The 72,089-nt window shown below is 40.9% G+C and overlaps 1 pseudogene; it reads right to left on the bottom strand.

Moving 5' to 3' along the window:
* Window positions 1-21,173: 21,173 nt before the first annotated feature.
* LOC148028148 (uncharacterized) lies at window positions 21,174-53,722 on the bottom strand (annotated as a pseudogene).
* Window positions 53,723-72,089: the final 18,367 nt, after the last annotated feature.

Raw genomic sequence — 72,089 nt, 5'->3', positions numbered from 1 at the left:
CATAGACCTCATCTGATATACAAGTCAGGACTCAACCAATGTCCGGGCTCACATTTGGCTTCTCCTCATAATGGGGGCCTTACAACTTTGAGCACCATGGATCATTGGTAGCACCTAATGAGGGTGGGGCATTGATCATATCTAACACGGTGGCCATGGTCGATGGCACGGGAGGTAGCAAGAGCTTCCTGGAGCTGGAGCCGATACGCTTATGGCAAGTACTCTTATGGCATAAAGCCAAAAACTCTTATGGCTTCTTCCTTCTCCACCAAAATGATCTTGTCCAAACCTCTGTTGAAACTTGAGATCCAATTACCTTTGAGATAGCTCTCAAAGCCATCATTGGTAGACTTGGAGAGCTTGACAATCTACTATGATATATTACAATTGTTTGATTGTTTAAGTTTCCAATATAATGGCCAAAGCTTTGATTTTTTCCAAGCTTCATTGGCCTAGAGCCCTTGGCCCTTCCAAGAAAGTTGTCCAAATCTTCAATCTCAATCTATAGAACAAACCACAACAGTACAAGATTTAAGATATTTATCTATAATGCATAATAAAGTCTAACATAAACTCAATGGGTAACTTGGAATTATATTTCATATCTTAGGATGTTCATCTTCTTCAAGAAGACTATCATCATAAAGATTTATTGAACTCTTGGGCTTCTCATCTGATGGAGACTTCAATCTCTCTTCATACCCTACATCATCAATATGAAGTTTCTTCTAGACCTGCAAGAACTCTTCTTCTATAGGTAGCCCTCCCTTTTCGTATTCTATGATCTGATTAATACATGTATGTAAGGCTATAGAGCTATCTTGGAAATTCTCTCCCTCAACATCAAGACTTGCTAGTGGTTCTTGTTCATAACCTATAAAATTCATGTCATTTTTGCCCCAACCTGCAAGGATTTCTAAGCAATAATCTTCTCTAAGATCAAAAAGATGTTGAATATCATTTAGCAACACATATCTCTTCTTGTTGATAAGATAAGTGGGAAATGTTGGAACACAGGCAAGAGGACCTTCTTCATCAACCTGTGCACTTGGCTCAATCTCCTTTTCTTCCACCATTGTGATATTGTCACTCTTGAATAAACCTACATCAAAACCTTGGACAAGTTGATTCTCAACATCTTCTTGGAACATCTCCTCCTTCTCTTCGACCTCCTTATCCATACTTGCAATATCCTCTAGCTTTCTCTGTTGGTCTATATCTGGAGAAGAATTTTCCATGTACTGAAGATACACAATAAATCCAACGTCCTTGTGGATCAGAAGGCATTGGTGTTGGTACCTGTGGAAAGGGCAACATGTTTCTTTCTTTCTGAATTCCTCATCAATGAGGTTGAACCTGCCGAGCAAAGTTGACCTGTATGTATTGGTGGCTCCCATGACATCACTATAATGAACAAATCCATTGACTTCCAAACCTTGCACATGTCTATCATAAAAACATCTGTACTCCTTAAGTTTATCATCAAGATCCTCCAATAACTCCTTCAAATCAAAAGGAACATTGAAAATTTCCCTGATATAGCAAAACTTGGAAGAATTTCCAGTGGTGTGTAAAAAATCAAAGAGCCTATCATCAGATGTCTCAATTATCTCCTCCTCATCCATTCCTTTCAGAGATAGCTTCCTCTTTGTCATCTTGACCAGAAAAATATTTATCCCTGAAAAAAAAAAGCACAATAGAACCAATATCCAATAAAACAAGATGATATCATGGAAAGAGGCCCCAACATTGATTTTCCAAGACAAAAAAATCAAAACATGAGAATTTTTTTAGTTGACCGGTGAAACGTGAAAATTCAAGTTGTAAGGAAAATGCCTATGAAGAAATCGTGTTTCATCAGACACTAGCTTGAAGACAAAAATTATTCTAATATGTGGCAGTGAAACGCGATACTAAGCAAAATATCATCAACAGAGACATTGTCTCGCGTTTCAATGGTCAAAAATTGCAAATGAAGAAAAAAAAACATGAACAATAAATAAATTCTATGGAAACACACAAATTGATGATATAATCATTTTTGGAAAAGCTATGCTGCTTTTGAAAGATAGAAAGCACATAACATCTTTAATTATTCAAGTGTTATAAAACATTCTTTCTATATTAATCAAATTTATTTTGTTAAAATGCTTGTAGTAAAAAAATTTGTTATCTATCAAAGATTGTTGAACTGGTCTCCACACAGGATGCAGGGACCTTGAAGGGAAGTCGAGACGAAATTTTGGCAGAGAAGAAGACAATGTCGGAGAAATGGGCTTGAAATGCTTTTATATCGACCGTTAAGCATGTGGTGATAGTTCCAACGAAAAAGTTTGTGTAATAATGGAAAAATACGTGTACACGTGTCTGACTTAACACAGCATAATAAACTCCTCAGAAGACGTGCGCATTCTCTTTTTCCAAAAATACGTCACACGTGTGTTAAATAACCCTTTTTCAAGTAAATAAAAAATTCCAGTAAGCGAGAGTACGTCACACGTGTGTTATTAACACTTTGCAAAGAACGTTGAGTCCATGCAAATTCACCACCTTCACCTTTCATCACATTTCATCGCTACTCCATCTTTGTTTTTGGTGTTCCTTCCAGTCTCCAAGCATTTCCTTTCAATCTCCAACCATTTCACTGCTTCCCCAACAAAGCAAACCTTCAAGCATATTGTCATCTTTAGGCTGAGATTGTGAAGAACAAGCTAAAAAGAAGGTATGATTTCTGCATCTTGCTTTTCAATAACAAGCTCTATTCAATGCATTGTTTTGATATTTTTCCTTAATCCTTTATGTTATTATTAGCTCTAGACCACTACAAAAGAAATTTTTCCACAGTGAAAGCATTCCTTAATATTGTGGATATTTAAGGAAATCTTCAAATTTCCTCCCTAATTCTGTGGATATTTTAAGTAACCTTAAAAGCTTTCCTTGGATCAAAGCTCTTTTTTCTTGGTTTTGTCAATTTTTATGCTATTCATGAGCTGTCCGGTGAAACGCGAAAATAAGGTACTTCAAGCAGGTTTCCTGGCTTAAATTCACATTTCACTGGACACAATGGACAACAAGTCCGGTGAAACGTGAAAAGAAGCAGCTGCAAGGAGGCGCCTTGCTTGACACTCGCGTTTCACTAGACAGCTCTCGAGAAAAATTTAGCTGATATGAGAAAACGCCATGCAGCATAGATAACTCTTGTCTGGGACTCGCGTTTTGCTTTACATGCTGGAGAAGAAGTAACATATGTTTTTTTGGCAGATGGCTAGGACTAAGGCAACAGCAAGAAAAGAGAAGATTGATCCTAGGGATTTAGCATCAAAGATTCATCAGTCTTCAAAGCCTCAGAAGCTCTCTAGAAAATCAAAGCCAAGGAGAAGGTTTTCTCAAAATGTCAGGTGTCTAAGGGAGATTAGGAAGGCAGTAAATGCTCTTGACAATGCAATTCCAAAGTTGTCTTTTCAGAGGCTTGTTAGGGAAATTTGTGACAGATATAGTTTTGATAGTTTCAGATGGACAAGAATAGCTCTTAATTGTATACAAGAAGCCACAGAGGATTTTCTAATTGAGTTTTTCCAAGATGCCTACATTTGTGCTACTCATGCTCATAGGCTCACACTCATGGACAAGGACATGGTAATTCTTAGGAGGCTAAGATATAGATTTTCAAAGGTCCTTGAGCCAATTCCCCTCACTGATATGAAGACATTTAATATCCTTAATGTGCCCCCAGCTAGAAGAAAGAAAGATGATTCTGGTGTCAGGGTTGAGGATGTCACCCATGAGAAGGATACAAGGCAACATGAAAAAGAGGAGAAGGCTAAAGAGGAACAAGCAGATCAATGGAGAGAGTATAGGAGGCAAAGGGTTGAAGAAAGGGAAATAGAGAAACTAGAGTCCTTTGAAAATGAGCTAGCCACCCTTCTTGAAGCAACTAATCCAAAAGGATTCAGTGTGTTTTGTTTCTTACCTGGTGACTTAGGCAAAAGAACTGAGGTTATCTCCTTTGATGCTGCATGTGTTCAGATTCTTAAGGATAAAAGAAGAGAAGTAAATGACAGTCTTATTTTTGTTGGCCTAAGGTATGTCCATCCATAATTACTTATACTTTTTGATATTTTTTTAGCAATAAGATTTTTCTTATTTATACTCACTATTTCTATACCTTTTCTAGGTGTATAATGCATGAGTTTCCTTTGGATATACAACAAAAAATTGAGGCTTTTGATCCATCTATCTCATTCTTTATGAGGAATGAGCTTGATGCAAGTTTTATTGAGCACTGGCTCAATTTGATTGACTTCGATACTTTGGAGCTGCTTATAATTCCATATAATGAAAAGTAAGTGATTCAATATTCTATTAGAGTTTTTGAGATTTTATCCTACTAATTTGTTGATATATGATTGCTTTTAGTTCTCATTGGAGCTTGATTGCAATAGACCTTGTGGATAAGCAATGCTTTTTAATCAACTCTATGAAAGGAAGCCATGGAAATGCTAAATTGTAAGTTATATTATCCAAGGGCTCCTTGATATTTCAATTCTTTTTTTTGTAAGTACTCTAAATTTCAACATATTTTATATACAGAGGTGCCAAAAGATTAATTGAAGAGCTAGAGAAAAGACCCCCTATGCCATCTGATTTGCTTGCAACAATGCAATATAGACAAGTTGCGGTAATTTATTCATTAAAATAATTGAAACATGAGTTTATTCTATGAACTACCATTCGTCCTCTTTATAGTTTTACTTTGTGTTGGTGGTTGCAGTGTCCCCATCAGGATGATAGCCATTCTTGTGGCTGGACGGTGATTGCAAATGCTAGAAGAATGGTTAACTTTGTTTATCTTAATGATGATAAACATGTAAAGGTAATATGAAAGATGCTAAACTTTAAGATAGATATTAATTGCAAATAGTCCATTGATGATAAAAATATAGTCTATTGTAAGAACAATAATGAACTAAAACTCTTTTTTCTATAAATGTGTGACAGTTTTTGAAGGATTGCTATACATCTGAGCATGTTTGGTACATCAGAGCAAAGCTCTTGAAGTATATGATGGTCAATTGTATACAACCAACAACAAAGATTGGTGGGGATTTGCACCATGAAGGAGATGCGGTGCCTATAACCACGGAAGGCAAATCCACAGCTTCAACACCTTCTATACCCAAGACATCAAAGAAAGGCAAAAGGACTCCTAGAAAGGATAGTTCTCCAAAAAAGAAATAGCTTTGCCATATCGCCTTGTAGGCCTTCATATATAGAAATTTGCCCTTCAGCCCTTGTATATCTCATAGAGATGGCAGATAGACATCTGCTACAAAATTTGTACATGTATTTTATATTGATAGTAAAGATATCTTTTCTTGAATGTCATTGCAGTGTATTTTATTTTCTCTCCTTTTCGATATCTGCAAAAAATAAATTACAAATGTTTGTTAGTTAGAAAGTGAGATCTTGATATACATCTAAGTAGATATAATATGATGTGAAAACTTACTCGTTTCTTGTCAAGTTGGAATACAAAGGAGCATGGTAGTTCAATGTCTTCATTTTGTAAATCCATCCTCACTTGATGTAGCGTACATGATTTTCTGATCTTTAAGATTGCAATAATATCCTCGTTGAACCAAATATCAAGATCCACAATAGGATCCTTGTTGAAATCATTAAGATTCTGGTCTAAAGCAACTAGACTACTACCAACAAAATGCCATCGACTATAGTAAAAGCTAAGGATAAAATTTTGAGTAGCAATCATATATTTACAAGCTATAGAGTCTTGATCTATCTTACATATAATTTTTCCTTCTGTCCTTGTATCCCATCCTTCATCAACAAATAGTATGATATGATCATATGTTAGTCTCTTCACTGAAAGCATGGTTTTTGTTATTCTTATCTCCATATTAGAGAAGAAATCAATAAATATATTAATAGGCATAAATAAAGTAACTTTGCTTAGCCTACTTGAGATATTAGATTTTAGTGCTTTCTGGATCTCAGAAAATATCTTACATCTATAGCCCTCACTAGTAGCTGGACTTGGCAAAGGCCACTCAAAGCTTGAAAAATCTGGCAAAGGAAGGAGTTTTATTGATCCCCATTGGCAACGTCGCATAGGAATATCATAAGAATGGTCATAAAAGAATATTCCATTCTCTGCAAGCTCTGTCTTCTTTCTACCTCTATACATTTCTTCTCCAATTGAACCATGTATAACATTAATAACATCAATAATAGATTCCACTGGTTGCCATTCCTCAAGATTAGAGGGATAGACATCTACAAGACAAACAAATATTATAATGGAAAAACCTAAACCATGTTTAAGAAAGGAAAAACTTTAAGAATCAAATTCTTACAATTTGGTCTATGCATTGGAAGCTTTGAAGATCCAGGTTTCAAACACAGCTCTTTATGCATGAACACATGTTGCACTAGTACCTCTTTGATACTATTCTTATTTGCTCCAAGCTTAAAATCTCGGATTCTGCCCTTCCAAGCAAAGATAAACGAGCTCTCATGTCTTTGCCTTTTTCCACGTTTTGCTTGTTGCATGGTGATCCAACTACCTTTGCTAATGATAGTAGGAATCCATCTTCCATCAGTTTGGAATGAGTTAAACACTGATATGGATGTGATTTGGGAGCTTGGACGCCTTGTTGAAGGTCGAATTTCTGTATCCATGGTAGAAGAGAGAGATACATGCACAGAGAGAGAGAGAGAGAGAGAACTAGGCTATCATAACGGAGGGAAAAACAATAGAGGAATAAAAGAAAGGAGGGAAAAAATTGAGCACCATGCTTTTCACCAATTTGAATTTCGATTACATCAGTCATTATCATTAATCTAGAAACATCATTAAATAAAAGTAGTCAAGACTCTATGCCATTAATGCAAAAGATGTCATAATCACGAATATAAGAGACTAAAAATACATAATAAAAATACATAATAAAAATACAAATTCGTAATATTATCATATTTATATATTTTTGTAAAATGATTTTTTAATTTTTTTTAAATAGAAGTTCCGTTACGAAGGCTTTGCTCTTATTGGTCTAGAGCACTCTCTCTCCACATCCTAAAAGGCATTTTCAAGACCTCAAAACTCCCCTAATGAATGGCTTTCTGACATATACAGAAGTTACAAAAGACTTCCACGCCTTTTCATTGTTAAGTCCACCCAAGGTAGAAGACACCAAATCATCATCATCAGGCATTGCATCAATCGCTGCCAAGGCATCTGCAATGCTCCTTACCTTCAGTGCATACTCATTGATAGACATCTTCCCTTTCTTCAATGTATTCAACTCTTGCTTGAGTTGAATCTTTCATGCCTTTGTATTTACGGAAAATATACTTTCAAGTATGTTCCAAGCTGCATATGAATTCTCTACATTTCTAATATGTCCCAGTATATTATTTTCAATTACTGCAGACAGCCAATACATGACCTTCTTGTCTTTTGCATTCCATTTCTTCCGTGCCTTTGTCTCTTCTGTAGTTGGAGGATCACTCACCTCCGGCTCCTTTTCTTCACCTGAAACAAACTCATAGAGGCCTTTTCCAATAAGGAAGTTCGTGACACGGAACTTCCATGAAGGGTAGTTGTTCTTGTCAAGCTTCTCAATGATGGGGCTTCCACTGTTCTCTGCCATTATCACAAAACTAATACCAAACAACAAGCAAATCTTCTGCAACCCTTGACCTGTAGTGCACATCAATACACCAGACAGCCTTTTTCACTCTCTACTCAACAATACATGCAATCTGCAACCAGTTTGCATATAAACCTTGTGTTTACTCGCTGATAAACACCTTTGAGCTTACAGATGTGAAATCTGTAACCTGTGCACCCACTTTCGGTCAATACAGTCAAAGTCACAGTGTACCCTGAAACTATTGTCCGCAACTTTGCGGCTCTAAAACAGGGCCTGAAACGACCTCAGATTCCCAAAATAACTGCGGATAAGCCTTAAAAGGCCTATCTACAGAATACACAGCGCTCTTCGCGCACACCAAATCTCACTGCAATCTGAGATTTTTGCTCGACTCTGCTTCCGGTGCCTCCACAGGCACTATCCAAGAGAGAGAGTGGAAGAATGGGAGAGCTTCTTACCCGTGACTTGCTTGCTCGAACCTTGCTTCTTCTCCTTCGCTTCAGCCTTTGAAATCAGCCTCTCTCAATGGTGCGGCTCTGATACCATGACAAGAATCACGTGGTGAGGGGACTTGCTCAAGATGCTGCGCCGAACACACACAGAATGCACAAGGAGAAGCTCACTCAAGAGACAAGAAGAGAGCTGGAGGCCAAAACGTTTTCTTGTTGATTTCTTCTTCTTCTTCCACACACTTTACAATGTACACAAAGTATAGATAAGATACAACATAAAGGAAAGTGGCCTACTAAGTCAAACAATGCATAACCGACTACACTAGTCGACTGGCGCTATAACTATGCCAGTTGTAAATAGGTGTAATAACCTGAATATAATAAGTAATGGGTCAATGGCCATGTGTGAGTCATAATGACCACTGACGTGCTAAGTGTAGATGTGTGGACCCATCTAACCAGGCGGTCCATCATCAATGTCTGCATGTGTTGAGCTTGTCATCTCAACATTAATACATCTGGAAAACCGATTTTTATACGCTATCAACATACTTAACGGGCTAAGAATTAAAAAAAGGGAGCATTCATGACAGCAATCAAGTCACCAATAGACTGTATCCGGTATACTTACGTTTGAAACTCTACATACGTTCCTGGAACAGAATTGAGCATCCATACGACTAGCTTGTTGAGCGCGATCAACGCGAGGATGAGGACTGTCACCTCTGCAAGGTTACAAAATTGAAACTAGGTGTGATAAACAGAGAATGGTGTGTTTGGTGTTCTCATAAGCTGCGATAGTTGTGGATTCCTGATGAATACTTCTTGGTGGAAATCGCCCGGAAGCGTCTGTTGTATCAACCTGTGCAAGCAAGTACAAAGAGTACGTGAAAAGGAATGGAGTTAAGAGTTGGCTCTGAAACTAAGTAAAAGACTGAGTTCCTTACATTAAGCAGGCATACAGAATGCTATCTGACATATGTGCCTCCTTGTCCATAAGTATCTTAACATCCTTGATGTCAAGACCCATCTCTACTTGCCCTCTCTCAAAATCCACAAGTATGTACAGCCCTCCTTTGAGTCCAACCAAATACTCCGATTTTTCCTTGTCCATTTGGAGGATCCTGTCTTCCTGCTCTTTCTGGGAAGTTTCTCTTCTAGCTTCCAATCCTTTTCTCTCTTTCTGGGAAGTTTCTCTTCTAGCTTCTAGCCCTTTTCTCTCTTCTTGTGCCCTCTGCCTTCTTGCCAAGGTCTCCGCTCTGGCTCTTGTGTTGACATCATGTGTAACATCAACCAATCCCCGTTCCTTAGGCTGCCTTGCAGGAAGGATAAGCACTATGTCCCTCATTTTGGTGTTCACAAATTCGCCTGGGTGCAAGAGATTGTCTTATCTCCACCGCAGCCTCTTCAATGTATCGAGGTCCTTCAGCATGATTGTCCACCTCCCAGAGTGTGCAGCGAGAAGAGCTAGGTCATTGAAAATCTCAATAATGAAGTCCTTTGCAGCTTCCTGGAGACAAAGCAAGGCAGCCCTCTTCCAACGAACCTGCATTCCCCAGTTCTAACAAACCTCTCATACAACCCTTTGGAAAGGGAGCTTCAGTATGCACAACTCAGTAGATTTTTGGGCCACTCTACACTCCCTAAGGATGTTAGATTTATGGCTGACCCTTTTGTACCTATTTTGTTTCAGTATATGCACGGGTTTTCCTTTCCTATTGGATGCCTTCTCTACTCCAGCTTTTGCTGCGATGCCTGGGCCAGATCTCTCTTTCCTTGCCATTGACTTCATTCTTGCCATTTAGACCTGCACAATGGCGTGGATGCATACGTCGAAAAAGGGAGCTTATTTACTGATAATAAATTAAAGTGCACTTTGACGCACATAGCATCATCCAAGAGCCCAATGAGACCGCCTGCACGTCAAAGGGCGAAACATTTTTATGCTAAGTAATTGGGTGCTTTTGCACCTACTTAATGCCTTATGAGCCTCTGTTATCCTTACTCTAACCTAACCAAATGAGGGTCCTTTGATGCACATGGTACCTTATGAAGGCCTTTTACAAGCACCTATGCGTCAAAGGGCTACACGTATTCTAAGCTCAGTAAACGAGTGCCCTTTGATGCACATAGTGCCTTATGCAAGTCGTGGAGATGCGATTGCACATCAAAGGGCAAAAATTTTTAAATGCTTAGAAAATGATTGTTTTTAGCGTGCATAGTGGCTTCTGAAGGTCCATGACATGCTGCTACACATCAAAGCAAATCGAAACAAAAGAAAATGGTTTGTTTCAAGAATATCTACCTGGTTGCGTACCCGTCCGAGCTAAGGTCATCTCTGTCGCTCCTTCTCGCTCCCTTGCAGTGAGTTTATCTACTGGGGTCTCTCTTTCTCTTTGTCTCTGTGTGTTTGTGTGTGGCGCTCTCTCTCTCTCTCTCTCTCTCTCTCTCTCTCTCTCTCTCTCTCTCTCTCTCTCTCTCTCTCTCTCTCTCTCTCTCTCTCTCTCTCTCTGTTTGTGTTTTTGTCACACACACTCTCTCTCACCCTAGGCACTATCAATTTCGAAGTGATTCCTGGCAACACGGAAGCACTGGAACGCAAACGGCGCGCTATATCTCTCTGTGTGTCACGCTATCAGACTATCTCTCTATGTCTATTCCACAACTAGTGCACAGATCAAACACTATATCCTCGCATAGTGAATGCCGGAAGGTCCCCAAGAACAAAAGAACTCTACTTTTTGCACAAAACTCGAGGTAGAAAGCATGCACGACATGAACAAGAGACCAATTGGGTGCAATATCCCCCCATGCCTTGTGTGAGCGCTCCACAAAGCATGTATTTTATGTATTAATCATCTTCAAGCTCAAATAATAGCCCAAATTACAAAATAGCATGCTTTTGGCTTTTGAGTTTTCTTTAGCACAAAATAGAAATAAAGCTAATGGGTGGGCGCCCAAAGAGTCAGGCATACCCAATACAATGTCCAAATACAAATATCATAATCGTGCGCCCATGCGCATACAAAATAATAAATAAATATCCAACACCTCAATAAATAGGCGCGACAAAATATAGGCACCATGCCTAAGGTATGTGCCCATCAAAATATAAGTGATAACTCGAATACACGCTATCCTCCAATACTTTCCTCCGCCACTGCTGCTATCTCTACACATCAACTAAAGCATTCACAATCGTTAGTAAAATAACACAATTAAACCGACAAAAGTGAATACCTAGCAGTCTTTAGCTACATAAATAAATCAACTGGTTAGAAATCAATCCTAACCTTAATTTATTATGAGTGCGCACTCTAAACTCATAAACGTTTATTAATTTAATATGTATTTTGCGGAATCACCCGCTATGGAATCACCCATGTACACACTAAATTAATGAAATGCCCGAAAAGGATAAGCATCCCCATCAACTTCTCGCACAAAGAATTCACTTTATGTATGAGCCCCGGTCAGCAAAGTTTACGGAATCCACCGTAAAACCTCACGGAATCCACCGTGGCACAAAATCCACCATGAAATATGCTTCCTGGCATCATACCCCCGAGGTGGAATAGCAATTGTCCTCAATTTCTATTAACTCAATGTGGAGCTAACAAAGTGGATTAAGCATTTAAGTCTCTAGCGTGCATCCATTGGGCCTCTTCAACAGGATGGTTTTTAAACTTGACTAAATATCTAGAATATCTTCGGCCAGTTCTAGTGGTCATAAAGTCAGTATCTAGGATAGCTTCAGATTCAAGTATTTCAGTCTATTTATCTAACAAAGGTGGGTTTTCATAAATAGGGTGCACAGGTAATTGGCGTCTAAAGGGTTGTAATAAACTAATGTGAAATGTGTTGTGAATTTTCCAATGAGGTGGTAATTCTAACTTGAATGAATTGTCATTGATTCTGTGAATGATCTTAAATGATCCATAGAATCTAGGTGCTAATTCCACAACTGGGTGTTTATCTGCACTTTGTAATCTACGTTTTTCTATTCTCAACGAAACATAGTCATCAACTTTGAAATTCATTGCCTGTCTTTTCTTATTGCCTTGTTTTGTATACGATTGCTGGGCTTTGGCAATCATGTCTTTAACCTCATCAAAAATAGTAGCGTGCATATTAGCAAATATCATCAGCACTCTGAATTCTATTTGATAAAGATGCAACAAGTGTAGACAATCTATAACCATAAATCACTTCAAACGGTGCTTTCTTTGTAGATGTGTGTGGTGTATTGTTATATGCAAACTGCAGTAAATGCAAATGTGTATCCCATGTCTATGGTTTAGAAATAGTGTAAGCATGTAAAAGATCTAAAATAGTACTGTTAGTGGCTTCTGTTTGTCCATTAGTTTCAGGATGAAATGCAGATGAGAAATCAATCTTTGTTCCTAGGTTAGCAAACAAAGTAATCCAAAAGTTGTTACAAAATCTAGAATCACAGTCAGAAATAATAACTTTTGGTAATCCATGATTAGTGAAAACAATTTTCAAAAATAATTGTGCTGCCTGAGATGCTGTTAAAGTTTTCTTACATGGAATGAAATATGCTTGTTTACTAAACCTGTCTACTACAGTCCAAATCATATCATGGTTAGCTTTAGTATTAGGTAAACCAGTAATAAAATCCATAGAAATGTGTTCCCATGGTCTTGATGGAATAGATAAAGGCATAAGTAATCCATACTGTTTACCATGATGTCTCTTAACTCTTTGACAAATCAAACATTTAGAAACAAAGTTAGATACATCAGTGTCCATATGTGGCCAATAAAAATCTTCGGTCAATGTACGCAAAGTAGATATAATACCTCTATGACCTTGATATGGAGGACAATGAATCTCATTCAAAACAAAAGATCTGAATGGAACTGTAATACATAATCTTTTTTCATAAAACATGAATCCATCATTGTAAGACAATGAATCAATAGGAATCCAGTTGTTTCCAACTAATTTATTCCAATCAGCATGAAAAGTAATGTCCTGATGATAAGTATTTTTCATAGGAATTAGAGAATCAAATGATATAACAGAGATATTATGAATGGTCTTATGAATGGTCCGTCTTCTACTTAATGCATCGGCCACTACATTTTCTTTACCTGGTTGATATTGAATAATGGGATGAAAACTCTGAATAAAAGCTGCCCATTTGATATGTCGATCAGATATTTGAGGTTGACTAAGTAAATATCTAATACTTTGTTGATCAGTCTTAATTATAAACTCAGAACCCATTAAGTAATGTTTCCATTGTCTTAAAGCTTGTACCACAACTAATAATTCTTTATCATATGTGGAATATTTAAGTTTGGAGGGTTCTAGTTTACAACTAGAATAGGCTATGGGATGATTATCTTGCATAAGTACGGCTCCTATTCCAGATCCGCTAGCATCAATAACTACTAAAAAGAATGGTCTATTAAAATTAGGTAGTTGTAATACAGGAGCATGGGTTAATGCATGTTTCAATAAATCAAAGGATTTCTATTGATTATCAGACCAATTATAAACAATACCTTTCTTTAAAAGTTTAGTCAAAGGCAAAGCAAGTAATGAAAAATTTTGCATAAATCTCTTGTAAAAACTAGCAAGACCTAGAAAAGAACGTAACTCATGCACATTTTTAGGTATTGGCCAGTTCAATATTGCTTCTATCTTGTTAGGGTCAACCTTAATACCATCTGATGACACAATATGACCTAAATATTCAATTTCTATTTGAAAGAACTCACTCTTTTCCGAATTAGCATACAATTGATTATCTTTCAACAACTTGAAAACCAAAGACAGATGTTCATAATGTTCTTTGTCATTTTTACTAAATACCAAGATATCATCAAAGAATACAATAACACAATGCTGATATTTCAAAAATATGCGATTCATCATTCTACTAAATGTAGCAGGTGCATTAGTCAATCCAAAAGGCATCACTAAAAATTCATAATGACCAAATTGTGTTCTAAATGCAGTCTTGAATATGTTAGACTTATCTAATCTCACCTGATGATAACCTGATTTAAGATCTATTTTACTAAATATGGCAGAACCTTGTAGTTTATCCATAAGATCATCGACTCTAGGAATTGGATATCTATTCTTTACAGTAATCTTATTTAGGGCACGATAATCAATGCACATACGATAAGTATTATTCTTCTTTTTTACCAATAAAACAGGTGCACCAAATGGAGAACTACTAGGTCTAATCAATCCTCTATTTAGTAATTCCTCAACTTGATTTTGAATTTCTTTTTGCTCTATCTGGTTATGCCTATATGGTGATTTACAAGGTGGTTGTGTACCGGGAATTAAATCTATTTTGTGGTCTTCAGGACGTGAAGGAGGTAAGCCAGGTGGTAGATCTTCAGCAAAACAGTATTTAAATTGTGCAAGATATTCTTTATGCCTAGGGCGCATATGTTTTTCTTTAGCTTGCAGTTCATTCACCCAAATTAGATTAGATTTACTACTTGTGCGTAATGCACATTTAGTTTGAGTATGAGTAAGCAGTGGAAAAGCATTAGATGCATGCATACCATACAATGTAATATGTTTTCCTTGAAAATGAATATTAATTGAATGCATGGAATAATCTATATCAAGATTATGCTGATGACGCCAAGGCATACCTAAAATAATATCACTGGACTGTAATGGTACAACTAGAAAATTCCTTCTTTCAGTATATTCACCAATTTGAATTTCTAGATCATGAACCTCTTGTGTTCCATTATACCTTGTGCCTAAGAATGCTGCTTTAATGCGATAATGCGTAGGAAGAGTTTGTAATTTCAATTCTTTCACTAACTTTACAGAAATAAAATCATGTGTACTACCATCATCATGCAAAATGATCTTTTCTTTTCCATGCACTAAAAATTTCATTGTCAACAAAGAATGTGGAGTTGGCATACCTGGTAAAGTATCCGAAGGAGTAGTAATGTCATCTTCATCTTCTGTAAAGTCAGGCATTTCTTCATGTTCTTCATCTTCCATTGCTCCAAGATAGTTGATATGGACAGGTGGCTTCTTCGACTGGCAATTGGCTGCTAGATGTCCAGGTTGATGGCATTTGTAACACACTATAGGTTTGGCTTTAGATACATTATTTGCAATGCCAGGAAGTCTAGGAATATTAGGATTTGGCTGTGAAGATGGCTTAGGGTTTTGATTGGTATTCGATGACAAAGCAGGTGGTTTTGTCCAAGACTTATGGAAAGATGATGAAGGAAAACGACCTTGATTGAATCTTCTAAAATTTGAATTGAATTGCTTAGAACCATAGTTACCATTTGCTTGAAATTGTTGTGGACGCTTGTCTCTTCCTCGAAGCTTGCTTCAGTATCATGAGCTAAAGAAATTGCATCTTCAAGAGTTACAGCCTTGAACATATTGACTTCAGCGTAGTAATGCCCAAGTAATCCAGACATATGCTTGCACTTGTGAGTCACTTCAGGTACGTCTTCAAGCATGCGTAATTGGAGTAATGCATTCCAAAAGCGTTTGGTGTACTGAGGAATATGCTCACTATCTCTTTGCTAAAGAAGGTCCCATTGCTTTATCGCTTTTTCATGGAATTTTGGGGGAAGGAAATTTTGCATAAACTTCGTCTTGAAATTCTCCCAAGTAGTGGGACAATCTATACTCTTACAAACCACGGTCCACCAAAGAGATGCTCTATCCACTAAATGATTAGTAACACACTTGATTTTATCTTTTTCAGCGTATGTTTCCTCATGAAAGTAATCATCAAACAGACTGATGAATGCAAGAACAGTTTTTCCATCTCGAGTGCCATTGAAAGTATAGAATTTGAAATTTCTTTTACTTATCTTTGTTTCTTTGTGGATGGATTGAGCTTCGAGAGTCGCATCAATGATAAGTCGGATAAGATCTTCAAATTGTGGTTCCTCTTTATCGGTAGTAGATCTTTTTAAATTAGCCAATTGAACTTGCAATGCTTGCCGGGCTCTTCGTTCTTCATCCAACTGCATCATAATTAAATCCAACTTTTGTTCCACCGTAGGTTCAGGAAGATCGTCTTCAGCCATCAAATCATCCATATTTTGTTCCATCATCCTGCAAAACTTCAAAAGACCTCACACTCTCAAAATCCAATTAGCAGAATGAGCGTAGCTCAAGATCGGGTGTACAAGGCTTATATATTTTTGTTTGGCTTTCACGGTCTTCGTCTTTGGCAATTGCAAGATTTGAAATCTTTGAAAAATCTGTGTTTTGACCTTCTGTGTGTGCTGAAACTGGTTCAGCAAGTCTGCGTATGCGAACAGAACCTTCCAGGGAACAACTTTACAGTTCGGTGCTTCTGTGCAGGAACAGTCCTTATGGGAGTTTTGAACACAAGTCGGTTCTGACTTCTGGTTACTTGCTGGACTTGCAAAGTTGCAGACTTACGAAACTTGCAGAGTTTTTGGAGCTTTATGTGATTTAGTACTTGGGTAACTAAGCTTAGAGCTTAGTAATGAATAAATCGTCAAATTTTAGGGGGAGGGGGCGTTTCTGGCGCCGCGAAAATCACAGAAAGGGCCACCCTGCTGCCGTCGAATTGAAAAATTGAAGCTCTTAAGCTTCTCAAGCTTTCTAAACTTTATATTCAAGCTTTTAAGCTTATGAAGTTATGAAACTTATCTCTGTTTACTGTAAGAAGACGACTTGGAGAAGAGGATGTAGGAGTGATCCTCCGCCGTTACAAGCCGGTCCTTCTCGATCACAAGCTGTAAACAGAGGTTCTTGATCGCCAGGAATCCACCCGTATCGACCGTTTGTGATGAGACTGAATGTAGAGCTTGATCGTTCCAAGAGCTCCGCCTTCGCACAAGATGGGTAGCGATTAGAAGCTCTCGATCTCAGCTTCGCTCTGATACCACTAGTGCACAGATTTGACATTGTATGCTCGTGTAGTGAATGCCGGAAGGTCCCCAAGAACAAAAAAACTCTACTTTTTGCACAAAACTCAAGGTAGAAAGCATACACGACATGAACGAGAGACCAATTGGGTGCAATCTCCCCCCATGCCTTGTGTGAGCGCTCCACAAAGCATGTATTTTATGTATTAATCATCTTCAAGCTCAAATAATAGCCCAAATTACAAAATAGCACACTTTTGGCTTTTGAGTTTGCTTTAGCACAAAATAGAAATAAAGCTAATGGGCGGGCGCCCAAAGATTCAGACATACCGAATACAATGTCCAAATACAAATATCATAATCGTGCGCCCATGCGCATACAAAATAATAAATAAATATCCTACACCTCAACAAATAGGCGCGACAAAATATAGGCGCCATGCCTAAGGTATGTGCCCATCAAAATATAAGTGATAACTCGAATACACACTATCCTCCAATGCTTTCCTCCGCCACTACTGCTATCTCTACACATCAACTGAAGCATTCGCAATCATTAGTAAAATAATACAATTAAACTGACAAAAGTGAATACCTAGCAGTCTTCAGCTACATAAATAAATCAACTAGTTAGAAATCAATCCTAACCTTAATTTATTACAAGTGCACACTCTAAACTCATAAACGTTTATTAATTTAATATGTATTTTGCGGAATCACCCGCTATGGAATCACCCATGTACACACTAAATTAATGAAACGCCCGAAAAGGATAGGCGTCCCCATCAACTTCTCGCACAAAGAATCCACTTTGTGTATGAGCCCCGGTCAGCAAAGTTTATGGAATCCACCGTAAAACCTCACGGAATCCACCGTGAAATATGCCTTCTAGCATCAACAACATTGTCAAAACTTAAAAACGGTTCTTTAATGCATGTATGAGGGCTCTTTAACCCACGTGGGAGAATGGTACATATCTGTTAGAAGATGATTTCTTGCATTTAATGCAGGAAAGTGGGCGTGTGGCCCGAGGGAATCGGAGGGATCCGTAGTAAGGTACAGTAAAGGTAGTGAGAGAATGCGTCGCTTTGCATGAGAGAGAGAGAGAGAGCCAGCATGCATTGAGGCGTGTTTGTGCCCGTTCAAGACACACACAGAGACTGCATTTGGAGAGAGAGAGAGAGAGAGAGAGAGAGAGAGAGAGAGAGAAAGCAAGTGTTTGAGAGAGACAAAGAGAGAGAAAGAGAGCGTGTGCCTTTGAAAGAGAGATAGAGAGAGAAAGGGAGAGAGGGAGACCTCCTGTGTATGTGTCTTTGTGTGTGTGTGTGTGTGTGTGTGCGCAAGCGTTTGTGTGCAACAAAGAGAGAGAGAGAGAGAGAGAGAGAGAGAGAGAGAAAGAGAGAGAGAGACAAAGAAAGAGAGAGAGGGCATGTGTTTCAAAGAGAGAGAGAGAGAGAGAGTCTCCATCACAGCTACATTGGAGGGAGTTTGCTGCGATCATCAGCTTGGTGGACCGGATCATCAGCGACGAGAAAGATGTCTCAAGAAGGTAGGTGGTCGTTCTCTGGTTCTGATACCAATTTATTTGTTTAATAGTATTTGTGTGCTTTGATGCGTAACGACTATTGCAACAATGTCAAACAAATGTATATGTGTCAAAGCGCACAACTTTTTGACCCCTTTTTCAAACCTGGCATCCCGCACACAGATCAAAAGGAGTCATAATCCCTCGCTCTTTGACGCATATATGGCCATATCAAGACTACAAATGTGCTTATGCGCATCAAGGCGCTGAGAATTTTGACCGTAGTTTATGTCTAGTTAAACGAGCCATGCACTTTCGAGTCCATAAGGGTCTTGGAATCTTTTCTGTTTATATATACGCTTCAAAGGGGGAATTCCGTTCTCGCAGGTTTAGGAGGACATGGGAAGAGGCCATATTTTCTTGACCCTGAGCTTAGCCAAGAGGGGAGGGTTTAGGTGTCTGCAAAGGGAAGCCAAGCAGTCATTGCACGTTCATCAAAAAAGTGTGTAGTGGATTTCTCAGCACCATCACCAACAGGTTCGTTTGAGGAGGAGGGAGACTCTACCCATGTCATAGAGTGTGCTCAACCTTTACAAGCACTGATGCCTGCTATGGAGGTATCACCTCTCACTGGAAGCTCACACTATTGGCAAACTCAGGTTGTGACAGGTTTTCATGAATATTCGACCTCCACTCTGTGTGAAGCTAGTGCTACTTCAAGTCTTGTCTACCTTTTAGAACAGAAGACCAAGGGACTTATCAATGTCCCAACCAGAGTAAGAGCCCACTCCCAAAAAAACAGCAAGCAAGAAAAAGTTTGTAGCCCCTACGCCAGCAGATTGTGAAGTGGCTTTAATAGACTTTGTCAATGAATCGAGAGCATTGGAGTATTATCCCGATTTATTAAATATATTCAACATAGCCATGCCGTATCAGGAAATCATCAAAGAGAACATGGAATATTACACTACTGAATTCAATGATTTTGAAGCCCAGGTAGAGAAAGGACGGGTGACATTAGATCAGAGGGACTCTGTTCATCTCTTTAATTTCACAAAGGACAAGAAGCAGAACAACATCCTGTATAAATGTTATCTCCTTCTGACAGGCCCTTATAGGCCGTTTTGGTATCCAATGCACAAGCAGGACTGCAAGCTTGTGTCAGTGGAGATAGGGTTCATCCTATACCTACATTGTCTATACAAGAATCTGCCCAATACAAATGTTGAGTTATTGTATGAGCCAGAAGAGGAGATAGAGGATGAGGGCCCAGATGTGGAAGAAGACATTGAAGGAGTTGGAGTGGAGGAAGAGTTCTCGCCTACTGAGGAAGAGAATGAGACCAAGGCAATAAGTTTCAAAGATATCAAGAATAATGTTTCAAAGGTTCCACAATACATAGGGGAAGTTGGTGTTGTTGACACTTCGCTCCAACTGCTTGCTCTTCCTGAGTTTCAAATTGAGGGAAAGTAGTATCTATTGCTCAGCGACATCCAGAAGATGTTCTCTATCGCGCTTGCAGCAATTGCAAGGAGTGCAGAGGAGGAGGACAAATTCATTTCTGACGATGATATGGAAGACATCTCACTAGAGGAGAATTTTGATGCAGGTCAGTGCCTCCTTTTGTGGTTCAACAGGGTGAAAGAAGACATGGAAAGAGGCAAAGTGCCAAGTGAGCGGGAGTTTAGGCAGTTTCAGGAAGTTATGGGCTATGACAAGTTGCAGGAAAGCACTACTCATTTCCTGGAGGAACGTCAAGGGGAGAGCGTGGGTAGTGTGAACCTTCAGAATGAGAAAACCTTCCTCTATGATGAGAAACTAGAGGTGATGCTTACTTTGCTTTCATCGTTTACTTTGATTAGATTATGGTGGAGATTCTTATTCTTCTCATTGTAATTCAGATTTAGTCTATTTGGTTTATTGCAGAGGTTGTTTGGAGAAGTAGATGAGTTTCTAATCAGGCACAGAAGAGAGTTCCATGGACACAATGCAGCTCTAAGGCACTACCTGAAGGGGCTTGCAAAATCGAAGGGTTTAGTGCACCACAACAACCTTAGTGATGAAGGTGTTGTGGTCACCTTTTTCTTCAAAACACTCTCCTGGTTTCTCGGTGGACAGCCTATCCCTAGCACCTACAAGAAGGTAATTTTGGTAGAGAAGTTCATAGCCCTGGATGTCTTTGGCTACCAGCCTGCATTCGATGCTCGAGAAGGAGCTATTTTAGTGCCTATGTAGGGCTTGCGTTAGCATTAGGATTAGAAGACAGTGAGCAGTTGGAACCCTATGGAAAGAGCCAGTTAATACAACTCAAGAGAAAACAAGACCAACTTTTACTAGAATATAGACCAACTAAGGGGAAAAAAGATGTATGATGTATTCCGCAACATTTCATTACACATTGTTAATACAGTCCATTGCTTTGTAAGTGGCTTTTTGGTTACAATGTGTTCACTGCATCTAACTACAGTTCCTTCACCCATTGATGGTTAATAAAGTGGTGTTCATGTCTCCATCTTTGTTGTGATTGAAGAGCATTTGAGTTTCTGAATGCTTGAATCTTCTTCTCCCTTTTTGATTGAACTTCCCTCAAAGCTTGCACAATCTTTGATGAACGTAGAGTCTCTTCTTTGTGAAGCTATTGCATTATTCGTCTGTAGAACCACTGGAAGAGTTCATGAAGGCTATTTCCTTTATGACTGCCACCACCATGTTGAGTATGTCTGAAGTATGCATTGCATGCCATATAATGCGACTTCTCCATTCCTTGAGTGCTCCATATGTTTGGATCACCATACTTTTGAATGAAGAATGGTAGATGATTATAGATAATGTGCTGACATACAACAATATCATATGTTTTAGAATTATATCCTGAGACACAAAATGATGTAGGCCAAATTTTGAAGCTTACCATGTAATGTGTTATGTTGTTTTCTGTCCAGGCTGTGGTAAACTATTTTTTGAATTGTTGAAGGCGTGTTTGAAAAACCTTGATGTCCAGAGTCGACCAGGACTCCTTGTCGCACATCTTGAAGATGTTGTCCACTGCACGCCATACCTCCACCTTTGCATTTCTGGATGCAACCTCATGGTCCTTAACTGCAATGTGTAGTTTCCTCCATTTCTCATACTATATCCTACTGACATGGTTGGATGCACACTTTTTAATTGTGTTGCTGATTGATCTCGATAGGAACCGCCTTGCCTTCACTCCACCTATAGAAACCTTTCTAGGAAGATCTTTTTCATTTTTGAAGAGCTTCTGGTCTTGCTCAATTTGAACATTTCCTCCATGAAGCTGCATACTGGATAATACATTTTCAATAGTAGCAATGCCATCATGGCATTCGGACTGATTTCTGATTTTCCATACAAACCCAATGTATAGGTTGATTAGTTTCTCTATGACACGACACATAGCGTGCATAGTACAAATGTGCACATTTGTCAATGGTATATCAAAAATAGGTCAGAAGCTCTTATCCAGCAATTGCCGGTCGGGTGGCTTTGTCCACCACCTATGATCAAGGGTTTTTGCAGGCTCCATGCAATACAGGCATGGTAAGGTCAAGGCTCCTCAAATGCAATTGTATAAGCATTTTAATGTCTTTAAATCAAAGGCCAGGTGCCAAAAAACTTGAAAGGTGCCTCTGTCTCTGGAGCCCCAAGAGGAACACCAAGGAAAAGGGAATTATCTTGCAAGAAAATCTATCTTGTAACATCAATAAGCTTTTATTTCATTCTTTTGATCATCAAAACAAAGAAAACAACAATTCTTCACGCAGCATCATAGTAGATTTCTCCCACAGATTTAATAGAATCAACCATATTCTCCAACATCTTCACAAAATCCATCAATAGAACAAAGAAATAAAAGGAATACACCATCTTTGAATGGAAATCAATCACATAGTATTCATCTTCAATGTCTTCATAGTTCTCTCTCTCAATCTCTCATATACAATTACATTGTTTTGATAGATTTGACTATCTCTGGCTCTCTCTCTCTCTCTCCATCAATAGTACATCATATCCTCACTACAATCACTCAATAATCACTCACAATAACCCTCATTAGGTCGTGGATACACCTCCCAATAGGTATGTCAGATGCGAAGAGGCACCAAAGCCACTACAGTGACTCTTCATAGCTCACCACTGTCACTTCACTCCAATCTTTACTTGAGTCTTCAGCAGCTACTTCTTTGACTTCTTTTAGCTCTTTTGCACTTGTATTCACCTCTTTCCAAGGCTAGAAAACTTTCCCAAGCTACACTCTCATCCAACAGAACACATACAGAGGCATACAGAAGGTCTACAGAGGCTCACAGAAGCTCAACAGAGAGTTACAGAAGATCAACAGAAAGCATCAAAACCACATAACTCATAACAAAACCATTCCAAACCATAAAAAATCACTCAATAAGCTTTCAAACAATCTCAAACCCTATCAATCAATACTCTATCCTTCCATACATAGAGAAAACAGAACAAAACAGAAGCTCAACAGAAGCTATCAGGACCAAACAGAACATATCAGAACATCAACAGAACTTCACATCTCTACTAATAAACATCATGAGCTTAATAAAACCATTCCAACCTATCCAAAACACTCTCAAACCACTTCCAAACCAATCAATTATCTCATAAAATCAACCATTCAGCTCTCAAAAACAACAAAAATCAGCCAAAAAATAGGTCATTTCAACATTCAACATATCCCCACACTTAATAAGGAAGCATCCTTGCGACCCAGGAAAAAGGGAATACAAGTTCATTCAAAAGCTCAACTTTGATCTTCAATAAATTTTCAAAAACAGTCCATCCAACCACAACCCCAACTTATAACCTGTATTTGATATAAAGAATACAACGAAAAGAAAACCCTTTATACATTAACACTTCGTATCAAACTGGAAATAACAACAAACTTGTAAAGGATATAAGAGGTTTCTTCTTCTGCATCAACATCTTCAACTATCCAACCAGCAACACCATCACCGCAATTCTCCAAAAATGTAGCTCGCACGAAAGAAAATCGAATAGGCAACCACCACGATCTTATCACATAAATTAACCCACAATACAAACACTACACACAACACAACCATCTGAATGACCCCTCCAAAAAGAGAGATTTATCATTAAAAATCATCCACAATACATGGCAAAGGTATCAATGGAGATGATCCATTTTGAAAGCTTGGTGATTTCGAAAACCATCCATGGACAAGGATTCATCTACAAATGTCTTGGGAGGATTCTGAAAAAACTGAAGGCAGCACATCCTTTCCAACAAGATAAGGTATCTGCTAGGCAAACAGGGGGCATGAAAGTATAAGACATCCAGTTTTGCTGGGAATCAATGCTCACATTGACATTCATGCACAACTTTGGAATAGATTTTGAATCATTATGAGAATGCCTATGCATATACGCCAGGTACCAAGTAAAATGAGCAGTTAAGCGCACAGAAGGATCTGCAGACTGAGAATATTGCTGAGCAAAATGCAGATAATTTTGATAAGCCTGACTAGCACTTATCCATTCTCCTAGGATCAATGGCCAATTGATTTGAGTTCCAGTAAGGGAATCATTTGAACTCTAGCCTCTTCTTCGAAGAATCTTCTGATCAAAACCTTGATATCCACTAACCAACTGAGGAGAATTAGGAATAGAAGTGTTAGGAGACGCAAGAGGGACTAATGAAAGAGGATGAAGTGATGGATAGGAAAAATCATAAAATAAAGAATGGATTAAAGATGGATTTGCTGAAAATTGAGGAGATTCGATTAAGAAAGGCATTAAAAGATAAGCAGGAAAAGTTGATAGAATGTCAGGGGATGGGGAAGGACAAGGATCAGGAGGTAGAAAAATTTGATCTTCAATAAAAGAACAATGGGTAAATATAGGAATTTGAGGAGATCCTTGAGGTTGGAAAAGAAGGGGTAAAATGACCTTTGGGTTAGATTGAAAAAGGGAAATATAAGCATCATATCTATGAGCCATTTGTTGATAATGAGTTAGGCATGGTAAGGATGGTCCTAAAGCTTATCTACGATGATAGGCTTCAAAGAAAGAAGTATCAAATGGGGGTTGGTTGGAGAGATAGGCTAAAAGATCCACCCTCAGTTGCTTAATGTTCTGGGCATGAGCTGAAGCTTTGACCTGACGGTGATTCAAAATGATAGCATCAACCATAGTGTGCCATGAAAACTCAGGACACTTAGCCACCTTTGAAGAATATCCCTGGAACAACTCATCAATCCTCAACACCAAATGTCGGACATACAAAGAAGCTTGCAATACCACATCTCCGACATACCAAGCCAGATCTTCATCATCTGGAATCAGTAAATCACCCCTCAAATACATATAGGACAGAAGCATCGTATTTGGAGTGACAGAGTCTTCAAAAACCATCCTCACTACTTCTATCAACAAATCAGATGACCATGCCCCACTCCATCCATCCTCTAGAGTAGGTAAATGTTGAGATATAGAGCTCCACTCGTGATATGCTAGGGTGATTGTTGTGCATTTATATCATCGACTTGTTAGTTGCAGATGCGGTTGGTACACCGCCCATGAATAATAGCTAGATGATAGCCATCCTTATCTACTCTAGTTCGTGGCTCAGTTAGTATGCCATCTTAGTTAGTTGAGTTTGGTTTGAGACCCATATATAGGGTTCTTCTATTTCTTTGTACTAGAGTTCTTTTTGGCTTACACAACTAAGAAGAGGAAAATTGTTTTCAGCCTCCACCTTTGTGTGTATTCCCCCATTCTGCAAGCAAGAAAGCTACAAGTGAGACTCCTTCCTTCTCTCCCACAATCTTGACATGGTATCAGAGCCTTGTTCGTGGTAAGGAGCTCAAGAAAACAAGTCAAGTTCGCGGTGTTCTGATAAGAGGACTAGTGTTACTTTCATTTTTTTGTTTGGGAGCAAGTCTCTGCAGGTAGCATAGCCGGAAAGTGCAAGAGTGCATTGTCTTAGATTGAGACGTCCTTCGTGGTGTAACAAGAGGGCAGTATATGCTGCAGAAGAGGGCTTTAGCCTGTGGTTGCTTTGTTTTTTTTATTTGAGGCCATTTCGGGGCCTGCTTTGGAGGCGGAAGTTTTCTTCACGCACTTAGGAAAAGGCCATGTTTTATGCTGTGCGACCACTGTTCTACAGGTCGGTGAAAAGTTACTGTAGAAATTGCATCGTATGCCTGTGCACAGAGACATTGGGAGTTACAGAATTATCCTTGTTGCCTGTTGATGCAAAATCATCACTAGGAAGTGACTGTGTGGTCAAATACCACTTTTGTCAGTTTTGCAGATTTGCCCTTGTGAGGCTGAAGCTGTGTTCTTTGCAGTGACAGAATTTTTTGCAGTGTTCTGTAATGGCATATGATTCTCTTTCACAGATTGTCACTGAAAAGCTTGACAAGAACAACTTCCAAGCATGGAAGTTTAGAATGATGAATTTCCTAATGGGAAAAGGATATTGGGAATTCGTTGCAGGAAATGAAGAAGAACCAATTCTTCCTTATGTTCCCAATCAACAGCAAATGCAGACATTTAAAGCATGGCATGAGAGAGCCAGGAAAGTTATGTAATGGCTATCTATCAGCATTTCAAACTCTATGATTGTGCATATTCAAGATGCAAGTACGCCAAAGGAGGCATGGGATACTTTGTCAAAAATGTATAGCACAAATCCGAAAGCCAGGAAAATGCAGCTCAAGCAAGAGTTGCACAATGTGCAAAGAGAAAGTATGAGCATCAATGACTACCACATGAAGGTGAAGAAGATTGCAGATGCACTTGCTTCCATTGGGTCGCCAGTGGAAGATGATGATTTAGTTTCTGTGGCCTTGAATGGTCTAGGAAAGGATTATGCATAGTTCCGAACATCCATTTCCGTCTGTGAAATATTTTCTGATTTTGAGGAGTTAATTACTCTTCTAATTTTTGAGGAGCAGAGAAATGGTGGTGCATCTTCTTCAGGGGGAACTTCAAAAGAAACTGTCTTCTACTCAAATGCTGGAAGAGGTAGAGGCAGAGGTAGAGGAGCCGATGTGGAGGCCGTGGTAGAAATCAAAATATGCAGCAAACTCAAGAAAACCAGTCCTATGGAGGAGGACGTGGTAACTCTAGAGGCAGGGGGAGCCGAAGAGGTCGTGGTGGATGGCAAAGAGGCCAAAATGCAAACAGTAATGTTGAATGCTACTACTGTGGTAAAATGGGTCATATGGCTAAAGATTGCTATAAAAAGCAGAATGACATCATGAATGGAAAACTGCAACAAGGGAATTATGCATCTTCTAGTAGACAGGGTGATGACAGAAATGAGCATTTGTTTATGGTGCAGCACATGAATAATTCTATGACAAGTGCAGAAGAAAGCAACGATGTATGGTATGTTGACTCAGGTGCATCAAACTACATGACAGGTCATGCAGAATGGATGGAGGATGCAAGGAAAATGGAAAAACCAGGATTTGTGGAGACTGGTGATGATACTGCACATCCTATTGTGCAGATTGGAAAAATTCCTTTGTCTATGCAGGATGGGAAAAAGAAATACTTGTCCGATGTATTTCATGTCCCAAATATCACCAAGAATCTAGTTTCAATTGGTCAAATGGTTGAGCAGGGCTTGCAGGTTAGATTTAATCCTCACGGATGCTTTGTTGAGGATATGAAAAATAAAGGTCACTTGATAGAAAAAGGAAAGAAGAAGGGCAGAATGTTTACGTTGGATGCAGACATGTCTGAATTGAGTGCAACAATGTTTACACATGGGACCGGTGTAGTTGCAGATATTGATATTTGGCATAAACGCATTGGTCATGTTAATGTACAGCGACTTAAATCAATGTAGGCCCAAAATATTGTTGCAAGATTGCCTAAATTCAAGGTTGCAGAAATGCATAAGATATGTGAAGCCTGTCAGTTTGGAAGACAGGCAAGGAAACCATTTCTAGACATGTTCAAGAGAGTAAGAAGCCATTGGAATTAATCCACTCTGATGTGTGGACTACTAAAGCTGCATCTGTTGGAGGCTGTCATTATTTTGTCACTTTTATTGATGACTATAGCAGAAAAGTTTGGGTGTATTTTATGAAAAAGAAAAGTGAAGCTTTTGGGCATTTCAAAACTCTTAAAGCTATGGTTGAAAAAGAAACAAGCCTGCAAATAAAATGCCTAAGGTCAGATGGAGGGGGAGAGTACCTCTCAAATGAGTTTGCAAGGTTCTTGCAGGAGCATGGCATAAAGCAGCAATATTCATGCAGTCATACCCCACAACAAAATGGAATTGCAAAAAGGAAAAATAGGCATATTGGAGAGGTATCTTGTGCCATGCTCAACGAAAAAGACTTGCCAGATTTTTACTGGGCTGAAGCAGTTGCTACAGCAGTCTACATAATGAACAGGACTCCCACTGCAACAATACATGGGATGACTCCAGAGGAGAGGTATACTAGTAGAAAACCAAATATTTCTCATTTGAATATTTTTGGTTGCATTGCCTATGTTCATGTGCCAGATGAGTTGAGATCCAAGTTGGATCCAAAAGCTGAGAAGTGTATCTTTATTGGTTACTCTCTACAGCAAAAAGGGTATAGATGCTATAACCCTTCTACTCATAAGTTTACAGTGAGCAGAAATGTTGTTTTTTATGAGATGAGTAGCTAGTATAAACCAGTAAATGTGATTGATGATGTAGATGCACAAAATGGTAATGTTACATAAAATTCACAGCAGCAGTCACAAGATATTAGTGGACCTGGAGCGTCCTCTAGCAGTGGTTCACATTCTTCGCCATGGACAGGCAGATTGAGATCATGAGAATATTCTCAAAGCAATGCAGATAGTGGTATGCAGGTATCACGAAAAGGAAAAGAGAAGGTAGATCAGCCCATGTTTGATGTGAATGTAGGTCACTCTTATGTGGATGGTGAATCCAATGGCTCAGAAGAGAGCATTGATGATGAGTTGGGTATTCCTTCTGTTGTTACCCCTGGAGTAAGGAAGACCAGGGATGTTTTGAGAGCATTTGGAAGTGAGCCTACTTTGCGCAGGTCTACTAGAGCTAGGTATCCTGTGGATAGGCTGAAATATGATGGATTTACAGCCATTCACTATGCCTATATAGTCAAAGTGATACAGGAACTAGAACCCACTTCTTTTGAGCAAGCCATGGGAAAAGAAAAATGGGAGAAAGCCATGGATGAAGAAATGGATGCTTTGGAAGCAAATACTACATGGAAATTGGTACCTTTGCCTAAAGATAAGAATGCAATTGGTTGTAAGTGGGTTTATAAGGGGAAGCACAATGCAGATGGCTCTGTGAACAGATACAAGGCAAGATTAGTAGTCAAGGGGTATGCACAAACATATGGCATTGATTATGAAGAAACATTCAGTCCAGTGCAAGGATGGCAACCGTAAGAGCAGTCATTGCTATGGCTGTATCAAAGGGATGGTCTTTACATCAGATGGATATAAAGAATGCCTTCTTACATGGTGATTTGCAAGAAGAGGTCTATATGGAGCAGCCACCAGGTTATGTCAACGTCCTGGAGCAGCGGGCGGGCATCGCGGCGGCAGCGTCCAGGGGCGAGGCACGGCGTCCAGGCATTAGGCGAGGGACCAGGAGCCGGGCCAGGCGGTTGTCAACGTCCAGGCGGGGGCGACAGGACAGCGGGCGGCGTTACCAACAGGAGGCGGCATCGGCGTCGACTACGGGGAGAGAGGTCGCAGGAGGCAGCATCGGGCGGCGCTGCGAGACTCCAGGGCGGCGCTGAGGGCAGCAGGGCGGCAGAGAAGGCTTCGCCAGGCACAGGGTGGAGGGGGGAGAGGAGGGAGGGAGGAGGAGAGGAGGAGGAAGAGGGGGAGGCGGAAGGAGGGAGAAGGAGAAGGGGAAGGGAAGGAGGAGGAGGGTGGGTGGAGAAGGATGAAGGAAGAGGAGATGACGGATGAGAGGAAGGTGGGGAAGGGAAGCGGGACACAGGGGAGAGAGAGGGGGAGAGAGGGTGGTTGGGAAGGGACGCGGGAGGAGGGAGGATAAGAAAATTGGTTTTTTTTGTGTTTAAAAAAAAAGAAAAAATAAATAAATAAAAGTTTTTGTTAAAGGCATGCCTCCGTCCCGCGCACATGCGCGGGGCGGGGTAAAAAAATTTGCCATGACGGGATCAGAATGGCGCCGGGATATCGATACGAGGCATGCGGACGCAACCAGGGCGTGTGGAAACGCGTGAAATCGAAAACGAGCGCGTTCACGCCGCGCGGGACGAGTCGCATGAAACACATATAAATAAGGAAAAATTAATATCTCACAATCCGGGCATCGAAACGAAATGTTGTAAAAACAAAAATTGTGCAGGACGGCAGGGGGAAGATAGGAAAAAGCACAACAGGGGTTCCAGGCGGTAAAGGGCGTTCACATGCAAAAAACGCAAAAAACGGGTGCAAAAACGCAAACGAAAATTAATATCGAAAGATCCGTGCATCGGAACGAAGTGCGAAAAAAATGAAAATTGTGCAAAAGCACGCGCCTGATAATTCTATCATGTCAAAATATGGGTCCGACTGAGACAAGACGCGTTCACATGGGAAAACCCCAAAAAAGTGACCCGAAAATGGAATCGAAAATTAATATTGGACGAACCACTGGCCGGAATGACATGCAGTAAAAATAAAAAATGTCTGCATGAAGGGGTGGCACAGGGTTGTCATGGTAGAATGCAGTTCCGACAGAAATAGGAGGGGTTAACATGCGAAAAACACCAAAAAGACACCTGAAAACACATTTAAAAATTAATAATGAAAAATCCAAAAGTTGAAAGAGGGTGGAGGAAAAAGGAAAAAGGTGGGGGAAGGCACGATGGACACGGCTGTCAAATCAAATTTGAATTCTGATGTAAACAGGGCAGGTTCACATGGAAAAATATCAAAAAGACGCACGAAAAAGTCTCGAGAAACCGCAAAAAGTTAATATTGGACAAACCGTGCATCGGAAGGACACGGAGTAAAAAGGAAAAATGTCAGGGAGAAAGGGGTTGGCAGGGCTATGACTTTAGATCACGGTTTCGAAATAAGAAAAGTGCGTTCACATGGAAAATCGGCTAATATGCGCAAAATCCTTCAAAAATTAAGACCGCGAGAACCGTGCATCGGAACAGGGGTGGGTAAAAAGGAAAATTGGACAGTTTGAAGAGACGAACAGGACTATAAGTTTGGATTGCAATTGGGGGGAACGTAGAGTGCGTTCACATAGAAACACAACAAAATAAGGGAGAAAGAAAAATGAAGGAGGAACAGCCCTAAGGGAGGGGTGATAGTGGACAGGTGGGTGGGGAAGGGACCCAGGAGTGTAACAGAAAGTCACGGCATACATGCATGATCCAAGTGAGACATATGCAAGGCAGTATACAAGGTAGATGCGCAGGGATGCGTCCCCACACTTAAAACCTTAACGGGTAGGGTTGACCAAGCAATAGGGACCTAATACCACTCAACAGACCAACTGCTAACATCCCCACACTTAAAACATGATCGTCACTGACCACAGAAGGTGTAGGATTAGAAAAACTTGGCCCATGTTGTCCAGAATCAAGGTTGACTGGCAATGGCACATCCACTGTCGTTGTCGGCTGCAGGAGGTACCAAGGTATCTTCACCACACATGTCCGTTGTGGCAGGGACCATGCGATAGCACCCAGGGAGGTAGCTGGTGAAAGAAAGAGGAGGAAATTCATCGATGATGAGGAATGTTGCACTCAACTCACAATCACTCATACGGAATGAAGAGCAGTCACTCACCCCATGACTAATATCACTCGAGGAAAGCAAGATGAAAACCCATGTCTCACACCCCGGTTTAGGAAGCGACAAAGGAATGGCGTAGAGGGAGTATGCTAGGGTGCACAGTTGATGGTGCATCAGTGCGTCCAACCCATCTAGCATAGGTGCAAGCAGGAAGGCCAGGGAGCCTTACAGTGTAGTGTACAAAACAGAGTGACGTGTCCTGTGCTGATGGCAGAGACCCACCCGTGGGTGCATAACGAAACGAGAACATACTTGACTCCAAGTGTCGTAACATCCCTCAAATCTCGCCTCTCAATAAGTGATTGAGAAAACACCACTCACACTCAGCCCCCCCTCTGTCTCACGCTCTGTTGATAGATACAGAAGGCCAGCCCGTTCCTAAAACCCATTGATGTTAGCCTCATGGCCACTTGTGCAAAGGTTGTATGCCTTGTGCACATTTGATGGTGCAACTGTGCATCCCGCCCTATGTTGGCATACGGTGCGAGAAGGAAGGCCAGGGAGCCTTATGGTGCAGTGCACAGGAATAAATCGTGCTTTGTGCATTGAGAGGCATGTCCCGTGCATGCAACACTCCGTTCACACTTCTCACCTCTCATTTGATTTAAAAGGAAAAGACTGGTCACTCGCCCCACCCTCTGTCTCACTCGTATTTAATAAATACAGAGGGCAACCATACTCACTTCCCCATCTGGTTAGGATGAAATCTCACATCACTCAATTGTTTGTCGATGAAGATCGCGTCATCAGTTGTTGAAGAGGCATACCCAGCGAGGTAGCCATCAGATCGAACGTGGGGTTAGATAGGAACATGGCGTCTACTAGAGGATTGTCAAACACTTTGCAGAAACGCACAGGACACAGCGTACCAAGGGAGGTAGCTTTGGAACTGGATCCTGAGGATGTCAAATGATGAATCCACTTTCTGGACTACTGGGTGTTGCCACCTTTTCCACAGCCAGCTTCTCACCCAAGGGTGTTTGCCACCTTTTCTTGGAGCAAGGCCTGCTATGACAGGGAATTGCTTCCTTTTCTCCCATAACAATTTTTTTTTCTTTATTTTTTTTTCTTCTTCTTTTTTCTTGTTTTCCCCTATTCTCGAGGGTGTCTCCACCTTTTCTCGAAGAATAGGTCGGCATGACAGGGACCAAAGTCCTTTTCTCCCATGATCGATATATCTTCTTTTTTTTTTCAAGTAACAAGAAGAATGGTAGAAATACCATGTGTCAGAACCATCCTCGCCACTGTCGCTGGTGGAAAATAGAGGATAAGAGATCAAGGCTAGAAGATGGGGCTGAGGGGACAGAGGGTTGCGTCCACATCATCAGGAGTGGCTGAAGAACAACTGAAAGGTGAGAAGGATCGAAGCTTGCACACAAGCTATGGCGGGAGAGCAAGAGCAAGAAAGAGAGAGACAAGAAATGGGAACTCCAACAGTCACAATGTGTGACCGGGCCTTCCTTTATTTACTAGTCACTAAAATGAATGTAAAGAATAAAGTGACGTGATGGGCGCCCGCCACCTGCAGTGTGCAGTGGCGGGTACTGTCAGTGTAGTAATACACAGGGCGGCACGGCGGAGACGCCTTTACCCCAACAACCTCCCACTTAAAGGCGAATCTTCCCTAGTGAGAGAGAAAAGAAAAAAAGAAAAGACAGTACAAATGTACATAGGTACAAGGGATGAGGAAAGGCAACATCTCATCCAATGCCCATCAATCTCCTGAAGAAGGCAAAGCGCTTAGTAGTGAGGCTTTTCATGAGCATATCTACAGGATTCTCGTCAGTGGAGATCTTGACAAGGTCAACAGACTTGTCCTCCACAACACCACGTATGAAGTGATACCTCACCTCAATGTGTTTTGTCTTCGCATGGAAGACCGGATTCTTAGCCAACTGAATGGCACTCATAGAATCCGAATGCAGTGTAGGTATAGCATCAATCCCAAGGTCAACAACTAGATGGCCTAGCCATATGGCCTCCTTGCAAGCCTCAGTGGCTGCAACATACTCGGCCTCAGTGGTAGACAAAGCCATACACTTCTGAACCCTGGACATCCAAGAGACAGCCCCTCCACCATAGGTGAATACATAGCCAGAAGTGGACTTCCTACTATCTGCATGTCCTGCATAATTGGAGTCAGTGTACCCCACGACCCCTGTATCCTGGCTGCCATAGCAAATACACATATGTGCTATGCCCTTCAAGTACCTCATGATACCCTTCACGGCAACCCAATGTCTGCTGCCAGGTGTAGCCATATAGTGTGCCACAACACCAACTGCATGCGCAATATCTGGATGAGTGGCTATCATGGCATACATCAAACTGCCCAGGGCTGAAGCATAAGGGATCTTGGCCATCTCGGCCCTCTGCTCATCTGTCTGCGGCAATGGACAATCAGCCTGTGATACCTTCACATAAGAAGGTAATGGACAACCAATAGGCTTTACGTCCTACATGCGGAAGCGCTCAAGGACTTTATGAATGTACTCCCGCTGTGAGAGATACAAAAGCCCCTGATGCCTATCGCACTTAATGCGCATCCCAAGTATATGTGAGGCCTGTCCCAAATCCTTCATCTCAAAGCTCTCCTTCAGCTGAGATTTAAGAGCATCTAGCTCATCATGAGCTTTCCCTGCTATCAGCATATCATCAACATAGAGTACCAAGATAAGCAAACTGCCATCGCGGGCTTTGTTCATGTAAAGACATGGATCCATAGCACTCCTGCTGTAGTCCTGTGACTGCATAAAGGCATCAAACTTATGATACCATTCCCTAGGTGCCTACTTCAAGCCATACAAGCTCTTCTTCAACTTGCACACTAGGTGCTCCCTGCCAAGTTCTGCAAAGCCCTTAGGCTGATCCATATAGATCTCATCATGCAAGTCCCCATGTAGAAAAGCCGTCTTGACATCCATCTGATATAGATCTAAGTCAAGCTGTGCAACCAAAGCCAAGACTAAGCGCAGGGTGGTCATCTTAACCACAGGAGAGAAGACCTCATCAAAGTCCACACCATGTTCTTGCTTAAAACCCTTTGCTACCAATCTAGCCTTGTATGCCGGCTTGGGGTGTCCAGGGGTACTTTTCAGCTTGTACACCCACTTGCATGGCAAAGCCTTCTTGCCCTTAGGCAAGGCAACCAAATCCCAAGTCTCATTCTTATGCAGGGAGTCTATCTCAGAGTGCATAGCCCTCTCCCAGGAGTGACTGTCACCCCTGCGCATAGCCTCATCATAAGTGAAAGGCTCTCCTGCATCTGTAACCAAAACATAATGCATAGAAGGCTGAAATCTGTCAGGTGGATGTCTGTCTCTAGCAGACCGTCTCACCGCAGGCTCTGCTGCTTGTCTAACTGCTTGTCCAACACCCTAGCCCTGTGGAGGAACTGCTGCAGGCTGTACTACTGGCTGTGCTGGAGCTCTAGGCTCCTCTTGAAAGATCACTCTACGGATCTCAACCACCTTCTCAGGCTGCCTGTGCATCTTGTCTTCATGGAAGACGACATCATGGCTGCGTACTATTTTCCGTGCCTGCGGATCCCATAGGCGATAGCCCATCTCTCCTAACTCACCATAGCCAAGGAATATGCATTTAATGTTCTTTGGATCCAATTTACTCCTCTTGTCCTTGGGCACATGGCAGAATGCCTCACATCCAAAGACACGAAGATGCGCATAAGAGGGTGGCTTACCAGCCCAAACTTCCTCTGCAACCTGGAAATCCAATCCACTGGAAGGCGATCGGTTTATGACATGCACTGCCGTACTAACTGCCTCAGCCCAAAAACTCTAGGGTAGGCCTGCATGGCTAAGCATAGAGCGCACACGCTCCTGAATAGTCATGTTCATGCGCTCAGCCAAACCATTCTGGGGTGGGGTGTAAGGGGTGGTCAACTGACGCTTAATACCCCTGTCATCACAAAACTGCTCAAAATCATGCGAGACATATTCTCCCCTATTGTCAGTCCTAAGGCATTTCAGCCTATACCCAGTCTGGTTCTCAACAAGAGCAAGCCAAAGCTGAAAAACTGCCAAGACATCGGACTTTTGCTTTATAGGATAAGCCCACACTTTCCTAGAAAAATCATCAATGAAGGTAACAAAGTACTTCGCGCCACCCATAGACATGCAAGGCATAGGCCCACAAACATCGGAATGCACCAATGCCAAGGGCTTACTCATGCATGGCCTACCCGATTTCTTATGCATAGACCTATTCTGATTACCATAAAGACAATGGTCACACGAGTCAATCCAAAGGCGGAAGATACTGCAAACCAGATAACATTTTCATTCCCTTCAAAGACATGTACCCTAAACGAGCATGCCAAAATGATACATGTGGGATAGAACCCACTGCCAAAACATGGTCAACTGAGGACCCAGATACAACAAGAGGATAGAGGCTGCCAGCCTTGGCGCCTCTAGCAAGAAGCCCAAGTAATCTTCCAGGTAGAATCCCCAAAACATACATGAAATCCTGCATCATCTAGATGTCCTGCAGACATAAGACTGCGCGTAAGCACAGGTACATGACGTACATCCCTAAGCAAAAATGAACTTCCAGTGGAAATTTGCAACTGAATATCACCCATGCCCACAATATCAAGAGACCTGTCGTCTCCAAGTCTGACTGAACCAGATATAGTGCGGTAAGAGTGGAACCACTCACGGTAAGGCGTCACATGGAAGGATGCTCCTGAATCCAATAACCAGCACTGTGCATACATACTAGATGTCTCAGTCAAGTGTGAAGCATCAGAAGAACTAGCTGCAAGTATAAACTCATCACCACCATCGGACTCCTCAGTCTGCGTGACATTAATTTCCTCAATCTTGACGCTGGACTTCGCAAGTACTATGCTGCGATCAGAGGACTTGTCCTGCATTTTATCTTTCCCCTTATCCTTGCGCTTCTCATTGCGCAACTCATGACACTGTGGTCTAATATGGCCCTTTTTCCCACAATGATGACAAGTGACATTTGCATTGCGCCCACGCGACTTGCCACGAGATTTGGACCGACCCTTCTGTGAGTCACAGCCACGGTTATTACCACGATCATTCCTGCCTCTAACTGTCAAAGCATGACTACCACGAGAGGCATCCAAGTTTTTGCGATTCACCTCTTCCTGAAGAAGAGCACTCTCAACACCTTTGCCAATTTTAGAGTAGCACTAGAGGCACAAAGAGCAGTGCGGAATACATCCCATGACTCATTCAGAGTCCCAAGCAAGAAAAGAGTAATTACTTCCTCTCCAAAGGTGATATCCTGCGAAGTCAGGTTCTTCAGTATAGCATGGAATTGGCTCAAGTGAGCAGACATAGTCGCATTATCCTTCATGCGCAGATCCATAAGCTGCTTCAACCAGTACATCTAACTCACCAGACTTTTCTTATCATAAAGATTCTTGATTTTATTCCATAGATCCCATGCACTCTGTGCTTCCTCAAATACATTATAATGTATCTGTTCAGTGAGAGACAATACAATCGTGGACTTGCATAGCTCATCAAGTTCAAGCCAGTCGTCATTGTCCATAGTTTCAGGCTGCTCCTCACTCAACCGAAGTGGCTTAATCTAAGATTTCTGTACCAAGACCTGCCAAAATTTGACTCTTCCAATAAGAGTAGTTGGTACCATCCAAATTTGTAATGTTAAAGATTGCACTATCATGCGAAGATGACGCCATTATGCAGGCTGGAAATGCCCAAACAGTCCAAATCTGCTTGTTGTTTTACTGCAGAAACTGCCCAAAAATGACCAAAACGAGGTCCAAAGGGCAAGCAAAGTGTGCCAAAAGTTGCTGCCCACTTAATACTAGGTGCGGTACACAAAATCAAGATATTTCAGTATGAAAAGTACACCTCAGTCCACCAATAACTGCTTGCTGTAATAAATTGCATGTATGCAATCTAAAGAGCAAACTGTCCCAAAATAGGATCCAATGTCAAGCAAACAATGCTAGGTCCAAAGCCGGCATGAAATGGACATAAGCAAGGCCAATGATAGTGAAAAGAACATGAGCTTGACACCAAAGCATGTCAAAATAACATCTGTCAGTGAAAGGCACACCCCTAGACACTTTAGACAAAGTGTTCCTGTAACTGCCAAAACCTGACACAAATAGGTGTCTGCTCAAAGAGAAAGATCCAAATATGAGACTCAGCTCATAAGCATCCTGTGAACCAAGAGTACATCAATGCATATCCATAAAGATCGGAGTATGATCCCAAAGTCTCAATGCGTATGTAGCTGCTCAAGACATAAACTGCTCCAAATACATGTAAGTGCTCCAATAGCATGCAACTGTCAAAGGTCAAGCAAGCATGTAAAATGCTCCCACTGGCACAAAAGGCGTACAAAGCGAGCTCAGAAGCTCAAACAACCCAAGAGAAAGCACCAGTGATAAGTGACCATGTCACTGCATCAAGCGCATCCAAGAGAGCATGACATACATGAAGCACCGGTCGTATTAACCATGAAGCAATACATAAGCCCAAATAAGCTCTCGGTCAACTCAATGACATCCAAATAGCAACCAAGATCAGTGATCAAGTAAGCCGGGAATGCTCAAATACATCCAAATCCAAGCTCCAAATGTCGGTATGGCATACACGAACCAAAATAGCATATGGCACGAACCAAAGCATGTAATGCAAAAGCCTAACTGTCAAGCAGAGACATGAGGCATAGGCGGTCCACGAGCATGCCAAGTCGGGTCCAAATGCCAGTGAAGACGGAGCTAATGTAAAGCTCAAAAGCATCCCATAATCTCATACATATGCTCCAAGTCGTCCCCAAATGTCAGAGACATCATGCCAAAGCTCAAGGCATACATCCGGTATCGGTAGGTAAGTGCGAAAGCATGTAAAGTACCTTCAGCCCACTGTTATTCCAGCATGTATTTACTATTCTAAACAGTAGATTTCAGCCCCGTATTCAAGCCAAAATCGCTCCAAGTTGTCCCCAAATGTCAGAGACAGCATGCCAAAGCTCAAAGCATACATCCGGTATCGGTAGGTAAGTGCCAAAGCATGTAAAGTACCTTCGGCCCACTGTTATTCCAGCATGTATTTACTATTCTAAACAGTAGATTTCAGCCCCAAATTCAAGCCAAAATCATGGTCAAACCAAATGCATACATCCCCAATACATCCGAGTAGGAAGTAGACCGCATACGGGCATCAAATAGCTCCAATGGAATGAGGCATAAGCAACAAATGTCAGTGTCAAGGGTGCTGCCCTGTTTCCAGCACTGTTATGCAATAAAATGACAGTTTCAAAACTGAGAATGATCAGCTCCCAACTTCAACGTCAAGCCAAAGCATCAAAATGACATCCAAAAGTGGCTCAAATGCCCTCCAAATAGGCCAGTGATGAGTGCTCCATGAGCAACAAAGCATAAGGCTGTAAAATGTGGAGGTCAAAGTTTAAAAATGGGCGCCATATTCAACATGTTGAGGCCTGGAGTGCTGCTTCCAATCACGTGGCTAAATGTTGAGTGTGGGGGGGCTCAATGATGGCCCAAGGTAGGCACATACCAAGCCATGAAGGCCCAATGCAAAGGGGAGGGAATATATGAGCTATGGAGCTCAAGAAGAGTGGCTGCCCTTTGTTCCTGCCCTGTTTCAAACTAAGAATACACTCAAATGCCTGCAAATGCTGAAGCAATACCTCAAGGGCAAGGCCCTGATGAAGCTCAAGAAGGCCGGGATGGGATGGAGCTCGGGAAGCCGGGGAGAGTCGGGAGCTCGAGAGGTCGGTTATGGCTACCGGGATGGAGACCCAATGCCTGAAGTGAGTCGATGTGAAGGTCGAGAATCACCGAGTCGAGCTCGAGCAAGAGAATGCCAAGCTCTGATACCAATTGAAAGGTGAGAAGGATCGAAGCTTGCACGCGAGCTATGGCGGGAGAGCAAGAGCAAGAAAGAGAGAGACAAGAAATGGGAACTCCAACAGTCACAATGTGTGACCGGGCCTTCCTTTATTTACTAGTCACTAAAATGAATGTAAAGAATAAAGTGACATGACGGGCGCCCGCCACCTGCAGTGTGCAGTGGCGGGTACTGTCAGTGTAGTAATACACGGGGCGGCACGGCGGAGGCACCTTTACCCCAACAACAACTATCAGAAGTAGAATCATAAGAGTTATAGTGCCACGCCAATGAGGGAAAGGATCAGGTGACCGTGATTGTCAAGATCCCCAAGGAGGAAAGTATTTCTTCAGGCGATATCCATTGATCAGGAAGGGATCATCAGAGGCATCAACGGTCTGCACTTGGACTGCACTTGGACAGAGCCATTAGGGTTGACAGCAAGTACCTTATATGGGCCCATCCACCGCTGTTGAAGCTTGCCAGGAAACTTGCCAAATCGTGAATCATAGGCTAGGACCAAATCACCTTCCTTGAACTCCTTGTGCTTGATGAAGCTGTCATGGTAAGCCTTACGTCGAGCTTGCGTGGCTTCCATGCACTGTAGAGCCATCCTGCGAGTTTCGTCCAAACATTCCAGGTGCAGGAGACGGCGTTGCAGTGAATCATCGTCCCCCAAATGCTCTTTGATAGCCACTCGCAAAGAGGGCAATTCCAGTTCAACAGTGAAAACAGCTTTTGTACCATACACCAGCTGGAAGGGTGTCTGTCATGTTGCTACTTTATGGGAGGTTCTGTATGCCTAGAGGGCCTCTGTAAGTCGATCATCCCAACCACGACGATGTGCGGAAATTGTTATTGTCAGAATCGAGCAGAGGATGCGATTCGTGACTTCAACTTGGCCATTGGCTCTGGGGTAATAAGGAGTGGACTTGCAATGGCGGATCTTATACAGCTCTGCCAACTCTTCCATGACTTTATTAATAAAATGAGTGCCTCTGTCACTTACCAGCTCTAGGGGACTGCCAAAACGGGTGATGTTATTCGCATACATGAACACGGCCACACTGTTACCATCATCCCGCTTTAGGGCTTTAGCTTCACACCACTTTGTGACATAATCCGTACATACCAAGATGTATCTATTCTGTTTCCTTCTAGTGGGAGGATCGATTGGGCCAACAAAGTCGATGCCCCACTTCTCGAAAGGCTTCAAAGGAAGGATATGTTGCAGTGGCATGGCACTGTTCTTGGTAGGTTTCCCCATTCGCTGACAAGCATCACATAGCTTGCAGTAATCATAAGCATCCTTGTGGAGGGTCGGCCACCAGTAACCTGCTAACGGAGCTTTCCTCTTCTGAGCACTTCATCTTTGCCTTTCTTGTACAGTGCACCACCTAACAGGGTGTAGGGGGCTGATTCTAACATGAGCTTCTTCCTTTCCTGACTAGAACTACTAGGAGGGTACTGTTGGGTTTCCATTAGATTGGCAATGTTTGCATACCAAGGGGTTACAGTTTCTACTAGGAATAGGGAAGCATCAGGGAGGTCTGGATCATCCTGCTCCTCGTCTGCAATCTGTGGGATACGCGATAGATGATCAGCCAGAACATGGGAACGACCAGGTTTGGTAATTACCTCAAAGTCGAACTCCTGGAATAAGAGCAACCATCTCATCAATTGTCCTTTCATGTCTACTTTGTTCATCAGGAAGGACAAGGCCTCGTGATCCACATAAAATTTAAAGTGGATAGACATAGGTAGTGGCGAAACTTCTCTAGGGCAAACACCATTGCCAAGCACTCCAGCTCTGTCATTGTATAGTTCTGTTCTCTATCAGTGACTTTTCGGCTTGCGTAATAGATCGGTTGATCTAATTTGGAGGGGCCCTTTTGACATAGGACAGCACCACCTAGCCCTTCAACCGATGCATCAGTGTGTACATGAAACTCCTTCGTCCAATCAGGAGGCTGCAGAATGGGTGCCTCAATCAGACACTGCTTCAAAGTGTTGAAGGCTTTGTCACATTCTTCCGTCCAAATAAACTCTGCATCTTTCCTTAGAAGCTTGTGCAAGGAGGTTGCCTTTGCTGCAAAATGAGCTATGAACCTTCTGTAGTAACCCACATGGCCTAGGAATCCCCTCAACTGTTTGAGGTTGTTGGGTGCTATCAAAGCTGCAACCTTCTCAATCTTTGCAGGGTCTGTTGATATCCCTTGTGTAGAGACAATGTGGCCCAACAGAACTCCAAAAGAGACCCCAAAGATGCATTTGTCGGGGTTGAGGGAGATCCCATACTCCCGGCATTGGTCAAAGCATTGTTCGAAATGTCCCCAGTGTTCATGGATCAAACTATAGACACAGAAGTCATCCAAATATACCTCAATAAAGTCATGCAGATGATTTTGAAATGCGGCCATCATGACTCGCTGGAAAGTAGCAGGGGCATTGCAAAATCCAAACGGCATCACTCGGTAAGCGTAGGTCCCCCATTCTGTGGTGAAGGTTGTTTTGGATTGGTCTTCTTCTACTATCTGCACTTGGTTATATCCGTTGAATCCATCCAAAAGGGAATAAAGCTCATGTCGTGCCACTGTGTCCAACAGTTGGTCTATGAAAGGGATAGGAAAGTGATCCTTCTTGGTCTTGGAATTCAACTTGCAAAAATCCACACATATACGAAGCTTGCCATTCTTCTTGGGTACAACCACGATGGGTGAGACCCATTCACTATTTGCCACTAGATAGATGAACTCGGCTTCCAGAAGCTTCAGCAGCTTTGCTTTCACCAAGGTCGAATAATTTGGATTCATTCACCTCTATTGTTGCCGTACTGGCTTGGCATCAGGCTCCAAATCAATATGATGCTGACATATTGTGGGATCAATCCCCTTTCGGTCTTTGTAGGACCACGCAAACACATCCAAATTCTCTTTCAACAAGTTGTACAAAGTTGACAACTCCTCTTCTAGTAGGCTGCTACCCACCTTCAAGTGGCATTCAGATCCATCTGCATCCACAAAAGTCAACTGTCTTTCTCCTTCTACTTCACGGATGAAGGTCCCACGGACCGCTTCTGGATACAAATCCCACTCCTTCAATGGAGTGGTGTCCTCATCTGATGTTCCACTTTGACTGCCTTCTTCTCTTGGTGGAGACTCAGGTTTCTCCTTGAGATGTTAAAATGGGATTAGAGCCGTTTCGGGTTTGGTTTCAAGATTAGTTACCTCTTGGCTTGAAGACTCATCTTCTGATGACGCGTCTAGGAACATCACATAACAAGGACCTTCTGATGCCTGTTGGAATTGTGAGACTGGTGCTTGTTGGCACGGTGCATCATCATCATCTTTTCTTGGCAAAGATGGGTGAGGGCGGCATGAGCCACTGCTGAAAGATGGCTTGTTCTTCTTCAACCATTTCTTATAAAGATTTTGCATATGAGAAGATCCATTTACCAAACCAAATGGTACCATCACCATTCTGTCCCACGACATGAGCTCGTCTGCTTCCGATGCTTTTGGAACTTCTTCTTTATATGTATCCTCTTCAGGTGGGATAGACTCTTCCGTCTCGCTTTCATAACCTTCTTCTTCAATATCATCTCCATCCTCTTCGGTCTCTGTCTCTATCTCTGTCTCGGTCTCTGTAGGAGCTTTGTAAGAGAAGAACAGGTTCTCTGTTTCATCTTCTGCCTCTGTCTCTGTCTCTGCTATGGCCATGTAACAGGGAGAGCAGTACATCCATGCCTCTATCTCACTGTCAGAAGTGATTTCGGAAATGGTTCCTGGTTCAGGCAGGAAGTATTCACCCATTGATAATGGCTTTGCATCTTTTGGGAGTTGGCTTACAGTATCCACTATTAAGGAATGTGCCACTGTTTTCTTGGGAAGGATCTATTTGACAACATCTTTGTCTGCTGATGTTCCATCTGTAGCCTCATTAGGGGAGTCAGAAGATAATTCCAAGGAGGTGTATCCATGTTCTTTTAAAGTACCATATAACTTCAGCACCACTTTATTGGGTCCTCTACCCAAGGTCAAGGTTCCTTTGAACCAATCCGTCCTTGCTCTGGCTTCAAAAAGCCATGGTCTGCCCAATAACAGGGGATAGGATGTACCATAAAAGTTTGGCTTCACCACAGATAGGTTAGCCAATAATATTTTCCAGCCACTGTAGTCTTCACATATGGGAGAATGCCCAAAGGCTTGATTCTACTCTAGTCCACCAGTCTGATGAGCCATTGGGTTGGTTGCACACCTTGTAGGCCTAGATCCTTCATTGTCACATCCGTCATAATGTTTACTGATGAGCCACCATCAATTAGTGCATTTGTAATAAAGCAGCCTTCTATCCACACGCCAATATCTGGGGTACCTGAATCTAAGAAGGCATTAGCCACATCCACTTCTTTTACAAGCTCTGGAGCTTTGTTGGACTTTGTTGCTGTTGAGGGAGCAATCCTTAAGCCACGTCTTCTTGTCAGTATACTTTTGAACCTTTTTCGGCAATTGGGAGACAACATCAATAATTGTCGGAATGCGAGGTTTGGTTTAAAGGTATCTAGATCTCTGACTAGATCGTATTCCTTAATAGGATCCACTCGCTTCTCTAGCCAGTTAGGGAATGGGGAAACACCCATTTTCATTTTCCTTTTTTCTTTCAACAGGGGCATCATGGGGATTTCTTCTGCCACTTGTGGCACTTCCTCCTCTTCTATCTCCTGGACCTGTGGTCCTGTCTCTGGAATTGTCTCTGTGACTCTCTGTGGCACTGTGGTGCTCTGTACAGCACTATCAGACTCTATCCTGTTCTGTTCTTCTGGTGGAAGATTGAACTTCAGTGTTCTGGCAGGAGGATTATTTTCTTTCTGGATAGGTGGTTCCTTCTTCTTTGCACGCATGATGGCAGCAGCTTCCAATTCCACTAAATTGGAGGTATGCTCTTGGGCCTTGGCCGGATTATTAGTAGCATTGTTTTTCACTAGGGCTGGGCTTGGACAATCTTTTGAAGTGTGGCCTTCTCCTTTGCATCGACTGCATAAGGGCTTGTAATCCACTAACCTTCTAGAATTTGGACAATTTGGTGAAATATGTCCCTTTTCTTCGCATCTGTAACACTCCACCTCAGATCTCTGACCACCGCTAGACTATCTTCCTCTGTAACTTTGAGAGGGAAACCTCCTTGGACCAAAATTAGGACCAAACTCTCTAGGCTTGGGTCCAATATCCTGTGTTGCCATTTTGGATTCCAGCAAGTTGAATCTTGCATCTTCTTCCTTCCTTCTCCTATCATGCATCTCCTTCAGAGAGCAAATATCCTCTGTATGGTTCTTCCGCAAACAGTAGGAACAGAAAGCTCCAGGGATTGTTGGCTTTCGTGTACATTCAGTGGCTAAATGGCCTGCTTGATGACACTTACCACACCAAGTATTTGACCGCAACGTTGAATATGCTAGCGATATTCACTTTTAGCGTTTGTAGTTGCTCTGTAATCACATCCATCAACTCCTTTTTGATATTTGCAACTGAGTTGGATAAATAATCCTTCAAGCTTTCTCCTCCTGAGGTACTGGCAGTAGGATTTTGAGGAGTCTCTGTAATCACTGCATAAACAGGTTGGGCTGGTGCAGAGGGGTCTCTGTTCTGATTCTGATTCAGAGCTCCTGTTTGAACTGTTGGCTGTTGGCTCCAGTGTCAAGAATCACGTGGTGGGGGGAGTTGCTCAAGATGTTGCGCCGAACACACACAGAATGCACAAGGAGAACTCACTCAAGAGACAAGAAGAGAGATGGAGGCCAAAACGTTTTCTTGCTGATTTCTTCTTCTTCTTCCACACGCTTTTATAATGTACACAAAGTATAGATAAGATACAACATAAAATGAAAGTGGCCTATTAAGTCAAACAATGCATAACCGACTACACTAGTTGACTGGCGCTATAACTATGCTAGTTGTAAATAGGTGTAACAACCTGAATATAATAAGTAATGAGTTAGTGGCCATGTGAGAGTCATAATGACCACCGACATGATAAGTGTAAACCTGTGGACCCATCTAACCAGGCGGTCCATCATCCATGTCCACATGTGTTGAGCTTGTCATCTCAACACTCCCCCTCGAGCTCAGTTGCATCTCTGCAACTCCAAGTAAACTTCAAAACTTTTAAAGCTTCTTTGTACCCAACGCCTTTGTGAAGATGTCAGCTATCTGATCCTGTGTGCTGACATACACCAAGTCAATCTCACCTGCTAGTACCTTCTCTCTCACAAAGTGGTAGTGTACCTCAATATGTTTTGTCCTGGCATGGAACACAGGGTTCCTAGCCAACTGTATGCTGCTCATGTTGTCACAATAAATGACAATTGGACCTTCCACCTGCACATCCAAATCAGCCAATAACTTTTGCAACCATACTACCTCACATGCTGCAACAGCAGCACCTCTATACTCAGCCTCTGTACTCGACAAAGCAACTGTAGATTGCTTTTTGCTACTCCAAGCAACTACTACACTACCAAGAGAGAATATGTATCCGCTGGTAGATCTTCTATCAGACATACTACCAGCCCAATTTGCATCTGTATATCCAAACACCTGTACATCTGTACCTGCCTCATAGAAAAGTCTATAATGTAATGTGGACTTCACATATCTCAATATGCGCCTCACTGCATCCAAGTGTGGCTTTCTAGGTACTTGCATAAACTGACTCACAAGACCAACAGCGTAGCTCAAGTTTGGCCTTGTAATGGTCATCTAGATCAAACTCCCCACTATCCTCTTGAACATAGTAGGGTCTTCTATCTCATCCCCAACATCAGCACTCAACTTTACATTTTTCTCCAACGGGACTGAAAGTGGTTTGCATGCTGTCATACCATACTTGGACAACATATCCAAGCCATACTGTCTTTGGGACATCCATATACGATCATCACATCTGATCACCCCAATGCCAAGGAAGTATCTTAGCTCACCTAAATCCTTCATCTCAAACTTCTTCTTCAAAAAATCCTTGACTTCAGCAATCCCACTATCACTATCACCTGTAATAATCAAGTCATCCACATAGATGACTATGATGGCCAAACCTGCATCTCCCTTTCTCACATAAAGTAAGTGATCAGCATCAGAAACATAAAAGCCAATATTGACAAGATACTCTCTGATCTTGTCAGACCATGCTCTAGGTGCTTGCTTGAGCCCATAGAGTGCCTTCTTCAACTTGCACACATATGTGGGATGCTTTAAATCCTCATAATCTGCTGGCTGATCCATATACACTTCTTCCTACAAATCACCATGCAAGAAGGCATTCTTCACATCCATTTGCTGCAACCTCCAACCTTTGGCTGCTGCCAAAGCAATCACACATCTGACAGTTGCCATCCTAGCAACTGGACTGAAGGTTTCATCATAATCTATGCCATATGTCTGGGCATAGCCTTTTGCAACCAGCCTAGCTTTGTACCTGCTAATAGAACCATCTGCATTGTGCTTAATCTTATAAACCCATTTACATCCAATAGCTTTCTTTCCCTTTGGCAATGATACTAGATCCCAAGTCTTATTGGCCTCTAATGTAGCCATCTCCTCATCCATTGCTGCATCCCAATGAGCATGACCAGCAGCCTCCTCAAAACATGTGGGCTCAACATCCTCAACTAATTTCACCATATAAGCATAATGATGAGCTGCATAACCTTCAAAACCAAATCTTTTAACAGGGTATCTCACCCTGCTAGACCTGCATACCACTGGATCACTCAATGGAGTCTTTGCATTGACGCGTGCTCTCTGCACACCTGGAGTCCTCATTGAAGGAATGTCAAGCTCATCATCCAAGCTCTCTGAGCCACTAGAGTCTCCATCAAGCACTATATCAATGCCTTCTGAAACTTTATTCTTTCCTTTGTCTTTACCTATAGTGCTACTAGATGCACCTGAAGATGTAGAGGTATCCCTTAGTCTCCCAGACCAAGGACTACCAGATGATGTCTCTGGTCCACTAAGAGTCCATGATTCTTGCTTTTCAGCCTGCACATGAGTGTCATGATCATCATCATCATCCAATGTATCACCTCTAGATGCATACTAACTACTCATTTCATCAAAGATGACATCCCTGCTCACTCTGAAATTACACCTGACAGGGTTATAACAACTATACTCTTTTTGCTCTAAAGAGTATCCAATAAAAACACACTTTTCAGCCTTTGGATCTAGTTTCTTCCGCAACTCATCTGGCACATGAACATACACAATGCAGCCAAACACTTTCAAGTGTGAGATATCAGGCTTCTTACCTGTAAAACATTCTTCGGGGGTCGTACCATGAACTGCAGCTGTGGGGGTTCTGTTCATAATATAAACAGCAGTATGAATAGCCTCATACCAAAAATGCTTAGGCATATTCTTTTCAGCCATCAAGGCACGTGCAACTTCTGCAATATGCCTATTTTTCCTTTCTGCAACCCCATTTTGCTGTGGAGTATACCTGCATGTGAACTGTCTCTTTATCCCATGAGACCTCAGAAAATCACTGAACTCATTCGAGAGGTACTCTCCCCCTCCATCTGACCTCAAGCACTTTACTTTCAAGCATGTTTCTCTTTCAACTGCAGCCTTGAAAGTTCTAAAGTGCTCAAACGCTTCACTCTTTTCCTTCATAAAATATACCCACAGCTTTTTAGAATAATCATCAATGAATGTAACAAAGTATGAACTACCTCCAAGAGATACATTTTGTGTAGGCCCCAAATGTCTGTATGCACAACATCAAGGATATTTGTGCTTACATCTCTGTCATGTGAAAAGGGTTTTCTTGCCTATTTACCAAACTGACATGCTTCGCATACCTTATGAAATTCTGCAACTCTAAATGTGCATTAATTTCAACCTTTATACATTTGCATGTCCAATGCGTTTGTGCCAAATTTCAATGTCTGCAACAACACCTTTTCCTTTGGCATACATAGCAGCATTCATAGTAGGAATTCCAGATCCAGAGTAAACATACGTCCAACTCTACTTCCCTTTGCTACCAACCTGCACTTGTCATTGAAGTCTTCTACAAAGCAACCCTGTGCATTAAATCTGACTTGCAGACCTTGCTCTACCATTTGACCCACTGACACCAAGTTCTTTGTAATGGATGGCACATCTAATACATCTGAAAGACTCTTTGTCTTACCATCATGCAAGGACAAGGGAACTTTTCCAATGTGTGAAATTGGGTGGCATGAATCATCACATGTCTGCACATAACCTGCATTTTGCAAATTTTGCATCTCTCCAAACCATTCTGCATGGCTGGTCATATGACTGGATGCACCTAAATCAACATACCAAACATCATCATGTGTTCTCTTTCCTGTAACAGCATTCAGCATATGCTGCATAACAAATAGATGTTCATTTTTGTCTTCATTCTGTCGTGAAGACGATGCATAGTTTCCTTGCTGCAACTTACCACTACGGATATCATCTTTCTTAGCATAACATTGTGCTGCAATATGACCTGTTTTGCCACAGTAGTGACACACAATACCAGAGTTGTTAGAACCTATGTTCTGCCATCCACCTCTTCCTCTAAAGCTCCCCCTGCCTCTAAAGTTACCACGACCTCCTGAAACCTGCATATCTCCAAATTGTTGATTCAATCTATTTTTCTAGTTGTCACTACCACGTCATGTACCACGACCTCTTGAGGAGAACCTGCCACGTCCCCTTCCTGAACTGGAGTAGAAAGCTTGGACCTGTTCACCACTTCTTTTAGATGTCTCACTCTGCATGTTGATCTCTTCAGTGATCATAAGGGAGACCAACTCATCGAAATTTGGAAATGGCTTTCTGACATATACGGAAGTTACAAAAGACTTCCAAGCCTTTTCATTGTTAAGTCCACCCAAGGTAGACAACACCAAATCATCATCATCGGGCATTGCATCAATCACTGCCAAGGCATCTGCAATGCTCCTTACCTTCAATGCATACTCATTGATAGACATCTTCCCTTTCTTTAATGTATTCAACTCTTGCTTGAGTTGAATCTTTCGTGTCTTTGTATTTACAGAAAACATACTTTCAAGTATGGTCCAAGCTGCATATGAATTCTCTACATTTCTAATATGTCCCAGCATATTATTGTCAATTACTGTTGACAGCCAATACATGACCTTCTTGTCTTTTGCATTCCATTCCTTTCGTGCCTTTTTCTCTTCTACAGTTGGAGGATCACTCACATCAGGCTCCTTTTCTTCACCTAAAACAAACTCGTAGAGGCCTTTTCCAATAAGGAAATTCATGACATGGAACTTCCATGAAGGGCAGTTGTTCTTGTCAAGCTTCTCAATGATGGGGCTTCCACTGTTCTCTGCCATTATCACAAAATTGATACCAAAGATCAAGCAAATCTTCTGCAACCTTCAACCTGTAGTACACAACAATACACCAGACAGCCTTTTTCAATGTCTACTCAACAATACATGCAATCTGCAACCTGTTTGCAGATAAACCTTGTGTTTATTCACTGGTCATTACCTTTGAACTTACAGATCTGAAATCTGTAACCTGCGCATCCACTTTCGATCAATACATTCGAAGTCGCAGTGAACCCTGAAACTGTTGTTCGCAACCTTGCAGCTCTAAAACAGGCCCTGCTTCCGGTGCCTCCACAGGCACTATCCAAGAGAAAGAGTGGAAGGATGGGAGAGCTTCTTACCCGTGGCTTGCTTGCTCGAACCTTGCTTCTTCTCCTTTACTTCAACCTTCGAAATCTGCCTCTCTGAGTAGTGTGGCTCTGATACCATGTCAAGAATCGCGTGGTGGGGGGAGTTGCTCAAGATGCTGCGCCGAACACACACAGAATGCACAAGGAGAAGCTCACTCAAGAGACAAGAAGAGAGATGGAGGCCAAAACGTTTTCTTGTTGATTTCTTCTTCTTCTTCCACACGCTTTTACAATGTACACAAAGTATAGATAAGATACAACATAAAATGAAAGTGGCCTACTAAGTCAAACAATGCATAACCGACTACACTAGTCGACTGGCGCTATAACTATGCCAGCTGTAAATAGGTGTAACAACCTGAATATAATAAGTAATGAGTCAGTGGCCATGTGAGAGTCATAATGACCACCGACGTGCTAAATATAGATGTGTGGACCCATCTAACCTGGCGGTCCATCATCCATGTCCACATGTGTTGAGCTTGTCATCTCAACATCCAGTTGGTAGGGTTCCACTGTTGCTGCTGATTTGGCATTGGGGAAATTGGTTGGGACCATTATTGTTGTGGTTGAACCATCATTTGAGGCATTGATTGTGGCCACTGTGGATTTGGTGCACTGTACTGTGATACTAGGGGCATCTGTTGGTAGGGGTAGGGGATAGTCCCTGGGATTGCATTTGGTGGGTACATCATTCTTGGCATCAGAGGAGGTAGGACTCCTCTTCCCGGATTCATCGCCAATCTAGTTTCCACTTCATCATATAGTCTTGCACCTTCTGTTGCAGCTTGCAGCGTGGCTATTCTTTGCAGCTCCACAAACTTACGGACTTCTGGTTGTAATCCTCTGAGAAACACCCCCTTCTGAATGCCATCATCTAGATTATGGTTAGTCCATCTCTTCAGGATGGATTCCATTCGTGAGACATAAGCTTCTACTCTTTCTCCAGAGGACTGACTTAGGTTCATAAATTCCTCTCGCATCTGCTCTTCAAAACCTTCACGCCCGAATTTAGTGAGGAAGGCCAACTTCAGGTCATCCCGTGTGCCAAAAGTTCCTCCTGTTTGTCTCTCATACCACTAAAACGCCGTGCCCTTGAAAGTGGCGGGGAATATTGTTAACCAATGCTCAGGGGTTCTGGCATTGTTAGCCACACATGCTACCATAAACTCTGCTACATGAAGATCAGGGTCTTCATTGTACTCTCCCTTAAAAATTGGTAACGGGACTACATTCACTGGCCTGTCACATCAATATTTCTGGGACGGATCTAGCTTAGAAGTGGACCTCCAATAGGAGGAGGAAGGGCTTGATGTGCCATTGGGACTTCTGTAAAGAGTTCCGCAAGGGCGTCAAAGGCGGCTTCTCCTACGAGCTCGTTCTCGGCTTTGATTTTTGCTTTCTCTCTTCTCACGTACCTCTGAACTCGTTCTAACGATTGCCTCTTTATTGTGTCATTCATCAGGCGGTTGGCTCCACTATGTTGTTAGTGATCCATAGAGGGATAACAGAAGGCTTCAGTCATTGGAGGACTCTCTTGCCAACATTTCTTCTACTTCTTCCTTTTCAACGTCCCTGAATTTTGCTTTCATGCCACTGCACAGAGAAAGGTATTCGGTTCTGAAGGTGTCAAAATGCATACGTCTAAGCATTGTGGTGGTGCCATCATCATAGTAATGCCAGCTTCTGATGGTTTCAACAGTGTATGTTGTGAAAAACACTCTGTCTACCAACTTCCAATGGGTTGCTAATTGAACAAACAGAAGATTATCAGTGCACCAAGCATCCCATGTATCTTGTTGTTGAGCATCCACGAACAAATTCCAACTCTTTTCCTTCTTATTTTTGTGAACCTCCACAGACCAAGACTCCTGAAGCTTCTTCACAATCTCCCACTTGATGATGTCTGGAAACTTCTTAATGAATGCCAAATCTTCCATGGATGGTCATTCTCTCTATTTCTGCTCTTCAGTTTGTTCCCAAACAATTTGCCACCAAGATGCAAGTTTCTGCTGCTTCAACAAGAAGAGGAAATTGTCCACCACATAGAGCATGCATCATGATGGTGATGTGTTTCCACCATTGTGGGATGAACTTCTTGTGGAAAGTGGCTTTGATTATGAGAAATTCCAACTCTTCAGTGGAAGAAGGAACTTTATAAACATCCATTGAATTCTTCTCTTCTTGGAAATGCCATTTCCTTCATTTTCATCCTCTTCTGGTACTTGTTGATGGCAAGATTTCCCCAGCTGCACACCAAAAATATGGAGCCCCAAGAGGAACACCAAGGAAAAGGGAATTATCTTGCAAGAAAATCTATCTTGTAACATCAACAAGCTTTTATTTCATTCTTTTGATCATCAAAACAAAGAAAACAGCAATTCTTCACACATCATCATAGTAGATTTCTCCCACAGATTTGATAGAATCAACCATATTCTCCAACATCTTCACAAAATCCATCAATAGAAAAAAGAAATCAAAGGAATACACCATCTTTGAATGGAAATCAATCACATAGTATTCATCTTCAATGTCTTCATAGTTCTCTCTCTCAATCTCTCATATACAATTACACTGTTTTGATAGATTTGACTATCTCTGGCTCTCTCTCTCTCTCTCCATCAATAGTACATCATATCCTCACTAAAATCACTCAATAATCACTCACAAAAACCCTCATTAGGTCGTGGATACACCTCCCAAGAGGTATGTCAGATGTGAAGAGGCACCAGAGCCACTACAGTGACTCTTCATAGCTCACCACTGTCACTTCACTCTAGTTTTTACTTCAGTCTTCAGCAGCTACTTCTTTGACTTCTTTTAGCTCTTTTGCACTTATATTCACCTCTTTCCAAGGCTAGAAAACTTTCCCAGGCTACACTCTCATCCAACAGAACACATACATAGGCATACATAAGGTCTACAGAGGCTCACAGAAGCTCAACAAAGAGTTACAAAAGGTCAACAGAAAGCATCAGAACCACATAACTCATACCAAAACCATTCCAAACCATCAAAAATCACTCAATAAGCTTTCAAACAATCTTAAACCCTATCAATCAATACTCCATCCTTCCATACAGAGAGAAAACAGAACAAAACAGAAGCTATCATGACCAAACAAAACATATTAGAACATCAACAGAACTTCACATCTCTACTAATAAACATCATGAGCTTAATAAAACCATTCCAACCTATCCAAAACACTCTCAAACCACTTCCAAACCAATCAATCATCTCATAAAATCAACCATTCATCTCTCAAAAATAACAAAAATCAGCCAAAAAATAGGTCATTTCAACACTCAACAGTCTCCAACAGTAAGAGTCCTTTGCCCTCGCATCTGCCCACTAATACGATCAGGAGAATGGGAGTTTGTCAAAAGACCCATTCCAAGACATCATGGTCCTCGATTAAAACCTACACCAAATCAAAATAATACATCTATTAGATTGAGTGTATAAACCACACTGTATTCACAAGAAAATAACCTGGCAGTACATACAAGAAAGCTACCGAGCCACCATAGATTCATTTCTGATTGTACTGAGAAGTACAGCGGATCATCCTTGGGCAATTTTCCCATTGCTCTATCCATCAATGTTATGGCTACTCTTTCCATCTTCTTATCATTCAGGATCTCACACTCGTCCATCAGTTGAGAACACCATTTGTTTCAGCATGTGTGATATTGTAAAACTCAACCATCCTTCTCTGCAACAGCTCCAACTTCATGAAGATGTTGTTGTGTTCATCATATTTAAGAGTGCCTCGTTTCCCTTTGTATTCATTTGTAATGTGGTACGGGGATCCAACATAGTCGTTTTGCTTCTTGTTAAGTCTTTTCTGAAGCTTCCAAACATCTATAGTGGTTGGTAGAAGTTTTGGAGTGATTCCTTTGGCTTTGAATGCAGACTTGATAGTCTTATGTAAGAAGGCATATCCTTTCCGACTAATACCACTCTCATCCATAGCGCTCTGTACATTCACAGTGGATATGGTGTTGTTGGTAATAAACTGATCCACCACCTCCCTCTGCACAACCTTAAATTTCTTCTCTTGCAGTAGTTCCTTTGCAACCTTAGAGCTAATCAGAGGTTTCATTTGCATTGTTGGGTTGCTATTTGGGTTGATATTCTCCTTGTCGGGCTGCAATACAACCCTGCATACAGAACCCCAGTGTTAATGTATGGAGGAGCCAGAGGGAAGAAGGCACATAGAAATCAAAGGGCACATAGGAGCAAGAGAGTACATAGAATCAGAATGCTTACCTGATTGCTTTGATCCTTTTCTTGAGTCCTCATGAACCAACCTTAAGATCCTCTATGTTTCACAACTTTCTTTTCCTTTGCCGAGGTCCAATAGATGTTTTCTTCATTCTATATTGTTCAACTTGCTTTTGTAGCTTGTTGATCTTCAGTTCCTGGTGCTTGAGCTTTTCTTCTTGCAACTTGCAAAGGTCTCTAAGGTGACAAAGATGGGTATTTTGAACCTAGAACATCTCTTTCTCAACTGTAGGGGTTACTGAAATTGATTTGCAGTAGCCCAACAAACCTTTCTGTCCATCTCCAAACAAACCTGAGAAGTGAGGTCTGGCTTGAGAAAGGTGGTTGACTACAGGTTTGAGGATCATGTGGGTAAATAGATCCATCACACCATATATCCACATTCTTGGCTCTAGAACATCTTAGAGCATTCCTTTCATTTGCTGATACAAAGCTGCCACCACGACGTTTTTGCACTGGAGCGTAACTAGGTTCAAGGTCAATATGAAGATGGTACTTGGCATTGTCAACATGGACATGGGAGTCCGCCATTGCTAATAGAGGTAACAAAAGCCCAGTAGACTGCTATTACCAACAAAGGGAAAAGCTCAGTAGACCACCATTGCCAGGAGCCGGGAGGGATTAGAGGGGTTTAGTGGAGGGCAGGGTGAAGAGGTCAAGTGAAACTTTCCCAACTACAAATGGCATTGAATGTAGAGGGGTGGCATAGTGTTGAGATATCGAGCTCCACTCGTGATACACCAGGGTGACCGTTGTGTATTTATGTCACCGACTTGTCAGTTGCAGACGCGGTTGGTACACCGTCCATGAATAATAGCTACATGATAGCTATCCTTATCTACTCTAGTTCATGGCTCAGTTAGTATGCCACCTTAGTTAGTTGAGTTTGGTTTGAGACCCATATATAGGGTTCTTCTAATTCTTTCTACGAGAGTTCTTTTGGCTTACACAACTAAGAAGAGGAAAATTGTTTTCAGCCTCCACCCTTGTGTGTATTCCCCCATTGTGCAAGCAAGAAAGCTACAAGTGAGACTCCTTCCTTCTCTCCCACAATCTTGACATGGTATCAGAGCCTTGTTCGTGGTAAGGAGCTCAAGAAAGCAAGCCAAGCTCGCAGTGTTTTGGTAAGAGGAGCAGTGTTGCTTTCATTTTCTATTTTGGGAGTAGATCTCTGCAGGTAGCACAGCCGGAAAGTGCAGGAGTGCATTGTCTCAGGTTGAGACGCCCTTCGCGGTGAAGCAAGAGGGCAGTATATGCTGCAGGCAGGGCTTTAGCCCTTGGCGACCTTGTTTTTTTTATTTGAGGCCATTTCGGGGCCTGTTTTGGACGCGGAAGTTTTCTGCACGCACTCAGGAAAAGGCCCAGTTTTATGCTGTGCAGCCACTGCTCTACAGGTCGGTGAAAAGTTACTGTAGAAATTGCATCATATGCTTGTGCGCAGAGACATTGGGAGTTACAGAATCATCCCAGTTGCCTGTTGATGCAAAATCGTCACTAGGAAGTGACTGTGTGGACAAATACCACTTTCGCTAGTTTTGCAGATTTTCCCTTGTGAGGGTGAAGCTGTGTTTTTTACAGTGACAGAATTTTTTGCAGTCTTTTGTAATGGCATCTGATTCTCTTTCACAGATTGTCACTGAAAATCTTGACAAGAACAACTTCCAAGCATGGAAGTTTAGAATGACGAACTTCCTTATGGGTAAAGGATATTGGGAATTTGTTGCAGGAAATGAAGAAGAACCAGTTCTTCCTGATGTTCCCAATCAACAACAAATGCAGGCATTTAAAGCATGGCATGAGAGAGCCAGGAAAGTTATGTACTGGCTGTCTATCAGCATTTTAGACTCTATGATTGTGCATATTCAAGATGCAAGTACGCCAAAGGAGGCATGGGATACTTTGTCAAAAATGTATAGCACAAATACGCAAGCCAGGAAAATGCAGCTCAAGCAAGAGTTGCATAATGTGCAAAGAGAAAATATGAGCATCAATGACTACCACATGAAGGTGAAGAAGATTGCAAATGCACTTGCTTCCATTGGGTCGCCAGTGAAAGATGATGATTTAGTTTCTGTGACCTTGAATGGTCTAGGAAAGGATTATGCATAGTTTCGGACATCCATTTCAGTTCGTGAAAGATTTCCTGATTTTGAGGAGCTGATTGCTCTTCTAATTTCTGAGGAGCAAAGAAATGGTGGTGCATCTTCTTCAGGAGGAACTTCAAAAGAAGTTGTCTTCTACTCAAATGCTGGAAGAGGTAGAGGCAGAGGTAGAGGAGGCCGATGTGGAGGCCATGGTAGAAATCAGAATATGCAGCAAACTCAAGAAAACCAGTCCTATGGAGGAGGACGTGGTAACTCTAGAGGCAGGGGGAGCCAAAGAGGTCGTGGTGGATGGCAAAGAGGCCAAAATGGAAACAGTAATGTTGAATGCTACTATTGTGGTAAAATGGGTCATATGGCTAAAGACTGCTATAAAAAGCAGAATGACATCATGAATGGAAAACTGCAACAAGGGAATTATGCATCCTCTAGTAGACAGGGTGATGACAGAAATGAGCATCTGTTTATGGTGCAACACATGAACAATTCTGTGACAAGTGCAGAAGAAAGCAACGATGTATGGTATGTTGACTCAGGTGCATCAAACCACATGACAGGTCATGCAGAATGGATGGAGGATGCAAGGAAAATGAAAAAACCAGGATTTGTGGAGACTGGTGATGATACTGCACATCCTATTGTGCAGATTGGAAAATTTCCTTTGTCTATGCAAGATGGGAAAAAGAAATACATGTCCGATGTATTTCATGTCCTGAATATCACCAAGAATCTGGTTTCTGTTGGTCAAATGGTTGAGCAGGGCTTGCAGGTCAGATTTAATCCTCATGGATGCTTTGTTGAGGATATGAAAAATAAAGATCGCTTGGTAGCAAAAGGAAAGAAGAAGGGCAGAATGTTTACATTGGATGCAGACATGTCTGAATTGAGTGCAGCAATGTTTGCACATGGGACCGGTGTAGTTGCAGATATTGATATCTGGCATAAACGCATTGGTCATGTTAATGAACAGCGACTTAAATCAATGCAGGCCCAAAATATTGTTGCAGGTTTGCCTAAATTCAAGGTTGCAGAAATGCATAAGGTATGTGAAGCCTGTCAGTTTGGAAAACAAGCAAGGAAACCATTTCCTAGACATGTTCAAGAGAGTGAGAAGCCATTGGAATTAATCCACTCTGATGTGTGGACTACTAAAGCTGCATCTCTTGGAGGCTGTCATTACTTTGTCACTTTTATTGATGACTATAGCAGAAAAGTTTGGGTGTATTTTATGAAAAAGAAAAGTGAAGTTTTTGGGCATTTCAAAACTCTTAAAGCTATGGTTGAAAAAGAAACAGGCCTGTAGATAAAATGCCTAAGGTCAGATGGAGGGGGAGAGTACCTCTCAAATGAGTTTGCAAAGTTCTTGCAAGAGCATGGCATAAAGCAGCAATATTCATGCAGTTATACCCCACAAAAAAATGAAATTGCAGAAAGGAAAAACAGGCATATTGGAGAAGTATCTCGTGCCATGCTCAATGAAGAAGACTTGCCAGATTTTTATTGGGCTGAAGCAGTTGCATTGCCATGGTATCTCAACTTATTGAAAATTTTTATTGGGCTCAAATATTGCATTGCCCAATAAAGATTGCATTGCCATGGTACCAGAGCCCAATATTTCTCATTTGAAAATTTTTGGTTGCATTGCCTATGTACATGTGCCAGATGAGTTGAGATCCAAGTTGGATCCAAAAGCTGAGAAGTGCATCTTTATTGGTTACTCTCTGCAGCAAAAAGAGTATAGATGCTATAACCCTTCTACTCGTAAGTTTACAGTGAGCAAAGATGTTTTTTTTTATGAGATGAGTAGCTGGTATAAACCAGTAAATGTGATTGATGATGTAGATGCACAAAATGGTAATGCTGCACAGAGTTCACAGCAGCAGTCACAAAATATTAGTGGACCTGGAGCGTCCTCTAGTAGTGGTTTACATTCTTCGCCATGGACAGGCAGATTGAGATCAGGAGAATCTTCTCAAAGCAATGCAGATAGTGGTATACATGTATCACGAAAAGGAAAAGAGAAGGTTGATCAGCCCATGTTTGATGTGAATGCAGGTCACTCTTATGTGGATGGTGAATCCAGTGGCTCAGAACAGAGTATTGATGATGAGTTGGGTATTCCTTCTATTGTTACACCTGGAGTAAGGAAGACTAGGGATGTTTTGAGAGCACCTGGGAGTGAACCTACTTTGCGCAGGTCTACGAGAGCTAGGTATCCTGTGGATAGGCTGAAATATGATGGATTTACAGCCATTCACTATGCATATATGGTCAAAGTGATACAGGAACCAGAACCCACTTCTTTTGAGCAAGCCATGGGAAAAGAAAAATGGGAGAAAGCCATGGATGAAGAAATGGATGCCTTGGAAGCAAATGCTACATGGGAATTGGTACCTTTGCCTAAAGGTAAAAATGCAATTGGCTGTAAGTGGGTTTATAAGGTGAAGCACAATGCAGATGGTTCTGTGAACAGATACAAGGCAAGATTAGTAGTCAAGGGGTATGCACAAACATATGGCATTGACTATGAAGAAACATTCAGTCCGGTTGCAAGGATGGCAACCGTAAGAGCGGTCATTGCTATGGCTGCATCAAAGGGATGGTCTTTACATCAGATGGATGTAAAGAATGCCTTCTTGCATGGTGATTTGCAAGAAGAGGTCTATATGGAGTAGCCACCAGGTTATGTGCATGCTGTTTATCCTGAGTTTGTTTGCAGGTTGAAGAAAGCCTTGTATGGCTTGAAGCAAGCACCTAGAGCATGGTCTGACAAGATAGGATAGTATTTTGTCACTATTGGCTTTCAGATTTCCAAGGCAGATTTCTCACTTTATGTGAGAAGAACAGAGAAAGGTATTATGCTACTTGTCATTTATGTTGATGATTTGATTATGACAGGTGACAATGATGAAGATATCCTTCATGTGAAAATGCTATTGAAGCAGAAGTTTGAGATGAAGGATTTGGGAGAGCTGCGTTATTTCTTGGGCATTGAGGTGATTAGATCACCAAGTGGGATACAGCTCTTGCAGAGGCAGTATGGATTGGACATGCTGTCCAAATATGGGATGACAGGCTGTAAGCCTATTTCAGTTCCTTTGGAGCAGAATGTGAAGCTGAGCACAGATGCAGGTGGGCTTCTAGAAGACCCTACTATGTACAAACGCATAGTAGGAAGTTTGATTTATATGACTATTACCAGGCCAGATTTGAGCTATGCTGTTGGATTGGTAAGTCGGTTTATGCAGGCTCCAAGGAAACCACATTTGGATGCGGCTAGATGCATACTCAGGTATGTGAAGTCCACATTGCAGTATGGACTATTTTATGAGATTGGGGTTCAGATACAGTTGCATGGATAAACTGATGCTGATTGGGCTGGTAGATTTCTGATAGACGATCTACCAGTGGATATGTGTTCTCTTTTGGGAGTGCTCCAGTCACTTGGAGCAGCAAGAAACAACCTACAGTTGCCTTGTTGAGCACAGAGGCTGAGTACAGGGGTGCAGCAATGGCTGCATGTGAGGTAGCTTGGTTGCATAAGCTACTTTATGATATGCATCAGTCTACAGATGGGCCAGTTGTCATTTATTGTAACAACATGAGTAATATACACTTGGCAAATAACCCATTCTATCATGCTAGAACAAAGCACATTGAGGTGCATTATCACTATGTGCGAGAGAGGGTTTTACTAGGTCTTATTGATCTAGTTTATGTCAGCACAGAGGATCAGGTAACTGACATATTCACGAAGGCATTGGGCGCAGAGAAGCTGTGCAAGTTCAGAGACCTGCTTGGTGTGCAGGAATTGGGATTGAGCTCGAGGGGGAGTGTTGAGATATCGAGCTCCACTCGTGATACGCCAAGGTGACCGTTGTGTATTTATGTCACCGACTTGTCAATTGCAGACGCGGTTGGTACACCGCCCATGAATAATAGCTACATGACATCTATCCTTATCTATTCTAGTTCGTGGCTCAGTTAGTATGCCACCTTAGTTAGTTGAGTTTGGTTTGAGACCCATATATAGGGTTCTTCTATTTCTTTGTACGAGAGTTCTTTTGGCTTACACAACTAAGAAGAGGAAAACTGTTTTCAGCCTCCACCCTTGTGTGTATTCCCCCATTGTGCAAGCAAGAAAGCTACAAGTGAGACTCCTTCCTTCTCTCCCACAATCTTGACACATAGTATATGGCATTGAAGGTTTACAGTGCTCGTACTCCCTAAAGATTCCTGACTTTAAATTTTCCAGTCATCAATGTGGGCCGTCGTTATCCACAAAAGGTGTTACTAACTTTCTTAGGTGGCTAGTTAAATGCACCTATTTTATTCCAGAAAATGAAGATTTCGGTATTTTCTAGAGAGATAATGATGCAAATACCCATTTTCTTACAAGACCCTCCTTTTGACCTCCAAATAGCTCTAATGTTGGGGCTCAAAAGCCCCAAAATTTTTGAGGGGGAGGGTCCTTGTTTTTCACATGAAAAAAAAGAATGAAGGCATTGCGGCTTGTTGCATGATGATTTTGATGGAGAGGGAGGTATGGAGGCCGAAGAACACCACATAATCTCATCATTGGAGCCTACTTCTTGATTTTTTCACTCTATTTTGCTAGTGATGGATCTAAAATTGATGGCTTGAGAATGAAGATTGAATTTTAGTATTTCTCTCTCCTCCCTCTCTCTCCTCTTAAAGACTATTCATACAGGTATTCTTTGGAGAAGTTGGAGATGAAGATCGATTGTCTAACTTGAACCGAAGTGATGACCAGCACTATTTGGAGACCAATGGCAGGTCTAATAGTAGTTTGAAAAAATAATTCTTCAGACCTAAAACCTGAAAAATGACAGTAAGCCTCTTTTTAATAGAAATTTAGATTCTTTTTTATAAATCATGGGGCAAATCTTGTTCATATGCAATGAAAATTTGTTTGAAGCTTGGTTGCTATGTATTTGAGGGTTGTGAAGTATAAAATGTGGAACCCATGTCGGTGCATATGAGTTATTAATTTTTAAAATCCAAAGTGCATGTTTTAAGTGGAAAAATGATGGTTTTCTTGGTTTCAGGGAATCAAATCATGTTCATATGTGATAAAATCAAATGTGATGATGGATTAGAGTGTGAATTAATTTCTTGGCTTGAAAAATAATAAAATAAAAAATTATATTAAAAAATAAGAAAAATAACTCAAAAAATATTGTTTTGGGCCAAAGAAAATAGAAAAAAAAATATGTTTTGTGTCTGGAAATTTATGAAAATTTAGAGGAATGCTTGTACAAGTATAACAAAGGTAAATTACAAGCATTGTCATCCGTTTATCCCTATTTGTATATCATAGTGTGTGTTTATAACTTTCTACATAAAGAAAATTTATATAAAATACCCTTTTAACCTACCCATCGAACGAAAAATCCTAAATGGTAGGGAGAAGGGGATCATGGGAGTTATGTATAATTTGAATTTTGATTTTATGAATATTATAGCATATAGGATTCATTTGATTTAAGTCTAAGAAGGATAGTAGCATGGGTTATTTCGGTGCTACCTTAACAACAAAGTAATGCGCATTGATTGATTTATAAGTTTGCTTGTTTGTGCACATACACATTGATTAATTTATAAGTCTACTTGTTTGAGCACATAGGTCATTCACCTTGCATCTGTATTTTCATATGTGGCATCAAGATAATTAACTCCTAGATGCATAGCACTTGATTTTGGACAATTGACCCATAATGAGTGTGAGGTTCTTGATACTATAGGTTTAGTGTTATCATTTTCTTTAGGGACTCATGTGGTAAGGATTATGCAATCTCTTAGAAATATTTATCAAAAGAGAGGACTATGTTTTGCATATGTGTTATATGTTGAAAATGTGCATACTGGGCTAAGCCGTAGAGTGTAGGAGAGCCATAGTGGGCCACAATGAGTGATAAGCTAGGGGATGATCCATATTTTCATACGTGGTATCAAGAGAATTATCTCCTAGATGCATAGCACTTGATTTTAAACGATTGACCCATGATGAGTGTGAGATTCCTGATGGTGTAGGTTTAGTGTTATTGTTTCCTTTGGGGATTGATGTGGTAAGGATTATACAATCTCTTGGGATGTTTTATCAAAAGAGAGGACCATGTTTTGTATATGTGCTATATGTTGAAATGGCGCATCCTAGGGCTAATCCCTAGGGTGTATGAGAGTCATAGAGGGGCCACAACAATAAGCTGAGGGGTGCTCCCTTCATTTGTGTTATGAGGTTCTAGTCACTAATATATTTGGGTACTCCCTATGCAGTTCTTAGAGTCGGGAAGGGCATCATGTTGGACTACAATCTAAAGATGGTATCTACAAATGTGTTCTTTGGATAAATTAGTTCATAATGTCTATACGCTCCTAGCCATGAGGCCGTGGGGTTGTTTGAGTGAGCACAAGAGGCCCGCGCGGCTAGAGCCCTAGAACATGTGTCAGGCCCCACCAGTGTATTGAGGAGGTTGGTAGTCGCTTGCCTCTCTCTTAAGTCTGTGGTTCTTGCATCCATTGAATTCTCCTCTTCTTGGCAATGCCATTTCCTTCATTTTCAACCTCTTCTAATGCATGTTGATGGCAAGTTTCCCCGACAGGTGGTGTATTTATCGGGAGCCACTAATTAGTGGAATTTTTCAAATTTTGATTAGTTAGAGACTAATCAGTGAGTTTATGCCAAAGAGCATCAAGATAGACCCATTTTCTTGATAAACACCATCAAGTGGAGATCTTAAAGCAAGAAAGAGTTGAAAGGGCTAGACATTAGTTTGAAATTATTAGGAGGTATTCCCTCAACATAGTAGTCTGATACCCCTATAAGAGGGAGAGGTCTCAGTGAACCCAGTGCCATAAATACTCCATCACGAGGAGCAAGAAGCTCTAGTGCTCCCCTTCTCCAAGCAAGTCTACTCACTTCAAGTGGAGTTGTAGTCATATCATTACAAACTTTCTACAATAAATCCGGTTGTTGTTATGGCTAACTTATTGCAATTCCTATAGGAATGCTAAATCTCCGAGCCTTAGGTTTTCCTCTATCCATCTTTAATGGGTTATAGCGGAGGAGGATGCAAATCTTCACATCTGTAAGTTTTAGAAACTCATGTTTAACTACTGAATTCAAGGCAAATGACATCTAATGTTGTTCTTTAACATGACCTTAAAAGGGAGGCTACAATGTGGTATCACGGCTTAGAAGCCGGTACCATAACCACAATCCATTTATTCTTTGGATCCTTTCAAAGGGAATTTTTCCTTGAGAGAGGTGATCAATATTGGCTACATGTTCTAAATGTAACACGTCAAGAGCTCCATGAAAATGCCTAAGCATATGCCAAGAAGATAAAGGAGGTCTTTCGCAAGTTGCAAGCCTCTATTCCTTTCCCATCTACTACCCAACTGCAATATTTCTTGCATGGATTGGACTTGAATATCCAAGTGCAATTGAGTTGTGTCCCTCTAGCAAATATAGATACTACTATAACGTGAGCATAAGTAGAGTCATGCTTATAAGCAGCCTACACATCGAGGGTAAATCTTAATTCAAGCCTTAGTCCTAGAAATATTTTGGGATTAGGTAGTGGAGATCAAGGTGTGATCAATATCCTTGTGACCAACCTAAATGGTAAAGGAAGCATGATGCAAAATGTTCCTTTGTTGCCAGCTCCTCTAAATGTCATTAAGCTAACTACTAGCCAAAGGGCTCCTTTTGTAAACTAAGGGTCAGTATAGGTAGCACCCCCTTTACAAGTTGTGCAACCTAGTGAGAGGGTAGCTCTTGAAGCCACTGGTTATGACACATTATATGGATATGACATAGATGTTAATTTTTTGAAGCACCAACAAAATCTTATGGATATAAGAAAGCCAGATGATGGGGACCCATCACCATTCAACTATAAGTGGTGTAGTGGGTAGCATTTCCCTTGTAATTGTCTTAATTTCAAATGTGATATATCCAAGAAGTCTAGTCACTTAGCCACTACCTATTGGAGTAGGGTTAGTTCTCTCCAACAAGGTAGTCAACAACCTAGGCATGTGAATCATCGTACAAATAATGAGAATATTAAAGGAGAGGACCCTAAGAAAATTTTGCAATGGATAAAGCCAAACTCAATGAAATGCCAAGTGGGATACGTTTGGTTGAAACTTTGCCAATCAATGAGAGTTGATCTCCTAACAATGTTAGAGTAGTAACTAGGGGTCATAAACTGAAAGATGATAAAAAATATGACCCTAGTATGAGCAAAGTTAATCCTAAACCTAGTAGGGATGATAAGAAGGTGTTGGATGCCCAGGCGAGTCCTCTTAAAAATGATGGTGTTTTAGAGGAGCTTGTGGTAAAAAGAAAATGGAAATCAAAAGAGGAGGATACTAAGATTATCAAGAAGCCGAAAGAGTGGCTAGTGTGGTAAGAGAAGAGGGTAGTGGCAAACTTTCGAGGGTAGTGTAGTAAGAGAAGAGGGTAGTGGCAAAATTTCGAGAGTTTGACCTAGCAAACATGCTATGTGAAGTCAAACTAGATGTAAATCTATTATAGCTAATCCAACTATCCCTGAATGTTCATAAGGAGTTTAAGAAAATCCTGTGAGCAAGTTATGTTGTATAACCTTTTGGTGTCCATCAAGTAGGTAGTGAATGGTGGGATTATGTAGATAAGCATTGTCTTAGGGTGAATGCATATGTCGATGGAATCTTGATAGACAATGCAGTGGTGGACCCCAACTCATCTATAAACATTATGAGTATGGATTTATTTGAGAGCATGGGTCTACCAATCCAAAATGCAAAGGATAGGATTCGTGATGCTAATGTGATAGAGCTGAATCTTGGGACTCCCAATGACCCTCGCCCCACTAAACTTGGCACTATGTTATCTACTAATAAGCACATATATTATGTGGCACTCCTATAGGAGTTTAGGGATATATTTCCATGGAGTTTGATGAACTGAAGGGGATACCCCCTCTGCTGTTGTTGATGCCATGAGGCATATTCCATAGTGGATTCCGTGAGTTTTTATTCCACGATGGATTCCTTGAGGTTTTGTAGTGAATTTCGTAAAACTATATTTATTTGCCAGGGCTCATACACAAGGTGGATTCCTTGTTTGAAAAGTTGATGGGGATGCGTGTCCTTTTCAGGCGTCACTTTAATTTGATGTGCAAGTGGGTGATTCCATAGCGGGTGATTCCACAAAATACATATTTAAATTAATGGATGTTTATGAGTTTAGAGTGCGCACTCGTATTAAATTAAGATTAGGACAGAGTTCCAACCTATTTATAATTTCAGCTACAAAATAAATAAATAGGTTGGAACTCTGTCCTAATCTTAATTTAATACGAGTGCGCACTCTAAACTCATAAACATCCATTAATTTAAATATGTATTTTGTGGAATCACCCGCTTGCACATTAAATTAACGTGACGCCTGAAAAAGACAGGCATCCCCATCAACGTTTCGCACAAGGAATCCACCTTGTGTACGAGCCCCGGCAAATAAATATAATTTTACAGAATCCATTGCAAAACCTCATTGGCTAACCTTTTGCCTCATTCCATAAAATTATATTTATTTGCTGGGGATCGTACACAAGGTGGATTCCTTGTGCGAAAAGTTGATGGGGATGCCTGTCCTTTTCGGGCGTCACGTTAATTTAATGTGCAAGTGGGTGATTCCATAACGGGTGATTTCACAAAATACATATTTAAATTAATGGACGTTTATGAGTTTAGAGTGCACACTCGTATTAAATTAAGCTTATGATAGAGTTCCAACCTATTTATTTATTTTGTAGCTGAAGACTTCTAGATATTCACTTTTGTTGATTTAATTTTATTATTTTCTAACAATTGTGAATGTTTCAATTGATGTGTAGAGCACGCGGTGGTGGCACTAGGAAGCACTGTGCGATAGCGTGTATTCAAGTTATTTAGAAGAAATTATCATTTTTTACAGGCATACGTCTTAGGCTTGGCGCCAATATTTATTTTGACATGCTTATTTATTGAAGTGCTTGACGTATATTTATTATTTTGTATGTGCATGGGCATACGATTTAAATATTCATTATTGGTCATTGTATTTGGACACAACCCGACTCTTGGGGCGCTCAACCGCTTTATTCTTTATTTGGACAAAAGCAAACACAAAAGCTAAAGCATGCTAATTGTAAATTTGGGCTATTTTTGAGCTTTGACATGAATAAAATATTAAATACATACTCTGTGGAGTGCTCACATAAGGCATGGGGGAGATTGTACCCAATTGGTCTTTTTGCTTCATGTCGTGCAAGTCTATCCTCTTGGATTTTGAGCAAAAAGTAGAGTTCTTTATTCTTAGGGACCTTTCGACGCTCGCTACATATGCATACGGCATCCGATTTACGCACCATCCTAAGCCATCTTTCCAGCCAAATCCCAACATTCCTAAACTTCTCGCTATTACCAATAATGTTTCCAAAGCCAAATCCATAGTCTGCTATAAGTGCCATCAACCTAGACATCTAGCGGTGAATTGTCAATCCAAAAAGCCAACTGTTCACATCAACTACTTCAGAGTGACTGAAGATGAAAACCATGATGAAATGCAGATTTCACAGAAGATGATGATAATATCGATACTACTTCAGATACTTTACTAGGAATACCAAATCCCCATTCTTTATTAACGATGAAATGTCTTGTGCATGGTAGAGAAAAGATAGTTTTACATTATGACGGGAGCACACACTGTTTTATTTCTGCAAAATCGGTCAAAGAATTGAATTTACATACTATTTTTACTTTTTATCCTATCAAGGTTGCATTCTTAGGCACTAGATACAATGGAACACAAGAAGTGCATGACTTAGAAATTAAAATTGGTGATTATGTTGAGTGCAAAATTTTCTTAGTTGTGCCTTTGCAATCTAGTGACATTATATTAGGAATGCCTTGGTGCCATCAATATAATCCTGATATAGATTATTCCACGCATTCAATGAAGATTCATTCTAATGGAAAACAAATCACATTGCATGGTACACACACCCTTGATAATTTTCCATTGCTTAGTCATACACATGCTAAACGTGCATTTAGAAAATGTAGAAAATCCTTGGGGGGTCCACTAGGGTTTATCGACGGTACCATGTAAGTGTAAGGGAGGGGGGCTATTTAAGGGAAGGAAGGTACATTTTATAAGGTAAGGTCCCATATGTGCGGGGTAGATAAGGGGTATTTTCATATATTTCTTGCACGCAAGTCACGTCTCCTTATTACTACTAGTGAATCCCCCGTGAGCAAATCCTGCTTAATATGGGTGAATGAAATTGAAGCTAAGGAAAATCAGATGCATCCTAGGCACACACGATTTCTTTCACAATTTAAAGATTGTTTTGTTTGCTGACTTACCACCTGGCTTACCACCTACACGTTCTGAAGATCATAAAATAGACTTAATTCCAGGTTCTCAACCACCATGTAAAGCACCTTATCGACATAATCAAATTGAACAGAAAGAAATTCAAATCCAAGTTGAAGAATTGTTAACCCGAGGACTCATTAGGCCCAGTAGTTCTCATTTTGGAGCACCTATCCTATTAGTTAAAAAGAAAAATAGCACATATAGGATGTGCATTGATTATCATACCCTAAATAAGATCACTGTCAAGAATAGATATCCGATCCCTAGGGTAGACGACCTCATGGATAAACTACAAGGGGCTACAATATTTAGTAAAATAGATCTTAAATCTGGAGACCATCAAGTATGACTGGACACATCTGATATTTTCAAAATTGCATTTAGGACTCAATTTGGACATTATGAATTCCTTGTTATACCTTTTGGTTTAATTAATACACCAGCCATTCAATCATATGATGAATCACATATTTTTGAAGCATCAGCATTGTGTCATTGTTTTCTTTGATGACATATTGGTTTTCAGTAAAAATGAAAACAAGCATTATGAACCTTTATCCTTGGTTTTCAAATTATTGAAAGAGAATCAATTATATGCTAATCCTGAAAAGAGTGAATTTTTCCAAATCCACATTGACTATTTAGGACATAATGTTTCATTTGAAGGTTTTAAAGTTGATCCTAAAAAGATAGAAGCAATTTTGAATTGGTCGATACCTAAAAATGTGCATGAATTACGTTCTTTCTTAGGTCTTGCTAACTTTTACAGAAAATTTGTGAGGAATTTTTCATTGCTTGCATTACCTTTTACAAAATTATTAAAGAAAGGTATTGTGTATCATTGGTCTGAAAATCAGCAAAAGTCTTTTGATTTACTGAAACATGCCTTAACACATGCTCCTGTATTGCAATTACCTGACTTTAATAGACCATTCTTCCTAGTAGTCACTAACGCTAGTGGATCTGGAATAGGAGCTATCCTTATGCAAGATTCACATCCCATTGCTTACTCTAGCTGCAAATTTAAACCTTCTGAACTCAAGTATTCTATCTATGATAAGGAAATTCTAGCTGTAGTACAAACTTTATGACAATGGAAACACTATTTAATGGGATCTGAATTCAGGATCAAAATTGACCAACAAAGTATCAAACATCTCCTTAGTCAGCCACAAATCTCTGACCATCATATTAAATGGGATACTTTTATTCAAAGTTTCCACCCACTTATCCAATATCAACCTGGAAAAGAAAATGTTTTTGCAGGTGCTTTGAGTAGAAGACCAACTATTCATAATATCTCTATGATATCTTTTGATTCCCTTATCCCTATGAAAAATACCAATGATCAAGACCCCAGTTTTCAAGTTGATTGGAATAAAATAGTTGTAAATAATTGGATTCCGATAGATTCATTGTCTTATTCTGATGGATTTATGTTTTATGAGAAAAGGTTTTGTGTAATGGTTCCATTTCGATCATTTGTGTTGCATGAAATTCATTGTCCTCCATATCAAGGCCATAGAGGCACTATTTCTACTTTACGTACATTGATTGAAGATTTTTATTGGCCACAGATAGAATCTGATGTTTCTAAATTTGTATCTGAATGCTTAATTTGTCAAAGAGTTAAGTGACACCATGGTAAGCAATATGGTTTGTTAATGCCTTTACCAATTCCAGAACGACCATGGGAACATATTTCAATGGATTTTATTATTGGTTTGCCTAACACCCAAGCTAATCATGATATGATTTGGACTATTGTAGATCGATTTAGCAAACAACATATTTCATCCCATGCAAGAAAATGGTAACTGCATCTCAAGCTGCTCAATTGTTTTTGAAAATTGTTTTCACTAACCATGGTTTGCCAAAAGTTATTCTTTCTGATCATGATTCTAGATTCTGCAATAATTTTTGGACTACTTTATTTGCTAATTTAGGTACAAAGATTGATTTTTCATATGCATTTCATCTTTTAAAAAATGGGCAAACAGAAGCTACAAATAGTACAATTTTGGATTTTTTGTGCATACACAATTTCAAAACCACAAACATGGGATACACACTTGCATTTACTTCAGTTTGCATACAATAACACACCACATACAGCTACACAAAAATCACCTTTTGAAATCATTTATGGATATAGATTGCTTACATATGTTACCTCGTTGCCAAACAAAGTTAAAGCTGCTTATGATATTGCCAATATACATGCTACTATTTTGGCTAAAGTTAAAAACGTGATTGTGAAAGCCTAGCAATCATACACAAAACAAGCTAACAAGAAAAGAAAAGCTATGAGTTTCACAATTGATGATTATGTGTGGTTACGCATTGAAAAGAGAAGATTACAAAGTGTTGAGAAACACCCTATTGTAAAATTAGCTCCTAGATTTTATGGACCTTTCAAAATCATTCACAAAATCTATGACAATGCATTTAAATTAGAATTTTCCAACACTAGAAAATCCACAATACTTTTCATATCAGCTTGTTATGACCTTTTAAAGGCCAATTACCTATCCACCTTGTCTACAAAAACCCTCCTTTGTTAGAAGAAGAAACTGAAATCCTTGAACCAGAAACTATTCTAGAAACTGATTATATGACCACTAGAACTCGCCGTAGATATTCTAGATATTTGGTAAAGCTTAAATATCACCATGTTGAAGAGGCTCAATGGATGCACGCTCATGACCTAAGTGCTTACCCCTCACTACTCGCTCCACATTGAGCTGATAGTAATTAATGACAATTGTTATCCCACCCTGGGGGTATGATGCTAGAAGGAATATTCCACGGTGGATTCTGTAAAACTATATTTCTTTGTCAGGGCTCGTGCACAAGGTGGATTCCTTATGCGACAAGTTGACAGTGACACCTATCCTTTTCGGGAGTTAGGTTAATTTAGCGTGCAAGTGGGTGATTCCATAGCAAGTGATTCCGCAAAATACATATTTAAATTAATGGATGTTTATGAGTTTAGAGTGCGCACTCGTATTAAATTAAGGTTAGGATAGAGTTCCAACCTATTTATTTATTTAGTAGCTGAAAAATACTAAGTATTCACTTTTGTCAATTTAATTTTATTACTTTCTAACAATTGTGAATGCTTCAGTTGATGTGTAGAGCAGATAACGTTGGCATTGGGAAGCACTGGGCAATAGCGTGTATTCAAGTTACTTAGAAGAAATTATCATTTTTGATGGGTGCACGTCTTATCATTAAAGGCGTGGCTCTAATATTTATTTAGGCACACTTATTTATTGAAGTGTTTGACATATATCTATTATTTTGTTTACGCATGGGTGCATGGTTTAAATATTCATTATTGGACATTGTATTTGGGCACTTTCCGACTCTTGGGCTACCCAACCGCTTTATCCTTTATTTGGACAAAAGAAAACACAAAAGCTAAAGCATGCTAATTGTAAAATTGGGCTATTTTTTAGCTTTGAGGTGAATAAATTTATAAATACATGCTTTGTGGAGCACTCACACTGGCATGGGGGGAGATTGTATCCAATTGGTCTTTTTGCCTCATGTCGTGCAAGTCTATACTCTTGATTTTTTAGCTTAAAGTAGAGTTCTTTGTTCTTGGGCACCTTTGGGCACTCGCTACGCACGCATACAACATCCGATTTGCGCACCAATTGTGCATACAATCCCATTGAAGGAAGGTTGTAAGCCAATGAGGCAAAAGATTAGACTTATGCCTTTTGAGCTGAGAAAACCTCTTTTTGAGGAGTTGATGCATTTAAGGAGGGCTTGTCTGATTTTTCTAGTTGAACATAGGGAATGGTGCTCATAGTGGTAATGAGAAAGAAAAGAACAATCAAATATGTCTATGTATCGATTTTAAGGAATTGAACAAGCAAACAATAAAGGACTATTATCCTCTGCCCTTTATCAATCAAATTTTAGATCACTAGCAAGGCATATACTCTTTTAGGGAGTATTTCATGGGTTATAATCAGACGGCCATAGCTAAAGAGAATAAGTTGAAGATGATGTTCATTACAATTTTTGGTACTTTTGTATACCGCGTGATGGCTTTTGGTCTGTGTAATGCACCTAGGTCTTGAAAAATAACGGCTGACAAGACGTTTACCGATATATCCCTTGAAGAACTGAAGGTTTTCATAGATGATTTGGGGGTGGCTACCATGACCTGTCATAGATAGTTGTGAAAGGTGAGAGGAATTGAGCAAGAGATCATGGAGGTGAGAGCTATGGTAGATGGAGCAAGAGCAAGAAAGAGAGAGACTCCA

Source organism: Lygodium microphyllum, chromosome 12, assembly GCF_053477565.2.
Source record: "Lygodium microphyllum isolate KBCC chromosome 12, Lygodium_microphyllum_v1.1.10, whole genome shotgun sequence".
Classification (NCBI taxonomy): Eukaryota; Viridiplantae; Streptophyta; class Polypodiopsida; order Schizaeales; family Lygodiaceae; genus Lygodium; species Lygodium microphyllum.
Note: the sequence above shows the minus strand (reverse complement) of the source record. Positions and strands in the feature narration are given on the sequence as shown.